The sequence below is a fragment of the Hippocampus guttulatus genome, chromosome 5 (genome assembly GCF_054856545.1).
Source record: "Hippocampus guttulatus isolate MCC_2025c chromosome 5, RoL_Hgut_1.0, whole genome shotgun sequence".
Classification (NCBI taxonomy): domain Eukaryota; kingdom Metazoa; phylum Chordata; class Actinopteri; order Syngnathiformes; family Syngnathidae; genus Hippocampus; species Hippocampus guttulatus.
Genome location: NC_141265.1, coordinates 21942714 through 22014802, shown reverse-complemented (window position 1 = coordinate 22014802; position 72089 = coordinate 21942714).

Below are 72089 nucleotides of genomic sequence, written 5' to 3'. Positions count from 1 at the left end.
GCAATTGCAGCCACCAATTTCTTTCGAACACACAATGAGACTTTTCTACCTGTTGGCAGGTATTTTGCCCTTCTCCTTCCAAGAAAACCGCTCCAGCTTTCTCAATTTGGGTGCCTTGTCCAGACTCACTTGTTTCAGCTCCTTCAACAGATTTTCACTCGGTTTTAGATGAGAGCTCTTCAATAGTCTGATGTTTTGTTCTTTGCCATTATTGGCTCTTGTCGCTGTGTGTTTCAGGTCATTTCCCTGTTTCAGTACCAATGACCTGCTTCATTGTTTGCATCATTTTTGTATTTGCAAACATAGATGTATAGCCCATTTACTGGTAATGGTTTTTGTATGCAGGTCAAGATAATTAATGTCACTACCGTGTTTTGTCACGTTGAAGCAGGAACCATGAATGACTGAACAGGTGTGTCGCTAGACGGAGGTTTTTTTTTTGACCGCTACGTCTAATTTGTTGGTTATATTAGAGCTACGTTCACACTGCAGAGCGTAACGCCCAACTTTTTTTTGTTTTGTTGCTAAATCTGATCTTTTTATGCAGTCCTTTACATTACAAAAATAAATATGACTTCTAATGTGATGTGCATATGGAAAAAGGATGACGTCGAGTGACGTGCACCAAAAAGAAAAAAAAAACATCATGTGCTACAGTCTGAACAGAGGTAAATATGGGTTGAGTGTAGGGGCTCGTATTATTATCTCATATTGCCAGAGTAGCTAAATGGAGGAAGGCATGAATATTTTGGGGAAATGAAGCAACTCCCCTCAATCTCCTTATTTCATGGAGACGTTTACTAAAGATGATGTTTCGTCATTGTCACACATAATGAATGAACTATCTGCGTGGCTCAATTATTATCACTACAAATGTCCACTTTAAGCTTCATGTTTCAAGTGGGATTCAATTCAAGCCAAATGAAAAAAACAATTGTTTCTCAAAACAACTTTGCTGATTCATGGATGTTGTCCGTAGTCTACCGAGCACCCTATTATGTCTGCGGGCGAGCGTTCTTACTGCAGATGCATCATATACATATCCGATTTATATCCAAATGCAAAAGAGGCCCAGGTTGGATTTGAACAAATTCGAATTGTACGGTTCACACTGAATGAAAAAAAATCAATCATATGGACAATTTGATTTATAGAATTTGAAATTCAATTTTTGAATTTGAATTTAACATTTAAAACCAAAGTACCTGAAGAAAATCCACCGATAGGACTTTCCACAATATCACTAATTGGTTTAGTGGTTCACTTGCCCGACTTCTGTGCAGGCCACGTGATGCTGTGAATGTGAGTGAGTGTGGCGGTTTGTCTCTGTGTGATGTGCGAATAATTTTCGACCAGTCAATGGTGTAGCCTGCCTTTTGACAAAGTCAGCTGGGATACGTTCCTCATTCTAAAAACAGGTGGGTTAAAAAAATAACCCCAAAATGGACGGAGCCAACTTTTAGGGTTATTTGGGTTGTTTAACTCTCAAAGTTGGGTCAAATGAATAACCCACAAAAGAAGACAATTTTCCCCCTGTGGCATTATGGTTTGAAATATTGTAGCGCATATTTTGAAAGGATGCTACTAATGGACTGTTTCTCATGAATATTCATGCAAATATTATAGATTATGTATACGCATGCACATGCACTCACTGATTCCTTGGGTCCAGCTTCTGCCATTTTTGTCTGTGGAAAGTTATCTATCCAACCACTCATTTTGTATAAGGCTTATCTTCTTGAGATTTTGCAAGGTGCTACACTCGAAAAACATCCATCCATCTGTCATCTGAACCGCTTTTTCCTCACAAGAGTCACGGGCCCTCTGGAGCCTACCTCAGCTGACTTCGGGTAGTAGGCGTGGTACAACCTGAACTGATTGCCAGCCAATTGCAGGCCACGCATAGACAAGCAACCATTCGCTCTCTTAATCACATCGACGAACAATTTTGAGTGTTCAATTAACCTACCGTGCAGGTTATTGGAAAATGGGAGGAAATCAAAGTACCCGGAGAAAAACCACGCATGCACGGGCAGAACACGCAAAAATTCCACCAAGGAAGGCCGGAGCCGGAATCGACCCCATGACGTCTGCATTGTGAGGCAGATGTACTAACCGTCCACCGTGCTACCCATTGGAAAATCTGCTGGATCAAAACTAACCCAAATTAGTCAAAATAACCGACCAAACTTTTTGGGTTATTCATTCAACCCAAAAAGATGCGTCAAATGATTAACTTACAAAGCAACCTCAAAAATGGGTTGTTTAGCCCAAAATCCTGAAAATTGGATTGCTTTACACCCTATAATGTTTCAAAGCAAACTTAGTTTTTTTTTTTTATTGCTCATTGTGTATGTGTGTTTTTGCCCAGGTATTCAATCTTCTTTTGCATGTGTACGTGGCAGTTTCTCCGAGCATCTGGGGAACCGAAAAAGCAGACAAGTTGTTCATTTAAAACAGGCCATATTGAGGCCTGGCCAAGCAGGTTCAGGTAAGGAGCTTTAAATACAGCTCATTACTCATTACTGCCGAGCCTGGGACCTTTAATTTGTGGAGCTTGGCAGCTGGACCACCTGGCCACACATTAAACACTAAAGGCTGATCTCTCTAATGGCCACAGATTAGATCATTACCTTAACAAATCAGAAAGGAGTTTGTCTGGGCCAAGCTGGCAACCATGAGAGATGTCAGGAGGAAGGACGAGAATGGCTGAGTTTACAAGCAAGGCCGAGCATGAAACCTTACACCCTTACACTGCATCCATTTATTGACTGCATTCATTGGAGGAGTTTGCATTCGGAGTCCTTTTGAAGCGATGTTTTCAAAGTTGCGTAATGAGGAATTTCATCTCAAACCCAACGTGGGGCAACTCTGGAATGAGGTGTTTGATAACAAATATTTTTGTCAGCCTTTTGAGATGTTGTGTCCACTTTAGTGTGTTGGGGTGGGAGTAGGAGGATTTTGTATTCATTTCTTCAAAATGAATTTCGGATCAAGTAGCACTTCAAAGCTTATATCATTAAGTCACGTGAATGTTTTTTTTTTTTTTTTCGCTTGATGCTTTCTGGTGAATGTGCATGGACATAATAAACGCGACTTCAACTTGTCAGCGGGCATGTGAACAAAGAGTTCATGGAGTGAGACGACGGAAACACTGACGATCATGTGTGTGCAGAGCAAGAAAACGACGACAGAAAGCTTTCCTGCATCTGTGTATTGAACGATGTTATGTTATCTGTTATGTTATCATGTACAAAGTATGTACATTAATTACATACAGTGTGTATATATATCAGCATCTGGTAAAGATGAAATTTTGCCGCATCCTGGTCTACAGAATGTTCTTTCTGGGTCAAAACTAATTGGTGCGGCAACACAGAGACTTGCTCTGATAATGACCACAAGCACTACAGCTGCTCTCGCATGACCGACCGAGCACTGCCGACCCACTCCCATCTTCTCCTCCCTCAGCCTTAGAACCCCCCCAACCCCTCAGCACAATGAGGAGGAGTGAGAAAGATGTCGGGTGAAAAAAGTCCAAGACAGGCACAATTTAGGGTGGCACACAAAGCGATAGTGAGTATGTACAATATGCGGATTATGTTAAGACATAACTTGGCCATTGTAAAATTATTGCGCCTGTTGCATTTAACATGTCTCAAAACATGATGTTATCAGACTGTAATTCAGGGGTGCAGATGGGATTTTGGAACAGTGAGGGACGGGGACCAAGCTTATAAAAAGTAATGTAAAAAAAAAATATATATATATATATATATATATATATATATATATATACAGGTATATATATTAAAATATATATATATATATATATATATATATATATATATATATATACAGTATATATAGACCCAGACCTTGGGGGCTGGAAACCCCAAGGTCAAAATGGGAAACACCTCCAAAGGTGGCGGAGAATGACAGAGCGAAGATCCTGTGGGACTTCCAGATCCAGACTGACAAGATGGTAATGGCGAACCAACCAGATATCGTGATCATAGATAAAGGGCAGAGGAAAGCCGTTGTAGTGGATTGTAGCGGTCCCAAGTGATGGAAACATCAGAAAGAAGGAACACGAGAAACTCGAGAAATACCAAGGGCTCAGAGAGGAGCTGGGGAGAGCCTGGAAGGTAAAGGTGACAGTCTTACCTGTGGTGGTCGGAGCACTCGGGGCAGTGACCCCCAAACTAGATGAGTGGTTGCAACAGATCCCAGGAACAACATCGGACATCTCAGTCCAGAAATGTGCAGTGCTGGGAACAGCAAGGATACTGCGCAGAACCCTCAAGCTTCCTGGCCTCTGGTAGAGGACCCGAGCTGAATGAGGGACGGACACCACCTGAGGGGTGAGATGAGGATTTATATATACATATATATATATATATATATATATATATTTAAAAAAATGTATATGCCAAACCGATGCCTTACCAACTGAGCTATCCAGCCGCTATATATATATATGTATACAGTAATCCCTCGTTTATCGCGGGGGTTACGTTCCGAAAATGACCCGCGATAAGTGAAATCCACGAAATAGAAAACTTTATTTTTTTTTTACAATTAGCAACTATTACATGTGTACAAATACAGTGACTCGCGTGTAGGCCGTTTCACTGCTCTTCAGACTGGGCCGCTGCATCCTGACTGCGCTCTGCAGTGTTCTCTTCTTCTGAAGCCCGCGGTGCAGGTGTGTTTGTTCGGGAGAAGAACATAGTGATAGGCAGCTGTTGTCGCTCTTTTTTCTTCTTTGCAAAAAGATCCTTGTACACCGACATGGCACCATCGATTACGTTGGAGAACTGTAATGAACGGCTCATCAAAGGGTCCCATTCCTCAGCTACTCGCTTAAGTTCAGTGGCCATTCGCACCATGGTTGCTAAGCGACCAACCGTTAGTCCTTCCTCCTCATCTCTCGTGTCCTCTTCTCCCTCTTCTCTTTCATCGTCGCTTTGTGGCTTTGTCATTTCTGCCAGCTCTGCATCGGTCAGCGGCTGTGCGTCTCCATCAATCAGGGCGTTTATGTCATCCGGACTCATGTCATTAAAGCCGTCTCCTCCAATCTGTTTAGCCAGATTCACAGCTGTTTCTACGGCAGAGTGGTGGACCTCGTCAAGCGAGCCTCCGGTTGCGTTTTGCACTGCCTCTGGCCATAGTTTTTTCCAGCAGGCCTTCAGAGTTTCCGTTTTCATTTCCTGAATGGCCCTCTGAATGTTTTGGAGACACAATGCGATGGTGTATCCACGCCAGTAGTCCTTCAGTGAGAAATCTTGATCCGAGTCCATAGCGTCAACAAGATGTTGCAGGGTGTTGCGCGTATAGAGAGCCTTGAAAGCACGGATGACTCCTTGGTCCATGGGCTGAATCAGGGATGTAGTGTTTGGCGGCAGAAATTCGATTTGCACACCATCATATGCCAAATCATTACCGTGACCTCCGGCGTTGTCAAGGAGCAGAAACACTTTAAAGTCCAGTCCCTTTCCTCTCAAATAACACTTGACCTCCGGGATGAAACAGTTTTTGAACCAATCCAGATTGAGCGCTTTTGTCATCCAAGCCTTTGCATTGTACATCCAGTAAACAGGCAAATCATCGTTATTTTTGTTTTTCAGCGCCCTGGGATTTTTAGACCTGTAAATCAGCCCCGGTTTAATTATGAAACCTGCGGCATTTCCGCACATAGCCAGGGTCAAACGGTCTTTGTGAACTTTAAATCCTGGGGCTTTGGCTTCTTCCTGCATGATGAAGGTGCGGGAGGGCATTCGTTTCCAAAATAAGGCAGTCTCATCCATGTTAAAAACTTGTTCGGGCTTATATCCCCCCTCCTCAATGATCGCCTTGAATTTATTGTTCACGAAGGCTTTTGCCTCAGCGGTATCCGCAGACGCCATCTCACCGTGCAGACAAACATTTTTAAGTCCAAAGCGTTTCTTAAACTTTTCAAACCAGCCCTTGCTTGCATTAAATGCGCTTGGCACTTTGTCAGCAGCACTTGCTGGGGGCCCGGCATCCTCTCCCTCTTCCCCGTCACTGACAGCAAAGTTTTCATACAGCATTCTCGCTTTTGTGCAGATAACGTTTGTATCCAGGGTTATGTTTTTTTTCCTGCGGTCATTAATCCACAGAGCTAATGCCGTCTCCATCCGTACCATGGTCTTGTTGCGGACAGTTACAACCCTTTTTGCATTCGTAGTAAATTGACTGCTGCTGTCGTCCTTGTGTTTTTTTCCTCCTTCTTTATGTAACGAACGGAAGATTCATTGATTCCGTAATGGCGAGCAACGGCTGCATAGCTTTTACCTTCCCTTAGCATGTCCAGAAGTTTAACTTTATCTGAGATAGGTAGCATCTTCCGCCGTTTGGGCCCATCCGCAGGTGCTTTTGTCGGTCCAGGCCGTTTTGTCGACATTATGGGTTTAGGAGATGTTCGAAATTACAATTTTCGAACATAAAATGATAGCACAATTTGTAGCATGTTTTGATACAAGAAGCGGGAGTGAGTTTTTAGCGAATCAGAATGCAGAACACAATGCACCAAAAAAAAAAAAAAAAATAATTAAAAAAATAAAATAAAAAATAAAAAATGCATTATGAAAATCCGCGAAATAGCGAATCCGCGATAAGTGAACCGCGAAGTGGCGAGGGATCAATATATATATATATACATATATAAAAAAAAAAAAAATATATATATATATATATATATATATATATATATATATCCTAAGATCCTAAGAGCCTTCGTTGCGAACTCGATGAGGATGTGGAAAACCACACTTGAAGCCAATGGCAAGCCACTTACCCAAGTGTCCATCAAATGTGGCATATACCAAGGTGATGCACTCTCCCCACTGTTGTTCTGCATAGGACTGAACCCCCTAAGCCAAGTAATCACCAAGACAGGCTATGGATACCGCCTCAGAAATGGAGCTACGATCAGTCACCTCCTCTACATGGATGACATAAAGCTGTATGCTAAGAGCGAAAGGGACATAGACTCCCTGATCCACACAACCAGGATCTACAGCAGCGACATCGGGATGTCATTCGGGCTTGAGAAATGTAGTCGGATGGTGACTAAGAGAGGAAAGATAGTGCGCACTGAAGGGGTCTCACTCCCTGAAGGAACAATAGCAGACATTGAGGACAGCTACAAGTACCTCGGTATACAACCTCGAACTGGCAACAAGGAAAGCGGCTACGGCCAAATACCTCCAGCGAGTGAGGCAAGTGCTAAGAAGCCAGCTCAATGGCAAGAATAAGACCCAGGCAATAAACAGCTATGCCCTGCCAGTGATCAGATACCCTGCAGGAATAATAAGGTGGCCAAAGGAAGAGATTCAGACCACGGACATTAAGACCCGAAAGCTCCTAACCATGCATGGAGGGTTCCATCCCAAATCCAGCACCCTGAGACTGTACACAAGCCGAAAGGAAGGAAGCCTAGTGAGTGTGAGAGCCACTGTGAGAGCCACTGTCCAGGATGAAACATCCAAGCTCCATGAATACATCAAGGAGAAGGCTCCAACGGATGACGTACTCAGAGAATGTCTCAGACAATGGGGAAAAGAAGATGAGGCGCTGGAAGAGGGACCATCATGGGAGGACAAGCCCCTACACGGGATGTACCACCGGACCATAACTGAAGTGGCCAATCTCAAGAAGTCCTATCAGTGGCTAGAGAGGGCTGGCCTGAAGGACAGCACAGAGGCACTCATCCTGGCTGCTCAGGAGCAGGCCCTGAGCACCAGGGCCATTGAGGCCCAGATATACCACACCAGAAAAGACCCAAGGTGTAGGTTGTGCAAAGAGGCACCTGAGACGATCCAACACATAACTGCAGGGTGTAAGATGCTGGCAGGGAAAGCCTACATGGAACGCCATAACCAGGTGGCTGGCATAGTCTACCGAAACATCTGTGCGGAGTATGGACTGGAAACCCCAAGGTCAAAATGGGAAACACCTCCAAAGGAACCCTCAAGCTTCCTGGCCTCTGGTAGAGGACCCGAGCTGAATGAGGGACGGACACCACCCGAGGGGGGGTGAGACGAGGAATTTTTAATGTTTTTATACATGATTTTATATTCTCATATATATAGTCAAGATGGCGCCCGAGTAGGCAGCTGTCAGCAAGTGCTCTCATGAGCCTTGCTTTTTTTTTTTTTGATTTTGTGTTTGTTTTGTCACTTTGTGTTTGTCGTTACGTTGTGTGGACCTGATGTGGACTTTTTTCAGCATTTTTTGGCCACGACATTCATCAAGGAGGAGACTCTGTGCTTGGTGGTTGCGCCCTCTCGGCAGCATGGGTATACCAGCACTGTTTTTGACTGGGAGGAATGTCGGCGCCATTTGACTGTCGTTGCTGGACAGTCCCGGGGCGCTTGTGTCTTGCGCCTGGAATGGGCAGCATTTTTCACAGCCCCGCTTTGTTCAGCGGAGAGATCGGTGCTGTTGAACGGTCTGCGGCTGGATGGATGTAAGTCTTGAGGAGCCGACGATGAGAAGAAAGGAGCGTTAGCGCGGAGCGCCGATGCGGATTTGGAACTGGGAGTCGCGGCTTGGAGTTTGAAGCGGATTACGTGGGACAGGAGAAGTGAACTAATCTCTTTTCGTCAATGGACACTCCAGCTTCGTGTTTGCTTTCAAAACTTAGCTTGTAGCAGACGTGTGCACATTTTCAGCATGACGTGTCTGATCCACTGGTGAAAGGACACTTTGATCCTCTCCTCTTTCATCTATAACTGCTTCAGACAACAAAGTGTATGCAGAAAAGTGGTGAAGATTGCACGACTGTCTGTGTCCTATGTGTTGTGTTGTGTTATTTTTGTTATTTTGACTTCAAAATGGCGCCGCAAGAGAGGCTGCCTTTCCAGCAGCTCCTATATTTTGTTGTTCTACTTCTTCCTTTCATAACTTTGCTGCTGTGAATTGTGAATTTCTCAATTGCGAGACTAATAAATGTTTTCTTATCTTATCTTATCTTATCTTATCGTATCTTATATATATATATATATATATATATATATAAAATCATATAAAATCATTACAAAGCCACAGCACTTGTCAAAACATGGGTAGTGTTGCGATTTCAAAATTCAGAAATAAATGTAATCACTGAAACTTGCATATATTTCAATTATATGCTCTCATGTTATCATTTTGTATTTATACTAATGCTACCTTATTATATATATATATGTCAGACAGCTAGTCACCACCCTCGCTGGAGAACAGGATCCTGTACTCTCAACGGTAAAACGTCGCAAAATGGCCTGGTATGGCCACGTTACAAGGCATACCTCGTTATCCAAAACCATCCTACAGGGGACAGTGGAAGGGAAGCGGAGAAGAGGCAGACAGAGAAAGTGCTGGATGGACAACATCAAGGAATGGACTGACTGCTGGACGCTGCTATGAAAAGCTGAGGACCGAGAGTGCTGGAGATCCCTCTCTGCCCAGACGTCCACCATGGCACCCCTACGGGCTCTTAGTCCATGGGATGAGTGAGTGAGTGAGTGACCTTATTTTATGATTTGTAATGTGTTGGATATTATTTTGTAGACCTTATGTGGAGTTTGCATATTCTCCCCATGTCTGCATTGGCTGTCTCCCGTTCCTTCGGTTTCCTCCCTCATTCCAAACTCATGCATGCTAGGTTAAGAGATACATGCAGTCCTTTGTGGCGAAAGTCAGGGGGGTGGGGTGGGGGGAAGACACATAGTGCAGCCATCATGAAGGTGGCCAGGACGTGTCCCTTCCGCCCACCATGCCATCTGCACCCATGCTGTAATTAAATTACTCAGTGTGCGTTTAAAGCAATTTTTTCTCCTTCAGAAAACATTGTAGTCCCAAATCTTTTTTTTGAACATCTCATCATTTCATCTCTGATTATTTCACAGCACTGAAATGTGACAGGTGGAGATTATTTTAATTTACCCTCTAAACTTGTTGTCTCCATTTCTTATTGATTACAACTGATTGTAACCGTAGATACTGTGCATCAGATACTCCCTTTCAGTTTGCTTGTCATATCTCTCACAGGATTCCCTCCTCTCAGTATTCAGTGCCACCTTGCTCAGCGTTGTTATACATGACAGCAGCCTAGTAAGTAAACAGGGACGTTATTCCACCACGTTGCACAGTGCACAGTCCTCCAAGGCCAACAGCCTGCTCCTCTTTTCTCCCTTTGTTTGTTCCTCCTTTTGCTCATGCAAATTCAATTTTGACTGGAACGTGGCATTTCATACCCTTGCAGTGAGGATTCCTGCAAATGTGCTCCTGTCATGTCAAAGGTTGCCAATTCTCAAATTCTTCAAGACTGCTTTGAGAGGACCAACTGGCGCATATTTAAAACTTCTGCTCTGAGGGAAGACCCTTTTGTAAAGAGTTGTCAAACCCCAGTTCTTGAGGGCCGCTTTCCTGCATGTTTTCCCCTCGCTCACTGCTGCAACACACCTGATTCAAATGATCAGCTCATCAGCAAGCTCTGCAGGAGCCTGATAACGATCCTGATCATTTGAATCATGTGTGGTACAGCAGGGAGAGATGGAAAACATGCAGGATAACAGCCCTCGACAACTGGAGTGTGACATCTGCGCAGTAGTTCAGCGGTCCCCAACCTTTTTTGCCCCATGAACCGGTTTAATGTCAGACAATATTTTCAGGGACTGGCCTTTATTAAGGCTAGATGAATACAAAACAATAATATGATATGACCTGCATGAAAACGGGGGTATTTTCTAAACATAATAATAAAGACGAATCATGAGATGAGGAACGTCCTATCTGGTCGCAACATTCTCTGGTCGCTATGCTAATGTTTCAACATGCCTTCAAAATAAGATACACTGCAAATACAAAGTGCATGAAAAATACGACTACCCATTGCCGCATATTATGCAGAGTGGGCTTGGTGCGTGGGAATCTCCTGTTAAATCCGTATTTGAAATAGGACTCCTGATACTGTCTCTTAAATATAGCCTTCATTTTTTTCGAAGTCGTAGGCTTCTCTTCCGTCTCATGGCCGTCTTTTCCCTTTCCCAAAGACACTTGTTTTTTACTCATTTTGCTAGTTCCTTGGTTTCATTTTAGCGGGAAACTATCACATGATCGAAAGCGTGGCCTTGACCTGCGTCAAGTGTTACATACTGTAGACGGATGTAACAGAGAATGCGGTTGTTTTTCAAAATAAAACATCTTTCAGATTCCGTTAATGAATAAAATGGAAGTAATATAAGTTATTCATTCTTTCTGAGCGGCCCAGTACCAAATGACCCACGGACCGATACTGGTCCGTGGGTCAGTATCGGTCGACTGCCGTAGTGGATCTTTCTAGAAGAAAGTGTGGGTACTTAATTAATTGTGTGTGGGTACTTAATTACCTGGATTGAGAAGATTAACCCCACCAAGCACTGCATAATATACCCAAATAATTAACGATGGAGGTTTGGCTCATTGGGCATGCCCTCTCTGCGGCATGTATTTCTGGTGAGTTTGCTTTAACATCTGTTATTTTGTAACACATTTTCAAAATACGATAAAGAGAAGTTGTTTACAACATGAGTTCACATTTTCTAGTTTACTTGCATGACAATTAATACTGTTAAAATGTTACTTATAATGCCTTAAAGGAAAAAAAAGGTTTTCTCATGCCATCAGCTTAACCCCAAAAATGCTGTTTTGTAAAAAAAATTCCAGTTGTTTGGAATCCATCAAATTGGGGGTCGACAAACTCCATATTGCATTTCAGCTGGAAGATGCTTCTGTATTATCTTGAACTATATGTTCTGTAGCACTGCCCTCTGCATCTAACTTGGTGATTGTCTGGTAGGGGAACTCAAATTTCATCAGATCAGGTTGTACATTTGTTGTGCTTATAGGACCTTATTATATTTTCATCTAAATCATTCAATGTAACAAATAGTTTTTTCTTCAGTGTCAATGTCTCTTCTGACCACAGAAACACTCCCCTAATTTGTTCCATATGTGTCTGCGGACTCTGAAAATGACCGCATACCAAGCTCTGTCACCGTTGTGCCGTGCACCTCTCTTATCAAACAACTTTGACTGGTCTGTCTCGCACTTCATTTGCTGTATCGTAACTTATTGCTTCCATCCTGTGTCAACCCAAGGAAGTTGAGGAAACACTGTAACAGCCACCTGAAAACATGACGAGAAATGAAAACCAATCAATCAGCAGACAGCCCAGCAGAGTGGAAACGGAGACGGAAGTCAATAATGAAAGGGAGGAGTCGCTTAAAGCTTTATGGCATTCCTGTATAGATGGAGGCGCGGGCCTGGCAGGCCAGAGTGGCCTCTGATGTTCCACAGTGGTCCCAGAACTTTACTTTCATTAGTGGACTGGGCCATAAAGGGGCACGCAGAGCACCTGACGGCTGGCCCAGGCACCGCGGCACCCCTCTGCCTCCGTGCTTAATGCGTGCCTCCGCCATGCCGCCTACCCTATAAAACATCTGGTGACACAAGACTTCGACTGTTTCACCTAAGTCTGCCCAGTTCACTCGTAAACAGTCTCTGGTCTAATACAAGACAGAGGTGCAATGGCGCTCACAAGCCAGACAAGACCAAGTTTAGCCCTTTTAATACAGGAGACAATGCTCAGCGTCTGAAACCCAGGAAGTAGAAGGTCTGGTGTTTACTCTCTGACAGTGGTTCCCAACCATTTTAGAGGGAGGGACTGATTTCAAGTAGTCATACTTGGACAGACCAACATAGAAACAAATACAAAACCAAATTAACCAGCACCTCACCATTAATTTTGTGGGGTGGGGGGGCTTTTACTGCCAAGTGCCACGTGCTTGGGCTCCATTCATGCGTATCAACTTGAATGAAAACACAAGAGGACTTCCTTTGGGCCCTTAGCACAGTCAGCAATGGTGGTGGGCAGCTGTATTAAAAATAAATAAATAAATAAAATTCTCAGTCAGCGATCCCATAGCATAGCATGTTCGTCATCTTAACTGGCTTTGGATTTTGATTATACCGTACGTGAACAAACTGTGTGCCATTGCTGTAGTACATTTTAATATTCGTATACAATTTACACAATACTTTTTACCTATACCAATTAGGCAATCAACTTTCAACTGTGCATGTGCAATGACTGTTTTATTCTCAACACGATTGTCAGCGATTTCACCAAACCGAATGCAATAGGAAAAAAATGCCTCAGTTTATGAAAGGTGAAGTACCGAACTTAAAAAACAGATTCCGGACCATATTTAGAATGAGTCAGGCAGAGTGGCTTGGGCGGATCAAAGGCTAGTAGCGTGCCACTGCAGCTTCTAACCACTTAGCACCTTTTCACTGCCTTTGATCACCTTATTAAGAGGCTCCTCCAAGAGCAGGTGGCACTGATAAGCATGGCCCAAAGCCACACAGAGAATTGACTATATTCTCTCCTAGTGTTGTTTTGTGTTTCTAAATAGACACAACACTCAGATGCAAGAGTCTGGCTCATCCATTTTGAAGTAAAACACAAGCCAGTGATGTGTAAATTGCACCAAACACTCCAGTCAATGAAAAGGCAAAGATGAAAGTCATAATAGTCGGAGCCTTGAAGGAGGATGTTGACCACTCAGAGGGGGAACAGAAAGGCCAAAAAGACAGAAGTAGAGAAGCAGGGCATATTAAGGTCGGATTTCCAGTACAGAGTGTGAGCTGTGGAGGTGATTCTTTGTTGTTTTTGTTAGCCACATGTACCACATGTTGTTTCACTCTCTTTGAACTTGTCCCTACTTGCAACAGAATGAGCGCACCACAGCACAACTCAGGTGACTGTTCAAGAGAGCATAGAAGAAGAGTTGACAGTTGAGATCAGAGTAGTGTGATGTATATATATATATATATATATATATATATATACCGTATTGGCCCGAATATAAGACGGTGTTTTTTGCATTGAAATAAGACTGAAAAAGTGGGGGTCGTCTTATATTCGGGGTCAAGACATTGTACCCATTCACGACGCTAGATGGCGCCAGATATTATTGAAGCGAATGCTGAAGTTGACTCCCGAGGCCAAAGTGAACCCCTGTCACGAAGAATAAAAATTAAAATAGCGGTAGCACGAAGAAGAAAAATAAAAAATTGCGGTCAGAAAGAAAAGAGAAGAAAATAATAGAAGAGATAACAGAAAATGGAGAAACGTAGCGACAATCTGGAGAAAAGTGGGTTGAAGATCGGCAGCTGAGGAGAAGTTATGATGTAATTTACATTTCAAAAACCAGAAGCCATTCATTTACAAATGTGATTGCACTTTAGTTTACATATTTAAATGTTCAGATATTAAGATTTGAACGAGGCAAAATAAGATGTTTTTCTCTCAAATATTTTGTTACAATCATTTGTTTCAGATGTACTGTAATTATTCTCTGTATAAAAATTAATTTGGTGTTCAAAAAGTCTTTTTTCAAACTTGAATCTTGAAAAAGAGGTGGTCGTCTTATAATCAGGGCCGTCTTATATTCGGGCCAATACGGTATATATCTCAGCAAAGTTGGGAACACAATGACACTACTTTGTGTCAAATCTGACCATTTAAATCAGTTGTAGAAAAATATTAACAAGTGGAACCTCTGTTATATCGTACTGTGACTTATTTCAATTTGAAATGAATGGAAATGCAACAAATCTGTTTCATCACCAGCTCAGTTATGTTGACTTTGTTCTTCTTGGTGTGTAAAGTGTAGCTACACTAAAATATAGTGAGAACACACCTTATTATGTAGAAATAACATCATGTGTTTGTTACCAAATCACTGCACAATGTCTTAGCCTTTCCGCATACAGCACTATAGGCCTATGTTTTGGAAACTGTGTTGCATGGTGGGATGTGGTGACCATTTTGGTTTAGCAGTCCTGATGATGAAAGTAAATAAGGTTGTCTAGTTACAGTGAAAGACAGCATGTTAAAATACATCAACGATAAGAGAACTGTGAGGGAAATACTAGATTACAAAGCCTTGCAAACCCTGTCTCCGGGGAGATTTAGTGCCATTGCATAAGCTACGATATGGTTTTTTTTCCCACCAGTTCTCATCATCCACCAATCATCTCACTTCTTCCATTTGCGTCTTATCCAACTGTACTTTGTTACCTCTTCACTTACAATATACCTTCTCATTTCATAACCTGCTTTCCTGGCAGTTTGTGTCTGTTCATTGTATCTGCTGTAGTGAGTCACATTCAGCTTCGCTCTTTTTAAACTGTCAACTTAGTATTTGACATTCCATGCACCTTGTTTGGCTTTTTTGTTCTTTTGAAATTCTTTTTTGAGAATACTCCTGCTCTCATGTCTGACTTCCCTGCACTCGGGTCCACCTTTTGCCACATAGATCACCATGCAAACTGCAAACTCATGACTCCATTAGTTGTTGTCATTTTTGTTAATCTATGGCAATCTTATGCCACAAGGCAGTCCTCACTGGACCTTTTACAAATCACAAAGGAGCTGAACTCTCCGGAGCCAGAGGGAGACACAGACGACAGAGGAAAGTGCACTGCCATATGTTTGATTTGTCTAGAAAATATAACTTGTCGTCCATCAAAATAGAAAGAGCTGCCTCATCTCACCACAATCAACAAACACGTTGCTTAACTGAGCGTGTTGGTATCCCCGATGGCAAATTACAACTGCCCGGCTTCCAACTTCATGGAGCAGACCACTTCACTGAGATGTCAAGGAAAACAAGAAGTGGTGCAATATACTCCTACATTCATGAAGGATGGCTTATGGTTGTCATGCAGCTCACCAAATACTACAGTCCAGATACGGAGTCACTATTTCTTTACTGGGCACATTTCATTGTCCAACTACCCTGTGTCAACCATTAAGACCATGAAGCTTGTGGGAATTATGTTGTCTCGTCACCTCCACCAGAGGATGAACTTCCTGCAGCTGCTGAGGAAGCACAGTTCTATAGAACTGCTGAAACAGTTCTATAGAACAGTCTTTAAATAAGTTCTAAGATCATCCATCATAGTCTGCCCTGATGCTGCTGAAAAGAATGCCAAAACTGACTGCAATACACAGTTCAAACTGGTGAGAGGATCATTGGGATCCCTCCTACCACTCTTGCACAATACAAGAACTAAAAAAAAGGCAAGCAAAATTATTGGACTTCTCCCACCCAGGTCACCTCTTTCCAGCTCCTTCCCTGTGGTAGGCATTATCAAACAGGACACACTAAAACCAGGAGACATTCCTGTAGCTTTTCTTGCCTCACCTTTAACCTCGTAACAGTTAACTGATAATTTCATAGTAGCGCTTTGCCAATTTTGCACATAGGGCAATTTATTATTTTTATTATCTATCTATCTATCTATCTATCTATCTATCTATCTATCTATCTATCTATCTATATACAGTATATATACAGTATATAATTATTATTATTATTGGGGGGGAATAAAGTGTTTCATTGCACGAAACATTTATTTTGTGCAATCAAACACTTTATCCCCCCGCCATCTTGCTGCTGTAGACTGCAAATTTCCCCAGTGTGGGACAAATAAAGGTTACCTTACTACTTACTGTATCACTACTGCGTTTATTCTTTTGGATCCGTCCCTCTGCATCGGTATTACCGTACTACTGAACGCGACAGTTCCTTATGACTCTATTTAATTTTTCTCATGACTCTCTTTCATTAGTTGTACAGTATTAGTATTACTGCAGTGCTGGAGACTTTATATCGCTTAATGACTTTTCAGTTGCAGCTCCAACTACTGGAAACAAAATGCTTGTGTATTTTAACTTGTAAAAATGATTCTGTTTAGATGATGCGGATCTATTTTTTTCCACACAGATAATTCAAGTTCATTTAATGGCCTTCAATTTAAACCAAAATCTCTAGTCTCTAACCATTCTCCGACTAGAGGGCAACATCTGCCAATATAGAATGAGAAGGTAGACATGCGAATTTCTTGAATGGAAATGTGTAAACACATTTTTTTGTTTTGTTTTGAACAAAGAGCAGAGTCCAAGTGGACCAAAGTATTGCAACCCACAGCCAATGCATCAACAGGAATTCACAGCTAATGAAAATAGGATTGTACTGTATATGCTTTTTGGTTTTTCCAGCAGATACATTTAGGATACTTCTCATCATGCAAAGGAGGGAGTTGTGTCTAAACTACATGGAGACAGTTCCCTTTTAAAACAGCAATGTTGGCAGTCTGAGATAAGCAATGTTTGCTAGTCAGATTAATGATACATGAAAACTGAACATTCTAACACTTTATATCAGTACTTTGAATTCTCTCTCCTGAGAGGAAAGCAATTTCATCTGTGCTGTATGTTGCACATAGAGCATATTTGACCATATAAAGTTGACTTGACTTGACTTGAATACTTTTAAGTTTTGGGAATGTGCATCAAAGTTAAATCTTCATGGCAAACCTGAATTTAATTTAGCTTTGACCTTAAGGAACAAAACTGAAGCACCCATTCGTATTTTTTGTGTCTATAAACAGACAGTACACAAGAGATCAATGGTGCTGTGCGATTTGGATTAGTGCTTTTAAATGAGGCTGTCACAAACAATGGGGAACTGGATCTCTCCAGTAGCCTTTAAATTGGGTTTTATGAGTGTTGAGAGTTGCAAAGTATCACACCAAGACAAATGAGGTAATGAGAGGCAAGATAAAGTCAAAGACATCAGCCACAGGTTTTTGGCCTCCATCCATCGAGGCCTTCCATAAATCAATGCTCTGGCTCTTCCCACTCTGAACAGGAAAGCATCCAAACTGGGGTGAGGTGCAAAAACTCTCTCTTCGCTTTTCTTAATAGAGCTGTTGTGTGAGTAAGAAAGACGGAGACATTTAACTTCAACACATCCTATTCTAATTATTTAGATGGAAACACTGATTTACACGTTGGGCCCTGTTTGCATTCCGTGTGCAAGCTCAGCGCAAAGCACCGTCTAACTGTACACATCTCTGGAATTTTCTCTCTTTTGGTATTTTGCTAGACTTTGTACCAGTAAAACCGGGTGTAATGGGAGGTATTTGCCTTCGTGCGTGATTGTGGGATGGATCGTAGTGTTTTCCCAGCCAGTCGTTGCGGCATCCTTCATTTGCATCAAATTCAGGGCGGTACCGAGCCCACATCCGAGTAAGCCGTGCTTGAACACTGAGGAAACAGAAATGAGACTTTCCGGAGTTTGTGCAAGACATTGGCACTTAAGCAGCAATATCTACCCTTTTGGATGATGTAGTCGGTCGGCCATGTGTTACGTGTAACTGGAGACCGCCTAGCACCTCCCGATCATGCGTCAACTAGATTGGTCATAATGATGTCATTAATCAACAATGATTTGTTAAATAGTGGTCTAATATTGACGAGAGCTAACCTTGTACAGATAACTGTGACGCTGGTTAGAATTTGACAAGCAATAGTAAGACCTCCCCCCCTCTCCCCTCCGACCCCCATTCTCATGACTTCACCCAACTTTACTTTAACCAACCTGCTTTCTGCCCCTTGTAGTCACACGAATAGAAAATGCTTCACATTCATCTCATTGACTAAGTCAATCACCTTTTCGTTTCATAATCAGATGTATACGAAAGGAAATACATACAAATGCTCAGGGCTTTGAAAACGACTTTTTTTTACCATTGCCAAAGGGCATTACAGAAATAGGTCATATCGATGTTTACAATTAACCAAATGATGAACTCCTGCCACATTCTGCGAATGAGAGTCAGAGATCTACCTCCATCCCCCAGCAGCTAGCAGCACATGGTGAAAAAAGGTTGGGGGCGAAGAAAGAGAAGAACAGAAAAATAATTGGACTTCCCAACCCCCATGACCCCCCCACCCCACCCCTACACACACACACACACATACACGAACACACACGCACACCAGTAACCATCGTTCACCGACACAATTAATACCGCCCTAGTCAGGAGGCCTGGAGAGAAAATCTGCTGTTTGTAAAATAAAAATAAATAAATAAATAGCACACGAACATATTGTCTCCTTTACATACATGCAAGCAAATCAGACTGCTGGCACTGATCATTGTAATGAACTGCTGCAAAAAGACTGACAGTCATTCATTCATAAAATCCCAATGTGTGACTTAGTCTAATTACAGAGCATGCCGGCCCCAATTAGCCCACTGCATCTCCTCTGTTTCATTCTTAATTAACAAAGCCTTGGTAATTACAGGTTCCGCGATGGTGGGGTGGGTTTAAGGCATTAACTGGCTGATGCAGCAAGATGTTAACTCCATCCATATCAGTACGGAGCACAGAACCTTTTTTTTTTTGTTTGTTTTGTTTGACACCAAAGCCCATCCATGCATTGCCAACTGCCTGGCCTTCTTCATCAAGTTGTTGTCTTCGGCTGCCACTTTTAAGCACAGCATGCAGTCCGGAGGCCATGATGCCTCCTAATAAAAAAGAGAGAGAAGGCTTAAAGAATCGTTGAGAAAAGGAAAGAAAGAAACAATGAGGTAAGGTTACAGAGCAGTGTCAAGGTTTGAGGCAATGCAAGCAGCAATGTGTTAATTACACATGTCAAGCCCATTATATTTGGGGGTGGACACCTGCTGGCAAGAGAAATGAGGCCATCAAAAACGTGAGCTGCATAGGGTCAAGGAAAATCTCTCTCTGCCGGAGTGATGATAGTACTATGATTACCTTTTCATATGGTGTCTAAATTGGAGGGCACACTTCAGGCACACATAATACCCATGGGCGCTGCCATAGGTTTAAATGTTTCAGGTTGAAGGGTCATCACTTAGAGAAGAGCGCTCTCAACTCGTCATCTCCATCATTGCTGGGATGCAGGAGATGAAGGGAAACCGATATTGAGTAACGTTGTGCGGACCTGGATGACAATTGAAATTTAATTTTTGATTTGGTTTATTATATTAATTGTTAGTGCTCTGTGTCATGAAAAAACAATCAGGATTTGGGCTATTTTATATCATAACGGTATACCATAACGGTATACCAAAATATATTTTCAGTTATTCTATTAAAAAAAAATTATACCGTATATATATACAGGAATTTTATATACAGTATGTATATATATTTTTAAAAAAAATCCTCGTCTCACCCCTCGGGTGGTGTCCGTCCCTCATTCAGCTCGGGTCCTCTACCAGAGGCCAGGAGGCTTGAGGGTTCTGCGCAGTATCCTTGCTGTTCCCAGCACTGCACATTTCTGGACTGAGATGTCCGATGTTGTTCCCGGGATCTGTTGCAACCACTCATCTAGTTTGGGGGTCACTGCCCCGAGTGCTCCCACCACCACTGGCACGACTGTCACCTTTACCTTCCAGGCTCTCTCCAGCTCCTCTCTGAGCCCTTGGTATTTCTCGAGTTTCTCGTGTTCCTTCTTTCTGATGTTTCCATCACTTGGGACCGCTACATCCACTACAACGGCTTTCCTCTGCCCTTTATCTATGATCACGATATCTGGTTGGTTCGCCATTACCTTCTTGTCAGTCTGGATCTGGAAGTCTCACAGGATCTTCGCTCTGTCATTCTCCACCACCTTCGGAGGTGTTTCCCATTTTGACCTTGGGGTTTCCAGTCCATACTCCGCACAGATGTTTGCTGATGATGCCAGGATGATGCCATGATGATGGCATCATAATCTGCATTCATTGGGGCTTGCTTCCCAATCTCTGGTATGACCTCCTCCTCTGATCTGGCCATGGAACCTGCGTTGTACCTCATCAATCTCAAGTTGTGACAGCAGTTGCCATTTGTGGATGTTGGAACACTCAGCTACTCGTTGTTTCGTGGTCAACCGTGACTGTGGGTTTCGAAGTAACCATTTAGCCCACATTCTCTGCATGTAACCCCTCTGACTAGGTTTGCTTGAGTAGTAGAATTCCAACAGAGCCATGTTATTGCATCTCGCCCATCTCTGCTTTGTTCCAGTAGCCCATTTTTCATCAAGGTGCTCTGGTTCCCCAGCACCTGACGCAGACCTTGTTTGGCCGGGCGACGTCTGAGCCGGTCATTCATTTTATTGTCTCTCATCATTGTATGAGGTAGGCATGAGCGTGAAGGATCTTGCCCAAGGACCCACAATGGATGGTGTTATGTGCTCATTTTTGCCCCAAGCGGGATTCGAACCACCGTCTTCCGTATGCCAAACCGATGCCTTACCAACTGAGCTATCCAGACGCATATATATATATATATATATATATTTATATATACTGTATATATGTACAACACACAATGAGCGCTTACCTTTTCTCATTTTATTTTAGAGTGACTTGTTTCAAATGAGACATCTATTTGGTCACACTGCTTTATTACATTATCCATTGTAAATCGAAACAATGTAACCTACATATTTTGCACAAATGTAGATATCAATCTATATAAGAGGCATAAAAATACTGTTTCCGACAGAAATTGTTTGAAAATAAATAAACAAATAAAAAGAGGAGCTTCACTGTAATGTCATTTTGAGAACATTTATTGTGCAGCTCTCCAAAGTCCAAAATCTCCAAAATCAAAACTCAGGACTCCATTGGGAAAGAAAATCACATTTATTTGTGCTTGGTGGTTGCGCCTTCTCGGCAGCACATGTGTACCAGCACTGATTTTGATTGGGAGGAATGTCGGCGCCATCTCACTGTCATTGCTGGACAGCCCCGGGCGCTTGTGTTTTTTGCACCTGAAATAGGCAGTATTTTTCACAGCCCCGCTTTGTGCAGCAGAAAGGTTGATGCTGTTGGACTGTATGCGGCTGGATGGATGCATGACTTGAGAAGCTGACGATGAGAAGAAAGGAGTGTCAGCGCAGAGTGCCGATGCGTATGTGGAACTGGGAGTCGCGGCTTGGAATTGAAGTGGATTTACATTGGACAGGAGATGAGAGCCAATCTCTTTTTCGTCAGTGGACGCGACAGCTTCTTGTTTGCTTTCAAACTTAGCTTGTAGCAGAAGTGTGCACATTTTCAGCATGACGTCTTTGATCCACTGGTGAAAAGGACACTTTGATTCGCTCCTCTTTGTCTATAATTGCTTCAAACAACAAAGTGTATGTAGGAAAAGTGATTACGATTGCACGACTGTCTGTGTCTTATGTGTTGTGTTGTATTATTTTGTCATTTTATGTGAACTGTTCTTTTGATGGCGGCGCGGGCACCCACAGCGGCTCCTCTTGTTGTCTTGTTGTCTGGTTGAGAGGGAGGAAATTTAATCTGTGCTGTATGTTGCACATACATTTGACAATAAAGTTGTACTTGACTTGACTTGACCATATATTTTATGTATGCAACATACTATATGCATGCATTTTCTAAATGGCTTATCCTCAATATGAACATACTTTTAATCTTCACTCCTTATGGCTGCGTGTTTCGCATTATTTTGTGTTCATTTCCTCTCCAGACACTTATTAAATTGCTTGCTATTTTGCCATTGAAAGTTGGCTACGATTCGCTTTAATGTGGTTCCAGCGAGATCTCTGTGAAGTGTACTCCGTCACCCAAGCACTAAATTTCAGTCTTTTCACGGTTCCAGTAGGTTAGCGCAGCAGTTAGCAATGATTTCTCTGTCTTTCCCTCTGTTAATTCAATTAGTGGAAATCAGTTAAAAATCTGTGATTATCAATTTTGTTATTCTTTGTGCTTTGATGAGGCTCGAAATGGAAACCGTAATGAATAATTATGGGTTTTTTTTAGTGGTTTATTCTTTCCTAAAGTAGTAGCATGAATGATTTGCATTCACCCACCTAGTTATTTATTTAATTTTCATTGACTTTTATTTAAATTTTGCACTGAATGTTTATAATACAGGATGACGTAATACAATTCACTTCCTTGTATTGCTGTTCAGTCTGCCACCTGGTGCAGCTTTGTGGCATAAGTGAATGCTTTTGCCTCTCAAATCAAGCTTCCTCTGAAGTTCCGACTTGCAGAGTTCGCATTTTTCTGTTTAAAGTTTATTGACACTGGATTTTCTACAAAGGAATGGATTGTCTATACTTACAGCCCTGTTACAACAACATCCCTTTGTGGTGGCAGCCAGACTATATTTATTTGTGTCCAGAATCCTTGACAGGACTCTACTACATCGTACTGCATACCACATTGTGGTCAGATAAATCTGTATTTCAAATGAAGTTTTGTTTTGCTTGTATGCGTGTGTGTGTGTGTGTGTGTGTGTGTGTGTGTGTTAGTGTTGTTTTTGTTTTTAAAGGATCATGTACACAAATGCTCTGGTAACAGAAACAGAGAGTTAGCTGAACAGAAAATGGAAAACCCATCAAGTGGCAACAAGGCAATGAAATGGTCAGAAAAATGTTGATTGCTGACTCTGGATTTTAGGGAGTAACTACATCCTGGAATTTGACTAATTGTTCCCATCACGCTGCAATGATTTCTTATATGCAACATCTTTTGAGGCGAGCCACATCACAGTGAGCTCTGGTTTAAACGCAACTAAATGAGTCCTACTCTCTGGAAGGAAATGATATGATCAACTTCACACCCATCAGGGGAGCTTGTGTACATCAAGCCTAGGGTCTTACATCCTCATACATATTCAAAGGACGCTCACAGTTCATTATTAGCTAAAAAATATCTACTCCTTCCCTATCCTAGATGGCCATGTTACATTCATTAAAAGGGAGGAATACAAAGCCCAACCAAAATATAACGATACAAATTCCTCATGCAATTATAATTTAACCATTCACCAGCTCACATCCACACATCGCATCAAAAACATCAAACGCAGGCCCGCCTAATGGTTGCCTCTCTATCTTGCACAATTAGCACTCAAGGACAAACAATAAAGCAGTGGAAATCGGGGGCTTTTGATGTCTCAGGCTTTTTTTGAAGCATATTTCGTCCTTCAAGGCCATTTGATATACAGGTCTAAAAAGTAAACACCTTTGTTTCTATTAATCAAGAGTCATCCCTTGACAAAACCTAACTCAGATACAAGCACACGTTCTTGACTTGTTTTTCCATAACCGTAACTCTGTTGTTGTATGGATTATGAAGTACATCTCACAGATCCGTCTATACCAAGGACACCGTTGCAAATTATGTATATGCACAGTATGTGTATCAATCAAGCTTTGGATTTAAAAAATTAGTGTATTTGTGAAGGCTACATCTCGTATGAGGATGATGATGATGATGATGATGACTGATGCTAACAGTGCTCATTGCATCTCTGGGCTTGGCAGAGAAGAACTTCTCCTGCTGCTTCCCAGACCAGGCTGGCTGTTTCTAATGAGCCAGGCAGACAGGGAGCTGTCACACTGACTGGTGCTCCTGACACATGAAAATGAGACCAACAATTGACATGCAGGCATAGCGGGGGAATCTGGGGAGGACCGTGAGGCTGAAGGCGCAAAAAAGGAGGAAGGAAGGGGAGGAGGAGGGTGTCTTTGCAGCTGTCAGAGGAGTGAGTGACAGGTCAGAGAAGGTGGCTGAGCAGCAAAAACTCCTCCAAGGGCCTTTAAGTGGCAAAAGACAAAGACATCTTTGCATGCACAGGATTTAGTGCAAACTCCCCTGTCTAGTTTGTCACTGTGATCTGACGAGTCTACAAGAAGTGGTTTGAGAACAGTATTCTAAGCCAGGACTACAAGCTGGACTGATTATTGTTTTAATTTTAGAACCTCAACCCATTTCTCTCATTATGTCTGCTGGTTTTAACCCTTTCATGCACCCTGTAACCTGATAACATGATAAGCAGTCACCACTGTAGTAACCGCTGCCCCTGAAAGGCTTAGGCATTTTTAAAGCCCACACTTTCTCCATATTTCTTGGTTGTTATTTCATCCTATGATGCAACCAACGAGCATCATGGGTATTTGCCTGTTAAATGTTGCAAAACACATCTAGCAATTGATACAAGATGCACTGAAGAGAAACATTTCTGATTGAGCTCTGTTGATTTAGCGCTCCATGACAATGAGTCTATCTGACAAGGCATTCTGTCACATCCCTCCATTGAAGATCCAGGTGCTCCCTCTGTGTCACTCACTTACGCACATATCCAGAGATTTGAGGCAGCCCCGCATGATGTGTCATCTGCGTGGGAGAAAAAAAAAGCACTTGGGCTCAGCGACACTCTCTTCCTTCAAGGTGTTCTTGTTCCATCTGCTGGAGGGTCCAGCGGGAATACTTCTGTATGAGCTCCTTCTTCAGTCCCAGTGAGCAGTCTTTCATGTCAGACAGGATACCAGACAGGAATCCCAGCTAGCATTCAGCTTCATTTAAGACTTACATGTTGACAGAGCGAAAGAGGGGTGTTCTTTTATCTCTAAAAGGCCCCATTTTTTTCTTCGACAGCCCATACTCAGATGCCAAATTCAAAACGTATGTGGCATAGTCGAGGATGGATGACTGGAATACTGTACTTCCAGCAGTAGAGACAGTGCTGTCTTTGGCGTCTGTGCAGTGGAGGCAGGAGAAAAACAATTATGCCTTCATACAGTTTCAGACTCATAGTCCATGTGGAAATTAAGTGAATATTCTCAAATCTTTTGAAATTGGGTACCAACCACGGAGCCGAAAAGAAATTCAGGTCAAATAATAATATTAATAAGGAAAATTGGCAGGTTTCGGCCTGATGGAGATTTTCATGAATTTATCCAATTTTTTGAAGATTTCTGCCTCACAACTGTTTTTAAATTGGTTTAAAATTCACTTCATTGCATGACATATTAAATTGTTGATGGTGTATTGGTACAGCCGTCTGACCTTGGTGCAGGCAACATGGATTCAGTTTTTACTGAATGTGAGAGTGAATGGTTGTCTTTCTCGACATGTGACCTGTGACAGACTGATCAGACCTTTCATCCCAAGTCTGTTTGGATAGGCTCCAGCTCAGCGCAACCATATACAGGATCTGCAATATAGAAAACAAGCCAGATGTTACATTACATATTTTGGGCCTGTCAGTATTGCCTCAATTTGATCAGTCGGCAAATTATCCAGCTTCTGAGGTGCTATCAGTAGTATGGACGGACATGAGATCAAGTTAGATCTTGTTGCGGTAAGCCGCTGTGTGAACTTGCACACAGACATGACAAGATGCCGACATGTGTTGTCTGTATTTGTTATGCCAATTTTCCAGAAACTGCGGAAAAGGGGATTATGTGTACCCTGCGATTGACCAGTCCAAGGTGTCGTCTTTTTATTTTTTGCTCTCGTGTAATTGGCTCTCCCTTCCCCGGGACCCTGACCAGGTTCAGTGATAGAAATGTGGTTCATGGATATTTTATGGGTGGCCCCGTGGTTCTAAAATGCAGGTCGTCGGGGGCCGAGCAGGGCCATGTCGGCACTGTCATTTGATTGGCCGACAGTGACGCAGCAAGGAGCTTCGCTGCACACGCCCATTTCCTGGTTTTAGACGAGCCGGCCATCGCCAAAGTCATACATTTTTGCCCACTTTTTGAAGTCTTTAAAATGTCATAACATCCTTAATTCTTAATATATTGACAACGTTTAAAGAATTCTTTGTGCCTTTATTCAAGCTCTTTTCTGTGGCATTGGTCTTGCTGATTAAAAAAAAATAATTGAATTTTGTTGTTATGTTTTACTTTAAAGCAGTGGCGGGCCGTGCATTTCAACCTTAGGCCTTCAGTGACGTCATATACATTAACACAATACAGTATAGGCTCGTCCAGCAGCACTTAATTTTGTCACGGTTCTGTTTTCGGTCTAGCCAGCAGGTGGCATAAGCGGACTTCTGTGCACACCTGCTGCCAATCTATGATTAGTACACTCTGTATTTAAGGACCCCTGTGCTGTGCACCTGTTGTCGGAGTATTGCCTTTGCTTCGCTGCTTCCTTGCTCATAGACTGCTTCTGCTATAGACCTCGTCGTATTTCGCTTTTGAACTCTTGGTACCAAGTATGTTGTAAGTATGGTTTTTATTTTGTGATTGGGCTTTCGCTTGCGTGTATTTGCTACATTGTTTTTTGTTTGTCTTCACGGTTCTTCTTTTCCTCCCTTGCCTTTTGTGCAAGCGCTTTTTGTTATTCGTTTTTGTGCCCTCTGGTCCTTGTTTTGACCAGCACTTTATGTTACTTCTTTGGCAGTGCGATTTTTGTATATTAAACCCTTTTTTGCTACGGAGACCTTGTCTGGTGTCTACACGTCTGGGATCCCAACTTTATTCGGCTTGCCCGAAACGTGACAGAATACTCCGACCAACATGGATCTCGTAGACACCAACAAGATTATGACCGCCTTGACCAGCCAAAGACGATTAGTGGGTCAGCAGGAACAAGATCTCGCGGAACTCAGGGGAATGATCTCCCTGCTGGCTCATCGGCTCGAGAATTTGGTTTCGCCAGTGGAGCAAAACGCTACCACAGGAACACCATTCCCCCTGACCGGGGAGCGGGAACCAAATATTCCACACCCACCACGTTATGGTGGTGAACCTGGGCTCGGTGAACAATTTCTTCACCAATGCTCGTTGGTGTTCGACCAACAACCATATAGCTATGCAAAGGATAAAACCAAAGTGGCGTTTATAATGAGTCTGTTGACTGGTCAGGCGGCGTCATGGGCATTGGAAGTAAGCAATGCTAAACCCGAGCTTCGGTCTTCCTTCCCTGATTTCGTGGCAGAATTTCGACGGGTCTTCCACCATCCAGGTCGGTTATTAGATTATCGGCAAGGAAAGCAATCAGTGGCCAAATACTCTATTTCCTTTCGCATTTTGGCTGCCCGAAGTGGTTACTGTGACCGCGCCCTTCGTGGATTGTTTCGTCGCGGTTTAAATTCTTCCTTGAAAGATGAACTGGCAACCCGCGATGACAGCACTACCTTGGAGGAACTCATCCACCTGGCCATCGTACTGGACCATCGTATGCGGGAAAGACAGCGGGGCTGCGGAAGCGAAGGGGGTCCTGTTTCCAGCCCCGACATGCTGAAGGCCAGTCTGCTTCTGATGAGTCAGCGCGGTCGTCCGGATCAGAGCATCACACCGGAACCGGGGCAGTCGTCGCAGAAGGGGAGCCTATGCAGCTGGTAGGAGGACGTTTGGGTCCCGAGGAGTCCAGGTCAGGACTTCCCAGGAGACTCGAGCTGGACGGTACTCTTTATGGTCTATCCCTGGCTCTTCCGGTTCGGGCATTGGTGGATTCGGGGGCGGACGATTGCTTCATTGACACTGAAATAGCTAACGAACTGGGTTGTCCGGTAGAGGAGTTAAATGAGGTCAAAAGGGTTCACGATCTTGATGGGCGACTCCTGGTGGAAGTGAAACGGATCACAGGCCCTTTAATGTTGAGGTTATCAGGCAATCACGTCGAATATAGGAGGTTTTATCTGATGCGGTCCCGATCCGTACCATTAATCCTGGGGTTACGCTGGTTAAAGACACATAATCCAGTCATCTCAAGGGAACGCCCCGCGATTGAGAATTGTAGTCCGTTTTGCTATGCTCACTGTTTGCAGTCTGCTGCGGGGGGTAGAGGGCTTCCTTGTAATGACCCGCCTGAGTCTATTTGTTTAGATACAGTCCCGAGCATCTACCATGATTTGCGACAAGTGTTCAGTAAGGACCGCGCTCAGTCCTTGCCGCCACACCGGCCGTACGATTGTGCCATCGACTTGCTCGCTAACACCCCTCTTCCGAGTTCTCGCTTTTATCAAGTTTCCCACAAGGAACAAGAAGCATTGAGGGAGTACATCGACAGCTCACTCTCTGCTGGCCTTATTAGACCATCTAGATCTCCTTTGGGGGGCCGGGTTCTTTTTCATAGAAAAAAAAGGACAAGTCACTACGTCCGTGTGTAGACTATCGGGGACTTAATGAGATCACCATCAAGAATAAATATCCACTTCCGCTATTAGATTCCGCGTTTGCCCCTCTCCAATCTGCAACCATCTTCACTAAACTTGATCTACCTAGTGCCTACCATTTAGTCCGCATACGGGAGGGGGATGAATGGAAAACTGCATTCAAGACCCCACTGGGACATTTTGAGTATTTAGTCATGCCATTTGGGTTGCCGTTTTTCAGAGTCTTATTAATGACGTCTTGAGAGATTTATTGAACGTGTTTTGCTTTGTTTACCTGGACGACATATTGATTTTTTTCTCGTACGTTTCAAGAGCACCAACACCACGTCAGGCTCGTCTTGCAGCGTCTCTTGGAGAATCGACTCTTCGTTAAAGCAGAGAAATGCGAGTTTCATGTGGAGTCGGTTACGTTTCTAGGTTTTGTCATTGAGAAGGGTCAGCTGAGAGCCGATTTCGCCAAGACTAAGGCGGTGGTCGAGTGGCCTACACCCACCACTAGGAAACGGCTACAACGTTTCTTGGGTTTCGCCAACTTCTATCGACGATTCATCAAAAACTATAGCCAGAGAGCCCTTCCGTTAACCCGGTTGACATCAGTCAAGGTCCCCCTTAGGTGGGACTCGGATGCCGACAATGCGTTTTCCGAATTAAAGAAGGCTTTCACTAACCCCCCTGTTTTGCAACATCCTAACCCCGAAGATCCTTTTGTGATAGAGGTGGACACTTCAGAGACTGGAGTGGGGGCGGTATTGTCACAGTGTTCCCCAGTCGACCAGAGACTCCACCCTTGCGCCTTCTTCTCTCGGCGTCTCAGTCCCGCGGAAACTAACTATGATGTGGGAAATCGTGAACTGCTGGCCGTCGTTTCAGCTCTGCAAGAATGGAGGCACTGGCTCGAGGGGACTAAGGAGCCCTTCACCGTGTACACAGACCACAAGAACCTCGCATACATTCGCTCTGCCAAGAGACTGAACTCACGTCAAGCCCGGTGGGCGCTACTACTTACGCGCTACAACTTTACACTCACCTATTGTCCAGGTTCCAAGAACATACGACCAGATGCCCTATCACATATCCATGACCCCACTGAGAGGAGCAGCGAACCAGGGAGCATTGTTCCGGACCACTGCATCTTGGGGGCGCTTAGGTGGGAAATCGAGCGTAAGATCCAAGAGGCCCAATACAGAACCCAAGTCCCGGCTGGCTGTCCGGCTGGGAAATTCTTTGTACCCCCACCTCTGCGCTCGGAGGTGTTGCAGTGGGGGCACTCGTCAAAGGTGGCTTGCCATCCTGGGATGAATCGGACCAGGCATCTCGTCTCTCAGCGGTTTTGGTGGCCGGAGCTGCGGAAGGACGTTCTAGATTTCGTCAAGGCCTGCTCCGCCTGCGCCTGTAGTAAGGCCTCTCACCAGCCTCCGGCAGGGTTGCTTCAACCCCTTCCCGTTCCACCTCGACCCTGGTCCCACATCTCCATGGACTTTGTCACTGGCCTCCCTCCTTCCCGGGGAAAGTCCGTTATTCTTACCATTGTGGACCGCTTCTCTAAATCTGCTCATTTTGTTCCTTTGTCCAAGTTACCGTCTGCCCTGGAGACCGCTGACCTTCTCGTTCACCATGTCTTCCGGCTCCATGGGATTCCAGTGGACATTGTCGGACCGGGGTCCCCAATTCATCTCCAGGGTGTGGAAGCGGTTCTGTCAGGCCCTGGGAGCCACGGCAAGTCTATCGTCGGGTTACCACCCGCAGTCCAACGGACAGACAGAACGCATGAACCAGGACCTGGAGGCGGCTCTGCGTTGCGTGTGTCTCCATCGTCCCTCGTCATGGTCTGTTCATCTGCCCTGGGTGGAATATGCCCATAACATTCTCGTATCGTCAGCCACAGGTCGGTCTCCTTTTATGTCTGCCTATGGCTATCAGCCGCCGCTTTTTCCGTCACAAGAAGGGCAGGTGGAGGTCCCGTCGGTGCAGCTTCATCTGAGACGGGCTCATCGCATGTGGAAGGAGACCAGGGCCGCCTTGTCTCGCACCGCCTCCAGGAACCGGATGATCGCGGATCGTCGTCGTCGCCCGGCGCCAGCCTATCAGGTGGGCCAGGAGGTGTGGCTGTCGACGAGGGATCTGCGTCTGGCCGGCACCTCGAGCAAGTTGGGGCCCCGCTTCACGGGACCATTCGTGGTGGAATCGATCGTCAGCCCCGTCTCCGTCAAGCTCCGGCTGCTGCCCACCATGAAGGTCCACCCTGTCTTCCACGTTTCCCTGCTTAAGCCGGTGGCCACCAGTCCCTTGGCTCCGCCTCCCACCTCACCTCCTCCTCCACGGATTGTCGATGGTGACCCGGTGTACACGGTGCGGGAAATTTTGGACTCTCGGCGCAGGGGTAAGGGGTTCCAGTACCTGGTCGACTGGGAGGGCTATGGCCCGGAGGATCGACAATGGATCCCCCGCTCCTGGATCTTGGACCCGTCCCTTCTCCACGCTGCGCACCCATCGAGGTCAGGTGGTCCGCCAGGAGGCGTCCGTTGAGGGGGGGGGGGTACTGTCACGGTTCTGTTTTCGGTCTAGCCAGCAGGTGGCATGAGCGGACTTCTGTGCACACCTGCTGCCAATCTGATTAGTACACTCTGTATTTAAGGACCCCTGTCCTGTGCACCTGTTGTCGGAGTATTGCCTTTGCCTTGCTGCTTCCTTGCTCATAGACTGCTTTTGCTATAGACCTCTTCATATTTCGCTTTTGAACTCTCGGTACCAAGTATGTTGTAAGTATGGTTTTTATTTTGTGATTGGGCTTTCGCTTGCGTGTATTTGCTACATTGTTTTTTGTTTGCCTTCACGGTTCTTCTTTTCCTCCCTTGCCTTTTGTGCAAGCGCTTTTTGTTATTCGTTTTTGTGCCCTTGTTTTGACCAGCACTTTATGTTACTTCTTTGGCAGTGCGATTTTTGTATATTAAACCCTTTTTTGCTACGGAGACCTTGTCTGGTGTCTACACTTCTGGGATCCCAACTTTATTCGGCTTGCCCGAAACGTGACAAATTTCAGGAGCATTTAAAACCATCAAGTATGCATTCACAATTAAGAGCAAATTTATAGATATTGTCAAAAATAAAAAGATGATTTAAAAATACTAAATAAAATGCCACCCAAATTACGCTGTGTGAGCTTAAACAAGTCTGTCCAATAAATTGCGCAATATCACAGTTTCATATAAGACACCAACCAAACAATAACAAAACAAATTATTCTTTGAAAATAAAGTTAACAGATCATTTGCATTTTGAGAATAGGCTATACAACAGCAAATAACTATGTTGAGCACAATGCGCCATTATAAATTGCAGGTCAGCAGATTTATTTGATACATTTTTGTATCTTTGTCATTTTATTTCGTTACCATTAATTTAATACGAATGAAATAAAATGACATGAAATGTAAAATAAAATTCATTTACTCACAAATGTAGTGCCTGTTTACCAAGCTGCAGATCTACGCGAGTGTCCCCAAACGTTTTTAAATGCACCGTAGTTTGTAAGTGCCCAGCCGTGCTCTGTTTCCTTGCTGCCTTGGTAAAACGACTTAAAGGGGTAAATCCACTGTGGCTCCAAACACCACGTCGTTCCGTTGCAAGCAATAGGCATTCCCAGCAGTACAATTTGCAGCGTTTCTCAGAGGCTGTACCGTTCATAATTGGTCGTCTGAAAATGACGGACAAACCCTTTTCCTTGCTGGGACAGGCTAGCTAGCGCAGGAGTTGGGCGACATCTTCGCACAATATCCAGCTTTTCGTGGAAGGTCCGTCTTGAATATTGTGTGGAAAGTACAGTTCCGCAACCAGATCAACGTCTTCTACTTCGGCCATTTTGGGTTAAAATGCAGCGATAGCTCCCTCTAGCAGGTGCTAATCCAATCACCGAACGCGCACGTCCAGTCTCGACGTAAGGCATTCTTGCTGGCCCCGGTGCCCTGACTCGTGATCTGATTGGCTATTGCAACCTGACTATGCCCGTTCATTTACAGCGCACAGGGGCCTGCTCTGTTTAATCTGAAGGCCCCGAGCAAGTTTAATTTACCAGGCAACATAAGCTAGCTGAAATATGATTGGTTAAAAATTCTACCATAGTTCTACCAAGTTATTTATCGAGTGGCTTTCAATGTTATTTAAAATAAAATAAGGAAATTGGATGAATGTTAATTCTTGTGGAAACCGAAATCATCTTGGCATGACTATCAATGCTTTTTCTTTGATGTCTTCATCTTCAACTTCTTCTGCTGCTTCTTCTTCATTTTTTGGCAGCTGGCAAAGCACTTTTGGTGCATTACTATCACCTTCTTGCAGGGTGAGTCTTGGATAATACTATTTCAAATGAGTGGCCCTAGATGCAGAGTGCAGGTGGAGGCATGGCTCAATGTGGGGTGGATCAACACATTTGACTCCGCCCACACCAATTCTACTCGCCTTCTTTTTCTTTCTTTTTTTGTTAAACTATGTCCTTGGTAATTATGCGCCATTTTATACTGTCACGCTTTTTAACACTTTATTGAACATTACAAACTCTCAACCCTCAGTCAGTCGGGGCGGAGCTTACTGAAGTGTTTGACAGAAGTGGTCGAAACAGCCATTTGACACCTATTCAGGGTGAAGTGGGTTGTCGAGCCAGAGAAGCTTGTCAGTTCAGGGCCCCTGAAAATGGGAGAGTTGGCATTGGTTCTGAGCGTACACTAGGTGAGGGGTGCCCAACCTTTTTCGAGCGAAGATCTACTCTTCAAGCCGCCAACCTCCCGCGATCGAACCATTAACACACACGCAGAAAAACATGCCACGATGAGAAAGAGCAATAACGGACCCTAACATGAACGAAACAAACAAACAAAAAAGAAAGTAGATACAATAGTTTGTGAGTTTGTGAAAAGGAAATCACAGTCTTTCTTATTTGGAGACCTGACACATAGAGGCAGGGATGCACTTTTGAAGCGTTTTAAGTGCAGAAACATCACCTTTGTAGCTGGTCTGTACCCTTGGAAAATGTTGCTCTTGGTACTCCAGATTCCCTTTCTTTGCCACTGCCATCGGTGCATAGCAGATCAAACAAACAAGCTTTGAATAAATATCAATAAAAAAATTGATGTATCTCAACGGCTTTGATCACTAGCTACAATTGCAGACTGCTGACCACTAACAACTTCCTGTGATGCAGGTCATGCACCACCGTAGGTTTTTATTTTTTTTAATACTTTTTTGCAGATGTGAGTCGAATAGAATGCATGAGGTGTCGAGTACACCAACACAAAATATATAATATTAATAACATACACACAAATGAACTATTTTTTTCTTTTCCCCCCTACAACCCTCACGGTCAATTTGGAAGCAGTCCGCGTTTCCTCCGGGGACGCCGGTTTCCTCCCACACTCCAAAAACATGCATGGTAGGCTGATTGAATGCTCTAAATCAGTGTTTTTCAAACTCTGTGTCGCGAGATATTGTCAGGTGTGCCGTGGGAAATTATACAATATGTATGCCTGTGCGGTCGATCGCCTGGAAGAGTAATAATGTAGTACTCTTCTTTACCGGTAGGGAGCAGCAGCAGCTAGGAAATTGCCTTCTGCTTCGAGACAAGCGAAGTTTCCAATGCAAAGCAATAAAATGAAAGGTATCTTTCATTTAGATTTACGTTTGCTGGAGATGCAACGGCACCAATGTTCCCTCTAAGCTTCGCAACTGCGCACTGGTCGCACACTCTCAGCGCACAAAAAAAAACTATCCAGCGCAGTGAACGCACTGCAAATGAATTAGATATACTGTATAACTTTTTTTTTGTATCAATTTGCTGTTTATTTCAGTGAGTGACCGGTGTCCAATCACATGATATGATGCAATGACGCTATGCAGCCAATCACGGCATTGACAGTACTTGCGCGTGTTCTCTGCTCCATAACAATTGTGAGGCAGCGATAAGTGACGCAAATGCTAATCCTTTATCATGGTGAAATGACAGTGAACGTGATACGTTGACTCCCCAAACCAAAATAAGAATGAACTGCAGTTCTTTTAAGTTGGAATAACTGTCGGAGTATGTGCAAATAGAAAAACAAGCAATGAAACTGGGTGAGATATTTTCTTTTTTAAGTGAGAAAGGTCTGCTCTGCAAAACATGCAGCAAAGCTTAAACTGTAAGCAAATTTTCCGATGGAAAGATACGGACTAAATGGATGCTGCACTACCTCAAGCGACACATTCAGCAGAAAAGTAATTTGAATGATGTTGGAATGATATAAAGACTCAAGACGGGATCAGGGATTGGTACAATATTGCGGTAGAGCGCAAACGACTGGGAGAAAAAGAACTGGCTGTCACAGAGAAAAAAATCCAACCCTGAGCAAGTTCAAGTTCTTATTGACTATATTTTACTTGCCATTAAAACGAATGCACCAAATATTGCATTGATGTTGATTTGATTCATATTCAATGTGTTATAATATTGTGTTAATTTTCAATGTTAAAAAAAACGCTTATAGTAACAATATAACACTTAATTGTTAAAATAAGCTTTTTTCACATTTTCAGGTAGTGGTGTGCCGAGGCATTTGTTTCAATTAAAGAAAAATGCCTTGACTCGATAAAGATTGGAAAACACTGCTCCGAATTGTCCCTATGGCGCCCCCTGAGTGCCTGCCTCTCTAGCAGCGCATATCCCTGTTTGAGTACCCACAATCTTGCTGCTGTAGACTGTAAATTTCCCCAGTGTGGGACAAATAAAGGTTAACCCCATCTTATCTTAGGTGTGTGTGTGAGCGCGGATGGTTGTTCGTCTATGTGTGCCCTGCGATTTGCTGGCATAGAGTTCAGGGTGTACCCCGCCTACTGCCCAAAGACTGCTGGGATAGGCTCCAGCGAACAATCTCTTGAATTGGTGAATTGTCAAAAAGGCAAATTGTGAATTGAAGAGGGAACCCTTTAGATAACGGCTGTATGTTTGATTGAAAAAGGTGCATTTCAGAAAATAAAAGGACATGTTCAAAGGTTTTCAAGTTTATATTTTTGGATTAAAACAGACATACAGTATTCAGAATGCAGTCAGCCTTTAAAAGCACAGTTCGATATATTTCAGCAGGAAGAAATATATGACAACAAACAACTTTTGCTTATTGATCAGCCAGCCTTGAAAATCAATCACAATTCCATTCACAAATGCAGTTTCAGACGATGGATCTATCTATCTATCTATCTATCTATCTATCTATCTATCTATCTATCTATCTATCTATCTATCTATCTATCTATCTATCAAGATTAAGATTAAGATATCCTTTATTTGTCCCACAATGGGGAAATTTACAGTCTACAGCAGCAAGATTGTGGGTAGAAGAAGAAAGAAGAAAAAACTATCTGTCTATCCATCTATCAATATATTTATCTATCTGAAGCTTTTGAGAGGAGGAAGCAGAGTGACATTGCCAGTGAGTAACAAGAATGTTGGGGAAATAAAAAAAGTAGCTACAGTTTGAAAGTGTGGGTGAAGATCAATATTGCTCTTCTTCTGTACAGAAAGCAAACTGATGTTTAAAGTTGTTAAAACAATGTAAAGCTGGCAAGAAGTAAAGACTATATGTCAAGGAAGAGTGTCCGTGTGTGCTTAGTGGGACAAGAGAGGTGGCTTCTGAGGCCTCGCCTCTCCAGTGGAGTGGTAAATCAGCCATCAGCCATGTGACAGGCTCAGCACTCTGCCCCCCTACTCTGCCCAATGAGACGTGACCCTTTTAGCCCATTTCCCGCCCCCTCCTTGACTGAGCTTTGATATCCGTCTCCGCTCCACTGACCAATCCATGGGAAGGGGGGCACCCGCAGCATTCCTCCAGACCAGCCGGACGGAGCAGCTGAGCATATCCCATCATGCAACAAAAGCCCAGAGGAACCACATTGGCTTTTGGGAGGAAAGGGTGTTGGGGGAGGGAAAAGTGATGTTCAGACGGCCCCCTCAGACTTTTGTCCTGATAGAACCGGTCATCATCTGAAGTCGCTGCTGACCCGGCAGGAGCCAACAACTGTTCCCTGTCGGTTGGCATCAGCTAAGTCAGTGGTGAGGGCTGAGGATAAGATGAGTGCACTCTGCGACCACTGCGCTCTAACCTGGCTGCAGCTGAAAAGTTAACAAACGTCCTGTTGGAACATGGCACAAAGCACTGCAATCTTCAAAGACAATTAAAGTCAGGGCTAGAGATGTAGACATTGGAATGTGAGTGCACTGTCCATCCATCCATCCATTAATCGATTCTCTTTATCCTCACAAGGGTCGCGGGGGGTGCTGGAGCCTATCCCAGCCGTCTTTGGGCAGTAGGCGGTGGACACCCTGAAGTGGTTGCCAGCCAATCGCAGTAAGTGTAAAGCATAATTGTTTAATGATCTTACCAACAAATTTAAAAGTTTTTCTTCAATTGAGTACAATAGCCATAATAAAACAGAGTGTACTATTTTCATCAACTAATTTTGCATTTGAATATACAGTACTGTATATGGTCAAATTGTAGATTGCAGTGTCAGCTCCGTGTGGTTACTAAGATGGCAGTGCAGCTGATGTTGGCGTTTGCAGTATCGATGGCATCAGCCTCCAAGTTAAGCCACCGGGGTGCAACTCTCAAGAGGCTCAGGAGCAGGTTGCATTATGTAGCAACCTTGACACCTAATGCCACCGGCTGCAATGAGCACAAACACTGCCTCCGCCTCAGTGTGGTCCTCTGAGACAACAACGCACAGTTTCACTCACACACACTCATATTACATCACTTAAGGAGTAAAACAAAATCCTAGATCAGAGAAGGAGAGAGAGCGAGAACGAGAAAGAGCGATTAAGGAATGTACTTCCAGCTGCCAGGTGGAGATTACAGTTTTCAAAGCATTGAGATAGTACAATAAAGTTTCACAACAAAGTTTAAACACCTTCAATAAATGTAACCTAGTATGATTAAAAACTAGCTTCTTTCTCATACAGGCACACACACACACACACACACACACACACACACACACACGGTATATGACATCACTCAAGGCTCCAATTGGCATTCATTTATTATTGCCCTGCCCATAAATGAACAATCATATCCATTTAGCCATTGCTTGTCAAAAATAGCCACTTAAATGGTCATAATTGGATCTATTTCTGTGGCAATGCAAAGAATGGCTAATTACTACTTGCACTCAAGGCCATATTCTCCATCCAGTAGAAACAGAGGAGACAGACTGCATTTTAGCCACGAGACTCCCCTGCAACTTAGAACCAACATCTTTCTTTCATTCCTCAGTCCGAGTGCATTCACACATCCGAAAACAGCCCATTGGAGATGGTTCACTGCCAAGTGAGCACCCTCCATCCCAGAAACAAACACTGAAACAATATTGTGAGTCAAGCTGTTGTTTGTTCTCCTGGGCAGCAATATGACTGTAGCTGTGTGATTCCTCCCTCACAAAGCTTACCCTTGTTTGACCCATTTCTAAAGATTGAGTGCGGATGCGAGGAAGTGATCAAGCCGCAGCAGGTGGGATGAAACAATGTGCCAGTGCCTCGAAAAGGCTTTCCCCACCCATCGAGGCAACAGCAATTGACAAGTGAGGGGATGTTTTCATTTAGCACAGCTTTGCGTTAAAATTTTCAGTGCGTCGTTTCCTGACAAGATCCGTTCGCGTGATTTCTTTGTCTTATCATCTTCATCTTTGGTTGTAATTTAATTTCATGTCATTGTTTTGTTTTGTTCATTATGAATCGGAGCAGCATACATTACTCCTTCGCAGGTCAAATCCAAAGATTGGCTACGAAAATTACACTGTGCATTCACTTGGCTAATTAAGAGCGTCGCGGCTGTGCACATTCCAGAGCAGATCAAACAGTCCCATCTTGATGTGGGAAACAGAGGAAGACGAATCTCCACCAACACTGTTATATCATAATCCTTCAACCTGATTAAAACATTTCAACAAGAAAAAGGATCGTGTGGAGTGGTACCGCCGCAAAGCTACTCGATGTAGGAATACTGTATGGCTGCGGCCTCATTAGTGAGAGGGGATTTCGTTTGGAATATCTCACTGTTCACTTTCAGAGAAACGGGACGTATTTACTGTTGATTTAAAAGATCCAAAGTGAACATCTGAAGCTTTCTCCCTCTGTCCTTAATTGCTGGCTTCGCTTGTACATGAATATATCCACTTTATTACCGGCGCTCATTACTGGGCAGCAACAAGCAAAGTCTCTTTCTTCACCGCATCCATCTCTAAACGCTGCATGTCTCCGTCATTTTTCTCGCTCCTTTTCTCTAGATAGAGCACAACTCAATCAGAGTGGCAAACGTTCAAAAGGATGAGACTGTAATCCTGTTTTTACTTTCATTTTCCACATATTCAAAAGAGAAGATCGCTGGAGCATGCACTTCTTAAAGGATAGACTCAGTGGTAAAATTAATTGAGGCACTCGAAAAACAATACTTTAAGTGATGGATCAAAAGTTTTTAAACAAGAATAAGACAATGAGGCAACATTTTAGAAAGTTGTCAGAGTAGCCTGTGCCTATGTTTTTCTTCCGTGACACGCTTAAATTAATTTTGAGGGTGTGTTTTTGCAGCACACATTTTTTTTTTTAAGAGCTTTTGAAGTCTGGGTCTTGTTGACTCCCTGATTACCATTGCTGTCCTCAACTCATAGCTGAAATGCTCCCATGCTGCTAATCTGAATGAGCTTGGAGCATCTGAAATTTCAGGGATAGTAGTTACCGGGTCACTAATGGTATAGTGGTACATTCGCCTTCCTTCAGTGTGGGTAGAGTGAGTTCAGTCTGACTCAGTGATGCTGTGAATGTGAGTGTGAATGGTTGTCTGTCTCTGGATGTGCCCTGTGATTGACTGGTGACCAGTTCAGGATGTCTGAACATCTGAAGTCAGCTGGGATTGGCTCCAGCACACCATGGCCAGCAGTGGAGATGAAGTTTGTATGGCAGTTGGCAAGTCCTCAAATATATAAAAAGGACAGAAGCCGACAATTTTTTATGTTGACAAAAATTTATTAATTGTCCAGCGATCAAACGGCGGTTTTGCCTCGGCCTTGAAGCTGATCGCTACCAGAAACACTTCTTTTTCTTCCCAGCAGTGTAGATGTCTTGAATTTGTAAATAAATCATATTTTCATTTTTCATGAATGAAGGGTTAGGTGAACGTGCATATGAACTGATTGGGTTGGGTCCCTCGAACAAGGTTAAGAACCACTGCTCTAGTGTTAATATCTCCTCCATGTTTTTTGTTTTCATTTGTATTTGTGTATTTTGACTCTTTGTCGAGTTCAATAAATGGCTGACAGTGCGCTGGTGACGTTTACTCTCCTTACTGTTTACTTGTTTACCCTCTGGCATGAACAACAATATACATACACATACAAACGCACACTCACAATAGCATCAAAGAAGTGAAGAAATGCAACTAAGCACTTAAGCAGTAATTCTTGAAGGCCTCGAAGAATTCTATACAGAGTAATCCAACCCGATTGGATAACTGCTATTCCCACAGGACAGATTGCGACTTTTACATCAACACTGGGATGACCTTGTTTCCCCAGGACCCTCTTGCCCTTCCTTCCTCACCATACAAACACATTAAAGGCTGGACAAGCCTCACCTGATCTATGTCACTCAACACTTGGCCCTGGAGTTTGTAGTACTGTGCTGTTGTGAACAATGTGTTGCTACTATCAATTTGTTTAAATGAAGACAGCAAGAGCATTAAATGGTCAGGCAGAAAATGTAATAAATGCTGAAAAGCAAATAAAAAAAGAAAAAGGAAATCAGCGCCACATGTGAAGATATCAGAAAAAATGGTATGAAAGTACAGCACAGCTTGCTATACTTTCGTAACAACGACAAACACTACACACACGTGGCAAGTAATCATTCATTGTAAGCTACTAATATGGCCGAAATCAATCAGAGTAACATCCAAAGAATTTTAGCTTGAGTCCCAACAGGCGACATGTTTGCAGAAATGATCGCTGTGTCTTTCATCATCCTGTGACATAGGCGGCGTTGTCTAGTTGTCAACAGGTTGCTGGGTCCAAAGCGGTGGGATTACACAGGAGCTGACAGCTGTCTGCTCCAATGTGAGGAAGCCACATGGCATCCATCCAAATGATAGCCCTGACACAGTTTTGTTGTCCGTTGTGGAAAAGTTCTAAATTCTCAATCTCCAAGGATGGTTTTTATATATACAGTGGTACCTCTACTTAAGAAATTAATTGGTTCTGGAAGAAATTTCTGAAGTTGAAAATTTTGTAAGTAGAGACACGTTTTCCATGTAAATGCCCTAATCCGTTCCAAGCCCCCCAAGATTCAGACGTTTTGTGAAGAACTGATCCAAGGACATTTGCTTTTGTCGGCTTTGAACAAATGTCCCAGGCAAAGATTAGCATAGTGAGTGATCGCCCCACTGGTGAACACTTTTTCTGGGTGATTCACATTTACGTAAAATTAGTGAAACGCCTCATGGCCCAAGGGGTGAAAGACGAGGGAGGATAAGATAAGATAAGATAAGATAAGAAAACCTTTATTAGTCTCGCAATGGAGAAATTCCCAATTCACAGCAGCAAAGTAATGAAAGGAAGAAGTAGAAGAACAAACTATAGGAGCTGCTGGAAAGGCAGCCACTCTCGCGCCATCTTGAAGTCAAAATAACAAAATAACACAACACATAAGACACAGACAGTCGTGCAATCTTAATCACTTTTCCTGCATACACTTTATTGTTTGAAAAAAAAGAAAGATGCTGCACAGACACATCGATTGATTTAACGACACACATAGACACGATAGAGGTTCCTCTTAGCCAATGGGATATCAGGAAAATGCTCACTAATAGCCAATGGCAGAGCAGCTATAAGTATGTTGCATTCAGGAAACTGTGTGTGTGCGCGCGCTTATGTGCGCGCGCGTGTGTGTGTGTGTGTATGTATGTATATATATGTATGTATATATATACCTGTGTGTATATTCATATATATATATATATATATATATATATAAATTCCTCGTCTCACCCCCCCTCGGGTGGTGTCCGTCCCTCATTCAGCTCGGGTCCTCTACCAGAGGCCAGGAAGCTTGAGGGTTCTGCGCAGTATCCTTGCTGTTCCCAGCACTGCACATTTCTGGACTGAGATGTCCGATGTGCCCCGAGTGCTCCGACCACCACAGGCACGACTGTCACCTTTACCTTCCAGGCTCTCTCCAGCTTCTCTCTGAGCCCTTGGTATTTCTCGAGTTTCTCGTGTTCCTTCTTTCTGATGTTTCCATCACTTGGGACCGCTACATCCACTACAACGGCTTTCCTCTGCCCTTTATCTATGAACGTGTATATATATATATATATATATATATATATATATATATATACACACACATAAACAATATGAATTGCAATCTAACCGCATCGATCGGCACTAGACTAGTGCAAATTGACAATGGCCACACTTTGAGACAATGTAATTTTTTTTAATTGATTCATTCTAAATGTTATTGATCAATTGATAATGAACTCATTTTATTCTCAAATTTCCCAATGCCCTATTGTCATTATTTTATTCAGGTTCGAAAGTAGTGAGTCTTCTTTTTTTTTTTTTTTTTGCTCATACACATCATCTCCGGTCAGCGTCAGAGATGAAAGTCGCAACACCCAACATAGATCATAATAGATCAACATAGATCTTGGTGGTGAGGGAGGAGGAGATTTGATTTTGAGATTTAGATGAAGCGATGTGTTCGTTTCTATGGGAACAATTTGGGGTTGGAAGAAAGGAGAAAGTCTTGACAAGATGGTTGCTCTGTATAGCCTTTGTATATATGAAATGTAGCGAAAGGACTTGCTGTTTTATCTAAAAATGTTTTAAGAACAAGATTATTCATTCCGTATGTTTTCTGACTTTAAATGACACAAAAGAGTTACAAAATGCTTTTTATTTAAAATGTTTAGAAACCTATTCAGTCATTTTTCTTGTTTGTGACTGTTTTATATGTTAAATAATATTCATATTCCTTCTCAATCTTTCTGGTAATTATAATCAAGAACCTGCTGAACATTTACAAATTATTAATTCAGATGATGGGTTCTTCCCAAAGTGCTACCAAAATGTCATTTTTCTAAATAAAAGCGCTGAACATTTTGGGATTTTATTATGACTTTGCTGAAAGCTTTTGCCTGGGTCGGTCAGACTGCGGACAGGCCGTCTCTGTCTGGTGTTGATTATAATCTTTTGTTTTGTTTTTTTAAGAAGAAAAAGCAGGGTAAAATTCAGCTTTTGAATCCCTTATTTAAAAGCAGAGACCGAAGTGAGGTTTTAAAACTTTATGATGAGCGTCTTGGTGCCACATGCTATTTCAGTAGCAGCTCTGTTGACAGGCTTGCCAATTTATGACTCATGGCACACACATATATATTTAATTTGTAACCAAACACTTCCTGTTTCCTTTTGCCTTCTCAGAAGCCAGAGACTTGTAGTGTTTTCGCAGGTCAGGGGTTAAACAAAGGCAACATAGTGCTGGCTCGCTGCATGGTCTGAGCTAAGGGGTGTCAAGGTTGCATCCACCTTTGAGGCACATGGTGGAAAAGATTTAGTTGTAATATCCGGCAGGTGGGTTAGATCAGCGCAAGGACGGTAAGTTGCCTTCTTCTTTGCACACAGTACAGTTGAACTCAATAAAAACTTTTGGACCCCGCCCACTTGCTGTTGTTTGCTGTGACACCCTCATTGTCCTATTGGCTATCAAATATTCAGGATAGTCCAACCATAGTTACCCCCCTCACCGGTGTATGTATATTGATTGTTTGGAACGTTCCTTGGTGAACAGGTTCATCGAAAACAGGTGAGTGATTGGTTATGAAACGAGTAAAGGCCACTTTTATCAGAAGCAAGGTTGGGGCAAGGTTCACCACTTTGTGAACAATTGCATGAGCAAATAGTCCAACAGTTTTAAGAATGTTTTCAAGGAATTTAGGGATTTCATCATGTGTGGCCGATAATATTGTCAAATGATTCAGAGAATCTCTGCAAAGAAGCAGCATGGGTAACATAAACACCTGTATAAGTTTCTCCTGAAAGGTGTATGAACATTTTGAAGCAGCACACTGCCAGCAGTCCAGACCTGTCTCCCATTGAAATGTGTCGCACATTTTGAAGTGTAAAATATGACAACGGAGGCCAGAAAGCTTCAAAAATGAATGTCCTCAAATCCAAATTCTTCGTGTTTTAGAAGGAACGATTATGTAACATAGTAGTAAACACACCCCTGATCCAGCTTTTATAGAAGGTGTTGCAGGCATAAAATTCAAAATGAGTGAACACCCACAAAAAAAAACAAACAAACAAAAACAATTATGTTTGTCTGTTTGAACATTAAATCTCTTGTCTTTGTGATTTCCAAATTATTGTCTTTTGTTTTTAATTCATCGCTGATGGTGGAGAGGTGATGAGTTCCCACACAGTGATGGTGTGAATGTGGACATGAATGGTCACGAGACAACTCTTTAAGTGCCCTACAACTGACTGGCGACCAGTTCAGGGTCTAGTCTGCCTTCCGCCTGAAGTCAGCTGGGATAGGCTACAGCAACTCTCCATGACCCTTTTCAGGATAAGTGGTGTTGAATGTGGATGGATGGATATTTTTATTTCTCATTTTACACAATGCCTCAACTTCATTGTAATTGGGGTTTGCGTTTATAGTGCCAAACAAAAATTTATTGTACTTTGAAAATTCTTGCAACTTTCTTGCACTAACACATGCACACAATATGGGCAAATGGTATGGTACTGTACACTGGCATTTGTAATGCAGCCATCAATTTTCTATACTAGTTAGTATAGACTCGCAGGTGAGCTGTAGTGCATCACAGCTAACTTTGGTGAAAAAGGGGGGAGGGGTATACCCTGGACTGGTCACCTGTCAATAGCAGGGCACAGACGGACAAATAATCATCCACACTCAGATGTATACCTCCGGGCTATTTAGTCTTCAGTTAACCTAAGAAAACTCCTGCAAACACAGGAGAACCTGCAAATTCTACACAGGAAAGCCCAAAACTTCTCCCTCAAAGACGTCTTTACCACTGTATTAGCTACTGTATAAAGGAAGAAACACAATTTTTATGATTACAGTGACTGTCAAAAAGACTCTATGGAATAGGTCATAGAAGGAACATAAGTAACAAATAAAACAAAATTCACATTGTACTTTATTCGATGGTGCCCCGCGATTGGCTGCCAACCTCTTGGCCAAAGTCAGCTGGGATGGGCTTTGCTCACCCATGAGCCTTGTGAGGATCAGCAGCACAGAAAATGGATGAATGATTATTGTATGCTAGGTATTTTAATCATCAATTATCATATATTAAATATTTCAATGATACCAATTAAGAATGTGATCATATTAATTATGTGTCATTTCTCATACCTTATGCATCAAAAGATTCTTGTGCATAACACAATAACCTGCTATTTCTGCAATTATGGCTAAAATATTACTTACTACTGTACAGTATGTCACTAACACTGGTACTGATTTAGTTAAAATGACATCTCAAACACTAGTTCCGTTTCTCCATATACAAAAAAACCAAAACAAAAAACATGACAACATAATTTTTGCCTCTCCATCTGCTCTGCACCGAAGGCTGCCAACTACAGTTGAGCAACACCAAATTCCCTTGAGCTTACATTTGTCTAACAGTGTTAAAAAATAAACTTAAGTTGAAATTTTACTTTTGAAAGATGTGCTGTCAAAATACGGCCTTGGGAGCAACACATCAAAAATTTGAATAATTGCGTCGGGTTTCGATCCAAACAGATCTGAAATTCCTGTTATATGCATGAAGGAAACAAGGTTTAACTCTGTGCTATAAACAGCGTTGCGGCCAAGTTCTGGGCTGCCGTTACAACCCCTGTCTCATTTTGAAGGTTTTGATGGGCCATTGTTCACCATATGGGGCACGTAAAAGTCTAGTGTGTGTACGACTGGAACAGAGGGGAGAAAGGAGGCAGCATAAAAGAAGGGGTCTGTGGATGTTTGCGTGCCTGTATGCGTGCCTGTGTGTGTGTGTGTGTGTGTGCGTGTGTGCGTGTGTGTGTGTGTGTGTATGTGTGTGTGTGTGTGTGTGTGTGCCCCAATCTGTTTCACTGGACATAATGCTGTAGTCTCAAAAGGGAAACTGTCTGAAAGGTCCGCTTTAAGTGTGTTGACACTTGCAATGCACAAAACATTTCCCACAGAAAGAATCAGTCCCATATCCAAAAAAGCTTCAGCTAACGTGCACAATCCTCCGTGCTCTTTGACCATCCCACAGGGCTGGTCTGCTCACCAGCATAGGGGCGTGTAATCCTAGCAGCACCATTGTGCAGAACAGCAGGTATTTCCCGTGGCCACTGAGCAGCGGCCTCAGCTGACTGGCAATGCTGTGAGAGAAAGAACAGTTATGCTGCTTCAAGCTGACTCCCTTACTTTCTGTTTTTCAGACACCAGAATAAAGATGAAGGTATTTGTCCTACAGCATGACCCAGCATCTCCTGGACATTAGAGTAACATTTCAAGTCTATGCAGCTGCATGTTTGCATTGGTATTTTGTTTTTGTTTGGTTTCATTACTTCCTTTACCCTTCCCATTGGCCCCAATGATCACCATTTAGTTTCCAGCTGCTTTCAGTTCAGTACAAAACAGGGGCACGCTTAATCTGGACTGAAGTGAGTGGACAACATTCACTGTGTATTTGTGTGGGGCCCATTTGTCAGGTTTCATTTTACGGGTCTCCTATCGGTTTGAAGCAAAATGATTTATTGCGTATTTTATCAGCAACCATCGATGAGATTAGTCACCGAAGACTTCCATTCAAAAAAGGAAGTGACAGAAAAAAATAAGTAAATATTCATTAACTAATAACATCAAGCATTGCTTTTTGTTGTCCAACAGCATGATGTCCTTTTAAACAAACTGCTCCAGCTGTCTCAGGTTTAAAATGTAACTTTCTCTTCCATCATGTTTCACATTTAGACCAAGAGTCATTCAAGGCCACTTCAGAAGAGCTCAATATTTTGTTTTTGCATTAGTGTCTCTTTTTAACTGTATGTTTTGGGTCATTGTCCTGCTGGAGAACCCATTACCCTGCTTTCTAAACACAAAAACACATTTTGCTCCAGAATGCCAAGGTAGCTTTCACATGTTATTGTGACCTGCAAAGATGAAAGAAATTTTGTGTCGGGTGTCACAAAGAAGCCTGTAAATTTAACTGAATCGAGTCTCTTCCATAAGGAGTGTAACGCGTTCAAGTTATGGTTTGCAGTTATGTATTATATTTGGGTGGTAACAAAATATAAAAAGTTACTAGATTTATATGAGTGACGTTATTAGAGTTAGTGAGTCCAATGAGAGCATGAAAAGTAAAAATTGGTCAAAAAAAAACAACAAAAAAACAACACCAACAAAAAAAATCAGACATCACCAATTAATATAGATTGTAACAACACACTCATCACAGTCATCACTTTCACCTCTTAACTCATTGAATACCACCCCTTTTCACTGGAGCAACCCCCTCAATCCCTCACATTTTACTGAATTTTGACTGATTTGCAAGGCCCACAGAATTTTCTGTTCTATGGCTATATATACATGCAACCTGTCAAAAGAAAGGTGAGACTCTCTTCTTTCAGCAGAAAAAGAAAGTTTGTTTCTAGCTTTCTCCGTTCGTTGGCAATCAGCATTGGAAAACTGCTAAATTTGATGGAAAAGGCCCATTTTCTGCAGAAATCCAGAGAAAATGAGCTTTTTGTAAAAGCATGCATTTCAAGCATCATTTCAAGTTTTACACTATTTTTTGGTTTTGTGGCAGCTCAAATACCTCAATAATGTGTTCCTCCTACAAAAGAACATTACAAATAATGTTTTTGTCGCAAAATAATTTATTTGCACACAACAAAACTAGTGAACTATGAACAAAAGTGCAGCTGTGGAGAAGATTGTTTTTGGCTTCCATCCAGTTTGTCACCACATCGATTCATCCCACCACGTCCAGATGCACGACCTATAAATTATAGAAACATAAAAAGTTGCAAATATATCTTGCTGCAGAGTGAGGTACAATAATTTTATTTATCTTTCTTTCCACCACCAAAGCGAGGAGTCGTCATCTTTTGGCTTCTGGTTGGACAATCTGTAATTTATAGAAGTATGTACAATTACCACACTTTTATTTTTCTATTTTTTTTATTGTTGCTTTCCACTTACATTTCAACATCTCTCACACACACACACATGCTCGCACACTGCTATTTACACCATTCATTCCACGTTGTTCAGCATCCAATTTGAAATGAAATGGAATATGAATTTAACACGAGTGGTTTTAGCAGAGCTGAGCGGACCAAATGTGTCCTGTTTTTTTTTTTTTTTTTTTTTTTTTAAACCTATGGCGACATGCAAGTCAGCGCATTTACGGCGCATATTTTCATCCACATCTACGAGACGCATCAACCGTACATAAATGATTAGTGTTACTGGCAACTTCATAGTATAGCGGGGAATGTAGCGGTGCATAAAATTGACTGAGGAGGCATAAGAAGTGATGAAGTTTTGAATGGGAACTTGCAAGCTAGTCAGCAGTTACCTCCTCGTTCCAGCGGCTCTGGCGAGGACTCTCAGCTGCTTTCCGTTATGTCCGAAGGCACATATTCGTCCGACATCGGGATCCAAATCGCTCTCCAATTCATCGTTTTCGTCGTCGTCTTTACGAGACGATTCCAACGAATCGCTGACGTGTGCCTCGGCGTCGGTCATGCGAAGCAATGCACGCCATGTTTGTGCAGGCCGACGTTCGTTTGACGGGTGCCGCTTTCGATTAGTGACCGAAGCGTCATTTTCTCTTCCACACAAACACCATCTCCTTTGTTGTTTTGTTTCGAGGACGCTTTTATACCGAAAAATAAATCATTTTTAGTTAGTTATTTCCTTTTCTCCATTGTTGCTAGTTGCTAATATTCCAATCCACTATCCACATACGCCCCTCCTTCACTGTACGCCCTTTCTACTACTTCTGCTGCGTGATCCTGGTTGATTTTTGCACCACTGCCACCCGATGGCCATTTTCTTGCTATTTAACATTGCCGTCAAGCCTAATCCTGTGGTGAGAAGTTGCATCGGACTCTCTTGCACCCTCCCCCATGAAAACACGTGATTGACGTATTAATACGTCATGGGGAGGGAACGGCTATGCGCAAATTGACGTATTTATACGTCAAAGGGTGTAAATGAGTTAATGAGCATATACCATGGCTGAGAATTCAGCCATTGTTTCTCACACCATCCACAGTCATGGTTTAATGAATAAAATGCAAAACGCATTAAAAATCCAAGCAAGAACAACCCAAACAAAAAGCAGTGCTTAGAATTGTAAAGAGTTAAGAGATACCGTGCTTTTCAGATATGATTTGAATAAATGTACCATCAACTGCAAAATGACAATCACTTTGATTGGCTGTTGGCTAGCAAATGAAATCCTAGTGCTGTCAAGAGATTTTTATAAAGTGTAAGATTAATTAATTATAAACTGTAATTAATTGATCTAATTAATCTATATTTTAATCTCATCTAAAGAGTGCTGAGAAACCCCCTATTTTCGTTTTAAATTCATTACATTATTGAGCATTGAGGCAGATCAAAAGATTAACATCACAAAAGTGGTATTATAAAGTATTTATTGTTTTTAGACAGGCTTGAACAATGCAGTCCAAGCCATTTACTTTCTACTGTATTTGAGACTAATCCCAAATCCTACCTGCAACCTTTAGTTTTGACCACCAGGGGGAATATCACTGTTTTGTTTTTGTAAATCTCCAAATAATTACAAAATAAAAATAAAAGAGAACACCAGGTCCATAAAAAGTCCTTAGGTTAACAACACGGAATTTGCTTCAGATAATAAAAGCTAAATAAGAGACTCGTAAATCACAGTGCTGTAAGTTAGCACTTCATAAATAACACTGTTCTTCATGACAAAATAAAGATAAGATAAGATAAGATAAGAAAACCTTTATTAGTCTCGCAATGGAGAAATTCCAGATTCACGGCAGCAAAGTTATGAAAGGAAGAAGTAGAACAACAAAATATAGGAGCTGCTGGAAGGCAGCCACTCAGGCGGCGCCATTTTGAAGTCAAAATAACGTGTGGGAATGAACATCAACCACTTCCAATAGGCTACAGAGGACACAGCAGCTATGATGACTTCATGCCTCGTTTGATGGGGTGTTCTCCTCGAGTTTAGTTTAGCAAAGAGCTTTGCTTTAGCTCGCTACATTGCTCATGCTTTCGGTGCTAACGTTAGCTCTGGATGCACTCGCGACTGTGCTTTGCATGAATGTGGGAGGCCAAACTTGAGCTGCTTCGGTGGTCAGCAAACTCCTTCTTACAAATTAGGCACAACACTCTACCTTTATCAATAGTGCCGTCAGGGCATTTTTGGAATGTAAATTGTGCCGAGAACTCTCACATGCTCCTCCATTTTCACCTCTCCTCTCCTCACTGCTGCTTACTTAGCCCGCCCAACTCCAATGGGCTTATGCTGATCAAGCCCAAACATAATGACAGCCAATCAATGTCCGCTTCAGGCTGTGACTGACAGTTGTTTCCCCACCTTCAACTACTCGAGCCAACACACACATGAAAAGGGATATTATAAAAAGGCAACCTACCTACAGAAACAATAAAGTTAGAGATTAAAAATTAGATGAATACTATAGTTAATTATTCGCAATTAACGCGATAATTTGACACCTCTAATAAATCCGCCTCTGGGCGGAAGGCTTGTGCTGGATGATGACGTCACACAAGGGCACCTCCAATCGGAAGTAATTTATGCCCCATTAAATAAGAGTCTGATGTGCTTGTTTATTATTTCCATTCATTCAATGAATTCACCTTAAACCGTTGTCTCCTTGTAGTAAAGTGAATTACAATCAACATAAGTTTGAATTGTGTTGTGTTATATTGTTTTCAGCAAAAACAATATAAAAAAAAGAACAACAATGTACTCAATTGGATCTCTCCTTATCAAGAGATACACTGTAAAGAATTTTGCTCTGAAATAACAGCAAATGACTGGCAGTTGCCATGCTAGTTATTTACTGTTGTTTTACAATTTCTCTGCCGTAATTTATTTTAACAGAATAGTACTGTTTATTGAGTGAAAGTATATTACCACAGGACAACAGCGGTCGGTGTGGTAATTTTACACTTCGTCTACTGTTTTTTCACCAGTATACTACTGTGTTTTGGAGTAAGTATAATGACAGTAAATGACAACAGGATAACTGTGTTATGGTATTTTTACACTACATGCCAATTTAGATATTAAGTCTGTTACTTAACACATACACTCGCGCGCACACACACACACACGCACGCACACGCACACAGAGAAAGCACCAGATAAAAATGCCGCTTTTCTGTAACATACTCAAAGCACCCACAATGGATATGAACTCCCAGAACTCCTCATGACTTGGAGAGAACTGGATTCGAACAGCGGACCTTTCGGTGACCCATGGCCACTCAGTATTTTGACCGTAGTTCACTTCCACTCTGTATTTTAAAACGTCTATCTTCCTGTTGTTCTACCTCAAGCCTATCACTTCACGGTTCGTTTAAATCAGGAAACTCACATAAAGTGCACTTACGCCATAGCGTAAATGCCGGTGGATCCTAATTTTCATATCAGCACATGGCTTGCTGTACCTTTTTGCCAATTTGGCAGAGTGGCACCGAGGAATTATGGCGATGAGCCCGGCGGAGTGACAATTTGGTAGCAGAAAGTCCATCTAAACCTTCTGCTCACACCATGTCTAACATTGGTGGAGTGGAGATAGCTGGTCGAAAGGGATGTATTTCATTCATCAATTTCTGTTTTTTAAGTCAACCCACTGGGAGGCACAGCTATGCAGTTGCACAAGAATGATCGATTTTCAAGTGCCCACTTCACGATGCAGGGGTGCTTGAACCACATGAATACTCTAGCACACGAATGTCGCACTATATTTTTAAAAAATGAATAGAGCCTCTTTGATTAGCCATGATTGAAGCTGGCTATAACCACTCCCACAATGGCGCAGCCTTCCCTCTCGGCATGTGCTCGTATGCAAAATTGCCAACATCGGGTCTAAGTGTACAGCATTATGCCCTGCACCGCACAGGATTTGTTCTGAAAAGAGAGCTGAAAGTTTTGATGCGGCATTATTCGCTGCCGTACAAAAGTAAAATAAATTTCATAATACAAAGCCTGAACAGCAATCAAGCTCTTCTCACATGACATTAGATTCAAACATATCTTGTGAAATATGAGACATCAGTGCAGTGAGGATTCATTCTGAACATGATCACTTGTCAACATTTGTTTGTTATTTTGTTAACATGAGTGCACACAAGGCATGACACTGGTAATCCATGTTTCTTGAAAGGCTTCAATCAGAGTTTGGAGAAACATCTGACTGTTGTTTACAACAGTAATAGGTAATTGTGAGTTGACACCAATGTATGATGACACAGTACAGCTTTAGCATTTGATCGATACTTGTCCAATCTTGCTAAAGAATATATTGAGCTGCTCTCATTCTCTTGTAGCTTGATGGAAGTTCTGTCCTGCAGCCCGAGTGAGGTGCATTTGTCCCCCCTGCACTGCTACCCTGCCAGTTGGCAAGCCTAAGCCAGGAAACTGTCAGTGTCGATTGAGCTGAGTGGAAGAGGTCTTGCTGAAGGAGCCTTGCTAGTTCCAGAGCCCACCTCTGTTTCCAAAGCATGGGAATAAAGAGCTCTGCATTCCACAGAGCTGAGCTGCCAGCTTTCCCCCTGCCCATAGTTCACAGGGAACCCTGAATGAGATTAACAAAAGCGTTCTGTTGGACCTCTCTTGGCCAGCTTCCACGTCAACAGCTCGCAGGGTCAGGGGTCACACTAACTACATTCATTCCCAGCAGACCCCTTGCTCCAAACACAGGCTGCCAGTCGCACAAACTCCAAGCTTTTCCTCTAATCCCCCGAGATATGTCTGATCTCTCCACATGTTTCTGCTCAATTAAAGCAATATCACACCTTGCAAATGGAACAGATAGAGCAAAGGAGAGGGGAAGCACAGGAGAATGCAACCTAATGAAGAACAGGCACATAAATGACAAAGGCAAATGAATGGAACATTGACAGTGAAAGAGGCAGAGGAAGCAACTAACACATGCACCCTATATGCACCTGGTTATACAACAGAAGCAAGAAGAGAAATTTTGCTCTTTTGATTCGCAAGTTAAACCAGTACTGTATCTTGGTGTCTTCACAAAATACTGTACTTAGAGGATCAAGAATCACAGTACACTAAACATTTTTCACATTTTGTCTCATGCAGATGTGCCACTGCTCATCCTGTCTTATTTGTTGTGCTTCATCAGTGGTGAGAACGATTACCATGACCATGACAATCGGGGAAGGTAATGTGTAGTCGTGTGACAAGCCCAGAGTATAAAGAAAAAGTATGTGATTTTCACATACACAGGCATCACTTCTCCAAACAATGTAACAATACTTATGCAATGACTGTAGCAGATCCATGCATGTGGTGCATGCATCTGACACAATGCTGCACTCAAATACCCCAAGGCCTTCATGTCAGCAACATCGTCATACATTCAAGTATTTACCAGTTACCAGTGGATAATGCTGATAACACTGTTAGCTAACACTATTTACTAAACAGCGGAAGCTTTGATTACCTTTTGTCCTTATTATGATATGCCTCTGTGTGGTCCGGCATGCAGCCAGACACCGGCTGTTGCTTTAAAAATGACAAAGCCCTGTCTAGCTGCCAAGTCATGGGCAGAAAAACTCGTTTTGGCAGAAGTATCCTTATAATTTGTCAAATTGTTAGATCACAAATCAGCAAATTTCTGAACAGCTTGATCATGGACACATTTTTGGAAATGGAGAGTGAACAAAATCATTTCCTTGTTGTTTATTTTCACACCTGATGGGAAGTCACTCCAGGGACCCAAATGTTTGTATACAAGCAATTCAAATGTTCATTTTCCAAAACATGTCTATAGTGTAACATACCATTGTACCATTTGCTCTAATGCCATTTTTCTTATGCAGCTGGCCTATGCAGCTGGCTTGCACGAGTGTCCCATTGAAGTTTAGGGTGGCCCTTATTCCTTAAGCGGGGCACTTTAATATAGATATAAGTTCCATGGAGACCCATTTGAACAATATGTCACACTTTAAAAGTGAAATTAACTTGCGTAGCAGACCCATAAATTAAGTCAATCGTCGCCTGTTTCTGCACCCCTGTTCCACCCACCTTGCCAAGAGCACAGTTTCACTGACGCAGAATTCATACTTGCAGATCTAAACAAGTTAATCTGGTGCTCAACATATTTGCCTAGGACAACTGGTTTCGGGGAAGCAACTTGACATGGTCGCGATCGTGTAGTATTCACTTTAATTAAAGTCCATACCTGACACTTCCACAGAGTCATATGGGTAAAAATCAATGACAAGTACAGGTGTGCATAGATGTAAAAAGAATTGATGTTAAAAAGAACCAATACTGTGTTTGAAGCAAGAGAGGAGTTAAGCTTTTATGCTAAAAATAGTAACATATTCCACAATCCCATGCATTAGACCATGGCGGTAGGCTGTGTCACCTTTTCATTGCAAATGCCAGTACATTGTTAGGTGTTAGGTGTAAATATCTAGATTAGTTCATGGGCCTAGAAGTATTTAGTGGACTTTGACAATCTAGATTGCTAAATTTATTTTCTTTTAATTATTATTATTTTTTTGACAGTTTATTGCAGTCAAACGAATGTTGACTGAAAACTAACAGGAAAAAAAAAACCTAACAGAAAACCATTGTATTGCTTGATGGGCACTTCAGCCAAAATCGTCCCCAAACAAGACATATACAGTACATTGACAGTTACAGTCTTTGCAAAATTACTGAAGTTATGTTGCCCCAGTTGACTAGTCCACATGTTCCGTGTTGTGAAAGCGCTCTATAAATCAGCATGTCTTGTATTATTAATGTGTTGAAAACAATGTTACCAGATGGACGAACAACAGTTCTACGTGATCTTCCCCTATCAGACGTAGTGAGCATGGAGCCGATCAAAGTATCGTTTCAAACATTTTAATGCTTCTTTTTGACATCAAATCTTTTTACATTCATGCACACCTGTAGTTGTCATCATTGATTTCTGCGAAGATGAGTGTCAGGTATGAACTTTAATTAGGGGGAAAACAACACTGCAACCATGTCAATTTGCTTCCCAGAAGCTAGTTGACACGGGCATATACGTTGAGCACCAGATTAACTTGGGCCGCCGTGGAGCTTGTTTTGATCTACAAATACAAATTTTGCGCGAGTGAAAGTGAGTCATTTGGTGTCATAGTGGGTAGAGCGTTTGCTAACAGGGTGTTCCTTTATTCTTTTGCATCACGGGTTCAAATACCAATCTCTATCTTGATATTATTTTGTACTCAATTTTTATTTTTTACGCTATTTGCAATTTCTTGTAGCGAGTAGGAAATTTTAAACGAGACGCTTTGTTTCACATGCTTCTTGAAAAATTGAACAGGTCTGCAATTGAACAATTTCGATGTAGCATGTGATGAATCTGAAGACAGGGAACACAATATTACTGGACTGACATTGCCCTCACTGCAACAAATGGAATCGGGAGCCAGTTAATCTGGAGGCTAGTTGAACTGTGACAACTATCCTCCAGACAACTCTCCAGTTTTTGATCACCTAAAAAAAAAAAAAAAAAAAAAAAAAAAAAAAAAAAATCAACATCGAATTCACGGTGCAATTTTGATGACTATCGTTGTTTGTGATTGACACGTTCAAAATCCCCATCAACATTAAGAATTGCTCCTCGCAGGTGAAAAAAAGTCCAGTAAATTCCATATCAACCCCATTTTAAAAGTGCAAATAGGAATATGATTTCAAGCTGCACTTTGAGCTGACAGCAAATGCTTTTTCATTCGTAAATTTCTGTTGGCTATATTGAACTTTTTAATTTTGTCAATTAGACTTTATCCAGGCATTCATCGTTTCTCGTTGAGGTTCCAAGATCATAAAGGGAGCACTAGGCTTTTTTTTCTCTATGGCCCAAGGGCTGAAGTGAAGGATACTTGGACTTCAGGGCTATTTCCTGTCTTCTCTCGACTGCAAGAATGAGTGTCCAAGACTCTGGTTGAGGTTTTCACGGTGGATTTTTCATTGTTTATCGTCTGTGTGTTTGCGTGGGATTTCTCCGGGTATTCCAGCCTCCTCCCACATTCTAAAAGCATACATCATAGCTTCATTTAAGACTCTAAATCGTCCATAAGTGTGTGTGCGTGTGTGTGTGTGTGTGTGTGTGTGTGTGTGTGTGTGTATGTGTGTGTGTGTGTGTGTGTGTGTGTGTGTGTGTGTGTGTGTGTGTGTGTGTGTGTGTGTGTGTGTGTGTGTGTGTGTGTGTGTGTGTGTGTGTGTGTTATTTTTCAATCTGTACCCCGAGATTGACTGACAGCCAAGTCCATAGTGGACCCTGATCTCTAGCTCAAAGTCAGCTGAATTAGAGGTCTCCCGTTCACTTACAACAGTGTAACCACTGTATACCTGTTAGGCTGAGCTTGAGATGAGCACAGGAACCACAGGCAGACATAATGAACTCAGATCTAGTTTATTTTCAGGAAGAGGGACAGGAACCAAAAGCAGTCGGAGGAACCAAAAAAAGGTGTACAGGAAGGCTTGAACGTAACAGCTAGGTGGCAGCAAGAACGGCTGGGAAGACTGGCAATTTTGTAGGCAGGTGTGCAATGATTGGGGAAGATGCCCAGCCCACACAAATTTTTTTGTGCTGCAAACAATGTAAATCAGGGGTCCCCAACCTTTTTTGCCACACGGACCGGTTTATGTCAGACAATATTTTCAGGGACCGGCATTTAAGGTGTGGCGGAAATAATACAACAAAATAATATGGTATGAGCTGCATGAAAACTGTGGCGTTTTCAAAATATAATAAAAATAAACACAAGGAGCATATAATCTGGCACTCTCAACACTCTGATCGCGATGGTAATGTTCAATGCCTTCAAAATACGATCCAATGCAAATTCAAAGTGCATGAAAATGACGACTCACCACAGCCCCGAGCTTGATTTTCTGCAACCAGACGGTCCCATCTCGTGGTAATAGGAGACAATGGCACCTCAAGTGTGTGTTTTATGTCCAGTCTACTTCGTAATTTTGTTTTAGTCGCCATTGCTGCAGAAAACCCCCGCCTCACACAGGTAGCATGTCGGAAATAGCAACAGTGCTATTGTGGCGATCTCAGAGTATTCAGCCATAACTTTAATCCAGTTGTCTCAAACGTTTTTTTTAGGCCGCCGTCATTTGTGATCTCCAGCAGTTTTTTACAATTTTTTTTTATTTCATTTTTTTTAGCGTAATCGGTCACATGACGCAGAAGCGTGGTTTGACGCGTGTCAAGCATGACACAGACGGATGTAACGGAGAATCCAGTCATTTTTCAAAATAAAACATCTTTCGTATTCCGAAATAAATAAAACGGAATTAAGGCAAGTTATTTCTGTGCGGCCCGGTATCAAATGCCCTGCGGACCGGTACCGGTCCGCGGACCGGCGGTTGAGGACCACTGATGTAAATAACGCAACATAAAAATTTTACAAAATTGTAAAAGTTATACTCTAAGTTATTTCTGAATATTTTTTTACATTCAACCACTCAAAATGTTCAGTGGCCTCAGCGCTACATTCACATATAGTTCTTATTTTTTTCTTTGTATTTTTTTCCCTCTATGGACAATAAAACGGTACTGTGCTATGACCAAAACATGGTTTGTCTTTGATTTAAAGATGAAAATACGGAGTATTTATAAATATGGAGTTCATTAATCACAAGAATAAAGTAAACTCATACTATTTTGTGACACTGCATGTCCCTCTTGCAAACATGGAGTTCTCAAACAATGTCTGATAGTAGGACAGGGGATCCAACAAGGGTGCCGAAAGGGGATAGAGAGGAAAGAACTATAGTTGAGATGAGGCTAGGTGGAGCATTAAAGATGGTTGGTGAGGGTTTACTGTTGTTCACATGGTGAATATCTGATTGTCCTTGATCTGCTTGCTTTTCTTTAAGCTGGATCCAGATCCCCACCCTCTTGCAGTGTCTGTGACCCAGAGGAGGGGAGGCCTTGGCCAGCTGCAGGCTCCACTCGGCTCCTGTGCACTGGTGGAGGGGGCTGGAGCAGACGGGTTGTGTTGTAGTGCATGAAAGTGGAAACAGAATGAGAGGAGCGGAGAGAGGCAGCTGATGACAGCAACAGAGCAGCAGAGGATATTGCACTCCAAGACACAACACGGAACACGAAGCGATTGAGTTTCAAAGTGCCTCAAAGAGATGAGAATTTCCTGGCCCTCTCTATCTGTGTACAGCTTGAATTGTCAAGAAATTGTCAGCAGTGGTTAAGCCTCAGTGTGATGCCAAATCTCGATCTAAATCTTTAAAGCTTTGAAACGGTGCTGGAATACCTCCGCTACCTGACCTGGCTTGGTGTGATCCCCCCGTCCCCCTCCAAAGCTCAAAGGCGTTGCCAAAGGGCCCTGTTTTGAAGACATGAATGACATAAAGACAGCTGGGACGATGGAAGTGCGAGGATCCTGGAAAGATCCTTGCCCTCCATGAGTGTATCAAGGTGTAGCAGAGAACACTCAGAAAGTGTGTTTAGCTCTGTAATTTTGTAGTTTGAATTTGAAATCTATCTTTTGTGACAGAGGTCCTGGAACTTTTCTGACACACCTCCAAAAGATTTTCACATTAAATTATTGGCTGCATTGTTACTGTTTAATTGCTTGTATCAATCCCCAAATCCAAGCAGGGAAAATCAAGAAACCACCACGAATGGAATAATTGCACCGTCTATGTGGAAGTTTAACTTTATAGTGCAGGGATTTAACAAGGTATACAGTGCAGCGAGAATGTCTTGCACTTCACTCTCTTGGATTGATGCGTTTTGAAGTGTGTTCCCGTTCCCTGTCAATAGAGGGCGCTACGCCGCAATATGTGGCTCTAGTCAAATGGACTCAGTGTGTACGTTTTATAGTCAGCATCGATCATAACAATAAAACCCCAAGTTTAATTGGTCAAACATGCATATGATTATGCAGATAGGTGATACAATAATTGTTCCTGCGGATGCATCAATTTTCAAAACAACTGCGATGCCATAGTCATTCATTTCAGTGGGGTGACTTAGATGCAAAAGACATTAAAAAAAAAAAAAAAAAAAGATCAGATATTCCCTCTCACGTGCAAACCCGACAGCATGACCATAAGGCGCAGCTCCAACACGTGTAACCAAACAGTCAAATCCCAACGATGGTGTTTTATGATCTGTTTGATAAGTTGTGTGAAAAAGCAATCCCTGTTCACTTATAGATCTTGAATAATCCCCGAGAGGTTGTGACAGCTGATTTAGAGAGGCTTGGGGCTCGGTTGGTGAAGATGAACTGAAGTACTTTTAGCAGAAAGGTCTGCTGAGGGCCTGCAGAGTTTAAATCACTCTTTAAAGAGACAGCGTTGGCATCACTGAGGACCACTAAACATGCTGTGGTCAAACAGTGAGAATATGTCATGCTGTTGGTGAGGTGAGCTGCGAAGGTTCTTTGAATTAGAAATATTATTGGTAGGAAAAGAAAAAGACTTGTAGTAAAACATTCTTCTTCCGGTAGTTATAAAATCCACTTGGTGACTCCACATACGGTAAAAAAAAAAAAAACATTCCTCACTGGAGTGCATAACCTAATTAAAAGGCCACAAATGAAGTAGATGAAAAAAACATCAATGTAAAAGTAAAAAAGGAAGAATAGGCGTAGCGGTATGTCTGGTTAACAAACAACAACAAAAACAGTGAGAAAATCATGGTTCATACCGCAGCGTGATCCGCACAATCAAAAGCGGGTGGGCTGTGGGGGCACAGGGTAGAGGGGACATTGGGGTGACGATGAGCCCTGGAGCAGGGGTGAGACAGGAGGTGAGAGAGACCTGGTGGCAGGGCCCGGGCCTGGGTGGTGTGGCGTTAACAGGCCCCTGGGGATCCGGTACTGCAGGACCATATGGGGAGCAGTGAAAGGGAGGGAAACAGCGGGAGCCCCACGATGACAAGCCACCACTGCCCCTGCTTCAGCTGTTCCTCTGGAGCCCTGGGGACCTGGGGATTAGACACACACAACAAAGACAACACATACAAGACACACACACCACACACACACATGCACGTTTACAGCAAACTATGGAAAATGGGGGGGGGGGGATCAATCCACGCACAAAACAGTGATGACAATGGTCACACCAACACGTATAATTTTGCGTGCCTGATGTATGTACCTAATGAAATGGAAAACAAAAAGCCAATCGACTGAGTTTTCGACTTTGCAGGCATTGAACAAGTGCCAGGGCCAAACTCTTATGTACTAAATTGTGCATGCCACACAAAGCCCCCACTATAACATCCAAGAGGTAAAGACCACTTGCTCACAAAAATACATTTCACACAGCAGAAAAAGACACCCTGATGAGCTGACATTTTATAACTTAGATATTCTGTACCGCTCAGTTTCAAAGGTTGATTAATCTTTTTCGAATGCAGGTGGGACTTTGATGAATTGCTTCCATTTACTATGAAATGACAATGTTCATAGAGTAGACAATAGTCAGGGAAACATCCTCCAACAGATATTCGATACAACAGCTGCTAGCCTACACATACACTTCCTCACCTGAGAGAATCTACCAGGTGTGAAGAAAGGAAGGCAGACAGGAAATAAATGTGAAAGTAATCACAACTGTGCAGAGAGGCTAACCTGCGAGAGCGTAGTCCATGATTGTGCTTGTTGTTTGAAAAAGTATGACGCCGCAGCGCAAACGGAAGGGTTTTGAATATGAACGCCCTTAAACTATTCCAATCAATATCAGTATGATATAAAGAAAACAAGGTATGAAAAAAGAACGTTTGACATGTATTTGTATGTAACGTCATCCATGTTCGATACTGTTTGTCCTCATTCGAGATGGATGTGAGCTGAAGCCTAAATGCTGATCTTACAGGTTACAATCCTGGACTGGTCGCCAGTCATTCGCAGGGCACAAAAAAATAAATAAAATAAAATAAAAAAAGATTCACAGCCACATTCATGCATTGCTGCCATATGGAACTTCAACACAATGGTATTTTTAGCTACCTGCACTGGCAACCTGCCAAGTTGCTGTCAAGGCTGCTAACCAAACTTTCATCTTTATCTAATGGTTCTCTTAAAACTCTGTGAGATGTGTTTGTGGAGGTTGTCTGGTTTGATCAAATGATGGCTTATGGTGGGAGTGGTGGTGTCTGTGTGTGTGTGCGCGCGCGTAAGGGGGGACCAAAACGAAAGCTTAACACAACTGCTAAATCTACCTCATGGCGGCAAATACCTGCTGCCTGCTGCCTCTCTGTCCCTCCTGTAGCCTGGGGCCACGAAAGCAGCCTTGGCTAACACTAAGCTGGATTTCCTGGGGCTGAAAGAGAGTACCACCTGTCCTCCTACTGTGAAGTAAAAGTAAAAAGTAGGTTTTCCCAGATTATCAATCATCCGTCTTTTCTTAGACAAACGACTAAATGCCAATGCTCGACCTCTAAATAAAATCGCAGACGGCCCAACTATTTCCGGTTGTCAGAATCTCTTCAGCATTCGATTTTTCAAAACACCATCTGCTATGTACTAAAAGGGAATTGATAAAATTCCGAGCGTTACTGTGTGCCTTTGTGTCAGGCTTTGCCTAAGTGTAGTTTTTACATTTCTCATGGGGGAGAAGATTTGACGACAATGTATTGTCGCCATTTGAAGAGAAAACTTTAGGATAAAACATCACGGTTTGTAGCCGGCATTTTCAAAAAGAGAAAATACACGAGAAAGCATCAGACAGGGTGTTCAGGAGAGAAGATCAAGAGACATGTTGTCTTCATGGAGCATGTTTTGTGTCCTCCTTCAGCGTGTTAGGAAATTTGGCATAACGATGTTGTGCTATGTAGGGCGGTTCGGCAAATTGAGGGCATTTTCTTTTACATGCCATTGGTACATCTGAAAATTTGGTGTCTGGAAGCAGATTAATCATTAGAGCAGCTAAAAGCAGGTCTAAGTTGTGGCGCAGGAAGTGTAACCCGTTTTTGGTAGAGTTTATTGGTGTGGAGGCAATCATGCAGCATATATTCGGAGTTATGAAAAAACTGACACCTACAGCTTTTAAGTCTTGTCCCTCCTTGCAGCTGACAGATGAATTTGATAGAATGATAATGACGCATGTCATTCAGCAAAAGTTTTGGTTGGCCTTTGTCTTGGAGTGTTGTGATTGTCTTCTGATCTGTTCGGGGTGTCCCCTGCCACTTGCTGGGATAGTCTCTATAACACAACTGTCTACCCAGTGAGGATAAGTAGGAAGGACAATGGATGGATGACTGTCTTTGGCGTGATCTTCTTGGCAATAGAGGGACAAGAAGAACTCAAGATGGATGAATCCGTACAACGAAAATGCGTGGAGTGTTTTTAAAATGAGTCTGGGCTAATGAGAGGAGATTGCAAACCATCCATGTGCCTCAAGATAATGAAAATGAGGAGCATGATAAATAGCATCTCCCGTGTCACTAGTTATACGTCAACTAAATCACCCAAATAGCAATATCAGTATTAGCATGAGGGTTCTGGTCTCATGTACGCCACACATGTACGCCAACACACCTGTATTGCACGTTCACATTCAACTCCTTAGTCTACATTTTCTTCAACTTTGACCTTTGGTAATCTCCTTAATTGGGCTCATGCATCAGTGTGAAAGAAATGCATATCGGTGACACTTTTTAAAAATTCAATTTTCAAGACATAGAACAAAAAATGACAAAGTAGAAGAGTACGAGTAAAACAAAAGAAATAAATGGTCTGATTCAGTAGCTATGTTTAACTTCTTTAATCAGAAGATTTATTGTTAGTTTGAAACAAAAAATATCCTGAATGTTTACTATATTACATAGTTAGAGAATGACGGCTTAGCACAAGTGACTTTAATTTCTGCCATCTGGACATGGAGGGGTGACCTCTTCCTGCTCTAGAGGTAGTCTCAAAGTCTCCAGAAGTCTGAAATAACACCTTTTTAGAAAGAAAAAGAAATGTGAACCTTGAATTAAGAAACATGGGAAATGTTCTAAATTTTGGGAAAAAAAAGTTAAATCTATTCGATGTGTGTAATTTATCTCATTAAGGCTCTTCAGATTTTTTTGGGCTGTCGTTATATCATACTTTTAGTGAGGATATGATTCTAATCCCTCATATGAAACAGGCCATTAGTGATTTCACAGTAAAAAGGATCGCCAGAAAGGTTACTTCTGTGGAATAACCAGCCTGTTACTCTTAATGAGTGCATATATCATAAAGAAGTCTGAGAGCAACAATTGTTCATCATCAATGAAACAACTTTGCTTTAGGAACACGGTGGCTTAATGTGAAACAGATTTTCCTCCTGGTGTGGTGCAGTTCTTGAAGCGAACTTTACGATGCAAGAGGAGCTTGAATTTTTGTTGTTGTTTGTTTGTTTGTTTTGTTTTAATCCAAGTAGCCGAATGCTTAATGGTGGGTTTTTTTCATTGAGAGCAACTAAAACAAACAAACAAAAATCAGATTAGATAATAATTTTCCAACTTTTTATTGTCATGTATGAATAATTCGTTAGTGTTTTCATGCAAAAGTCACTCACATGGGGGTCAATAATGAAACACTTGTGTGGGTTACAGATTTATGAATTATAAATGTGAAACATCCAGCCAAACCAAATACTAATTACACACTTCCATTCCAAACACAATTCACAATAAAAATATATTCGTGCTGGACAGACGCAATTTAACAGTAGCCTCCTGTTTTGTATTAATTCAACAACCAGACATCACACAGTTCTAAAAAAAACTTTCAGATGTAGATAAGAAAAATGGAAATTATGAAACATTTGGATTGTACTAAAATTATTTTCGCATTTATTCATATTGTTGATACTCTATGCCTTTCAACACCTCAACCCATTGATGTATTTATTCAAAGAGCACAAATACATGATTAAGTGAAAATGTTTTATTGTGGGACCAGGATGGGACGGGAGTGAAAATCCACTCCTATGCCACCCCTTAATCTAAACATCTTGTAGGAAAAAAACTCACCATTGCATGTATGTAGGCGAATGAAGAAACCCATTTTTTTTCTTATGCAGGTCCATATACAAGTGCTGATCCAGTACAGTAGCTATACTTAGTTTTCACTTTTGTTCATGTGGACAGCGCTTCTGAACAGCTGTGGCTGTTGCGAAAAGCCCATGTAAATAATGCTAAATTGAGTTGAGTTTTGGCCTTGGTGTGATTTTCTGCACCGTGCTCTCTTTAGCGGAGAGCGGTTTTTGGTTTTCTTTTGTTTGTTCTTGCACAGACCTCGAAACAACCATGAAGAAATAAACACCCATGAAAACAAACAACTCAATTGGTCCTCATGTTTCGTGATTATATGCTATCATTGGGTACTTAACAATGAAAACACAACCAGGGAGAAACTTCTCACATAATGGCTTGTAAGAAACTGTGGTTTTTATCTTTTTTTACTTTATACCTGGCCAAATTCATAGTGCTCAGCATAAATTACAAAGAAAATTATATTTTGAGTGTGAACCTTGTTAAAATCTCAATGGCTCCTATTGGTGGGACCACTATGTCGTTGAAAATATTGATTCTGAAACTAGGTGATATTTAGCTGCTCGCAATATTTAGAGAGCTGTTTGAAGGCAGCATTCAAGACACAAATCAGAATTTGATTCGATCAAAATCTGAGCCTTTCAGAAAAAAAAAGAGGAAGCAGAGTCCTTTGTGTGTGTGTGTGTGTACGTGTACTTGCGTGTCTGTTTGTCTGAGTCCCAGAGCGTAAGGTGAGAGAGTTGTTGTCCTCTGTATTTTATTGTGCTTTCGCCAGCAACTGAACCAGACTTTTAATTGCGGTAGCAGTTGTGGGAGGGGGTGGGCGAGGAGGGGCCGCTGGGGCGCCTCGTCACCCTGCTGTCGTGAGCTGGGAGCCTGAGAGTCAGGGCAGGTCCTGATCCCCTCCCAGGGGGCTCAGGGACCCAGCAAACAGTCACCTCTTCGTCTTGACGATGCACACCTGAGACTCCTGGCGCTCTCGCCATTGGATTACCCAACCCCCATCAACCGTCTTCCAACTCCACCCCTTTCAGCTCACTTTCTCTCCAGTCCTCCCCTCAGCCTCACACGCACCGGCCCGCTGACATTATACAGCTCACAACATCTGTCTATACACATCCACTGATCAATAGGCTTGACTCGGAGCATATTGATGCTGGCATCGGCCTCATTGATCACATCCAGCCTCTGTGGTTGTGTTTTCAAAGATAATTGGGCCCAGGAACCTGCCTCATTATGAGTGACAGTGAGCTGAAATGATAATCAACTGGATCCAGTCCAACTATAATCCCAGCAGGACCAGCTGGACACGATGCAGACGACAGGGTTTCCTATTTTTAATGGCAACATTGAGCTGCAGTTTCCAACAGCCAGGAGTCATCGACGTGAACAACTGAAACGGGTGATCATGTCATGAAATGACACATCCAAAAATCACCCCATAGGAATGGATTAGAATGATTCTCGACCCAGTTGTAAACATTTGAAAGAGTAATCAATGTGATACTTGCTGCTCAAGCGGAGTAGCAAAAGACGCTAAGGTAGCGCTACCCCCTGCCGGCTTCAACACGCTTTCAAACTGAGTTGTCAGAGAGATGATGCAATGCTTTAATAAAACGACCGGCTCATATTGATAGTCATTATTACGCGGCCTTAGCTAATCCCATTATGTTCCCATTAGAGGTAATAACATAAACAGTGACCTCATTTGTTTCATTTGGACGTTCTACGTATGCAAAATTAAATGGCACGGGATGGTGACAAAAGAAGACTGAGTGTGGTCTCACTTTGTTAATATTAAACTTAGTCCTATGACGTCATTAAAATAAATAAAAGTGACTCATGCAGATATCCAATGAGATTTATATAGGATAATGTATGCAGTTAATCAATATTTCATGTAAGAAGAGTGAGATTTGTGGTCTGTTTTGTGTTTTGGAAAATATAGCAATGCTTTCAAACATCGACGCTACATGAGGTGAGGACTACGAGAATAGCTTTGTGGTAATGTAGTTGGTGAATGGGATGAGCGGTAGCAAGCCCAGGGCATCAGACTACATATTCAGAGAGAAGAGGACTCAACCTGCTTTCGGAGGATGAAGGCTGCTAAAAATAAGCAGAAATCACTGAAACTGACAGAGAGAAAGAGGAGGCGCTGCCAGCCTGGGTTTTGACCCTCGCCTATTTAAGCCAGGGAGCTCCCACATCTCCGCTGCTGCCCCCTCTGCCCCCTCTCTGAGCTCAAACCCTGTAAGACGCTGTGCCCAGTGCTCAGACTGTCAGGCCAGCAAACCAGCTCACTACCGAGAGGCATTATGCTAATGCGAGGGCCTTCTTTCCTCTCCGCGCGGCCCTTCACTGCTCAGTGGATCGGCTTGCCTTAGGGCCCTGCTGCTTGTTTTGACAGTGCATCCCCTGATAGTTGGGATTAGTCCAGCTTGTTTGGCTAAACTAGGAGAGGGGGATCTTGGGCTACTTTGGGTTTTTGGAGCTCTGCTGGAGTCAGATGCCTCCTGCTTTTATCCCCACCAGGAGAGAGCCTGCAACCCCCAAGGCCTGCCCACAGCCATGGGCAGCCATAACCATCCAGGCGGTGTCAGGACCTTCAGCGTCACTTAAATGCACTCCTCATACCGTATGCAGAAGACAAATTATTCACAGCACATAAATAGTCACATAAAACTCTGAACAAGAAAGGAAGTCAGAACCAACATCCGGTACGGACATCTTGTGGAAAATAACTGTTGATGCAGTTCAACGTGTTTCTTAAAATCTGATACAAAACCAAAAATCAAACACACGTCAGAGCATTTTAAACAGATAATAAAAACAGTTAAAAATGATAGTGATCATTTTCCTCTTTCATTCAGCAGTATTCCTGGCAGGATGAAGGATAAAACACCACGGACCCAGCACCTTCCAGGGCAGCCTTACATGAGGAAGTGCTGTTTTATGGCTACATTCCTGCTCTACATTAATGGAGGCGTCAGGCTGCTATCCCTTTGAGAGCGGCACGAACCCCTCTATTAAAGTGGCTGACCTGTGCTCAATGGTTCAAACAGCCAGTAGGCACATTAATGTCACTACCCCGGCATTAGTGTCTGAAGAAGGAGGTAAAAAGAATAAATAAGAGGTGGAGTGATCTCCTTTTCAGTAGCCATTCATAACAGAAGGACACACTATATTTTATTCACAAATGTCAGGTGAGTTCAGGCACACTCAAGGTCGTCTATAGAGCAAGCTGATCCCCATTTTTTCATCCAGGTCAGCCGGAGGAAAATGAATTATCTCCCTGTTAGAAGGACTGCCAAATAGTTGCTGCTGAGGCATCGGAGGAAGAGGAAGATTTAATCCTAGGAGATGATGAGAAGTCAAAAAGAAAAGGAACAATGAAGGAGTCGAGGTGAAGGGCAAGATTAAAGACAGGCAATGACAATAAAGGGAAAATGGTCGAGTAAATCAGAGTGGGAGAAGAACCAAGTGGCCAATACCGGGATAAAATAAGCAGAAGGAAGAGAAGTTGGTTGAAGAGCAGACAAAGTCTGTGAAAAGGAGAAAATGGTCTCAAGAGAGCCAGGTCACAGAGGCCCAGGGGTGATGTCAGCCTATTAAACTGATTTCACAGGTTCCCTTAACGAAGCCTCTGGCATGTTAAAGGGCAGGAAGCATCCTATTTCAGCCGTTACTTCCCCTCCCTTTTATTGTGGAGTGAGTGCAGGACTTATCGACAACTCTTGACGAACAGGCATGAAGGAGGGCAGCTGCTGCGGTGCTCCTCGCAGGATCTGTAACACGTAGTGGGAATCAGCATAAGACCCCAGTGGATCTGTCTCATTGCTCAGTATTATCTTGACACAAATCTAACCGTGAATGTTCAACACTCAAGTGTAATCAATACAGTTGTCTGTTGATATGTGCGGAATGATGGGTTGTCCAATGATTTATTGATTTTTGAATGACAAAAATATGGGCATATAACGGTTTGCTTTTATAACATGAGTGGTGTTACTAAATGCTGAAAGAACAAATATGGAAGAATGTGCAACGGTATTGAATAATACAGAATAACATGCTACCGAGTGATATGGAATGGGAATGTATTGGGAATCTTTTGTATTTAATGGCGAGAATGTGGAATTTTTGCTGAATGGCAATTCTGGTCTTGTTTAAAATCATTTCCAAGGTGAATTCAACGTTTTGAATTTCAATGGGGAGCAATGTGAATCTGTTTTGTTGAATGTGCCGTGAGTCGTTAATGGTGTAGTGGTACACACGCCGGACTTGTGTGCGGGCAGCGTGGGATCAGCTCCCACGCAGGGACGGTGTGAATGTGGGTGTGAGTGTTCGTTTGTCTCTATATGTGCCCTGTGACTGACTGGTGTAGTCTGCCTTCTGCCTGAAGTCAGCTGGGATAGGGTCCAGCAACTCACTGTTCAGGATAAGCGGTCTTGAAACGGGATGGATGGATGTGCCATTGGGAAGGGAAATTCTGGTTGAAAAATGTTTAATTCTTGATTCTCTGTTCCTTTTTTCTTCCATCTCAAATGAATCACATACACATTTGTGACAAAGCACATAAAAAGCAATGTAACTTAATACAACGACAGTATTTACAAGCATGCTGGGTAGGGTGTGGCTTCACCATCACTACATTGACCCAACAAAGCAGTCAACTGTCCTCGACAACTCAAAGAAAGTCTTGCAAGTGTTGGTCACCGGTGCCGATGAGGCCACCGGGTTGGTGCCCTGGCCCGTGCAGGGGAAGGCTGAGTCCCCAGAGGATGGACCACCAGGCTGGCCTACATCTCTGGTCATGTCAAGGGGTGGGACAGGGGCAGTTTGTCTCTTTTGTAGCTTCACTCATTATACCACATATGATACTTTCTCCAGGAAGGTGCGATGGTCCCATCCAGGGGGTCATCAGCTTGGGACGCAGGCCCCTCATCTTCAATGAACTGTAGACCCATACCTGTATGGCAGCAAAACCGGGAGTCATTCCTCCTATTTAGACAGATGCCAGCCTGACCAAACATCTGGCGAGCCACGTCATGCATTTTCCGAAGACGATCTGACATCCTGGCAAACTAGTCCAAACGTCTGGCTCCAGAAGAGGTCCAAACAGACCTAGGCGTAGGTCCCAGTCCTGCTGTTCATGGCTGGTAAGGATAGCAAGCTGGGTGAATTGCTCAACCAGAACTTCACACTGGGAATACAGATGTGCTGTACGGGTCTTACCCATGCCATTGGCAGAAACCTTCAAAGTTCTATATCTGGTCACTGTTCAGCACCTCTGGTGCACCAAACCGACGAAACATATCGTTGACTCGGTATTCAGCAGTGGTGGTGGTGCTCTGGTCCATAACGGTGTGAGTGTTGGTGAAGTCATTCATTGTGACAAGGCCATAATGACTTCCTTGTTCGAGACCTGAAAGGGCCCAGAATGTCAACAGACACCTGCACCATGAGTGCCCCCACTTGGTATTGTTTTAAGGGCATGGGAGTGCCAATCTAGATGTTTGTTTTAGTTTTCCTTGTTCTCCTGGGGGTTAAAATTAGGGGATGTCGTCAACTGTGGCCATGTGAAGCCCTTTAAGACTTTTTGTGATTAAGGCTGTATAGAGAAATTTGACTTGACTTGACTTCTAGAAAAGCTCATATTATGTGTCCTTATAGGAGACCTTAACAAGACTTTGCACCAACTATGTACCCTGGTAACTGCATTGTTCTGATCACCTGCCTACCTGCCGATACCCATTTTGAGGTACATAGTCTGGAATGAGGAATATCTCTGACCGTGAAAGGGGGAGCAGTATTAATAATCACCAGTCGCCACTTTAAATGTCACCAGAAGCCTCAAGAACTTATTTTGTCAGCTCCAAAGTGGACTTTGGTTACTGTCTGAAGGGGGGTGAGGATCACCCACCAGCCTCAAGAAAGGTTTCAAAGCTTTACTATAAGCAAAAATACAATTTTAAATTATATTACCAAAGATGTGGCCATTATTTTCACCTTCAAATTTTACTATGTGATGGGAGGAGAGAGTCGACAACTCCCCACAGCCTGCATTGTGTATGACTGTATGTCGTGTTCATGCCTGCGTGTGTGTGTGTGGTTGAGGCTAGCGCTCTGAAGGCATTGGGCAAATAATATTTGCATGGCAACATATCAATGCGTGTGTTTCAATAAAAATTATTAACCACAAAGCATAAAAAAATAACTCAAGTCAACTGTATTTCTAGAGCACTTTAAAACATCCTTCACTGTATACAAAGTGCTGTACATGGAGCAAATATCAAAGATACCACAATAAAACAACCCATTAAAAACAAAGAAAGTAGAAAGCACCAAACAGTAAGACTAAGATCAAGTCTGAGTCACCGTGTCAAATGCCATAGAATAAAAATTAGTTTTGAGACGAGTTTTAATAATCTTTGCCTACCTTCATCTAACACAGAGGAACTCACCTCTTGGTTCAACTCTTCCATCCATCCATCCATTTTCCGAACAGCTTGATCCTCACTAGGGTCGCGGGGGGTGCTGGAGCCTATCCCAGCCGTCTTCGGGCAGTAGGCGGGGGACACCCTGAACCGGTTGCCAGCCAATCGCAGGGTTCAACTCTTCCTGCTGTGCTATCCTGGATTCGGTTGCTCCTGTAAAAACTGCCTTGGTTTAACGACAAAACTCGTGCAGCTGGGCAGGGGTGTCGTAAAGCCGAACGCAAGTGGAAAAAAGACAAATTGCAGGTCTCTTATCAAATCTCGAAAGACTGCTGACGTAACTACCAGATCACAGTTGAAGAGGTCAAAAGAGAATATTTACCAAACTTTATTCAGGCTAACCGTCACAACCCACGTGTACAATTTAAAACCATTGATTCTGTACTCAAACCCCCTCTGCCTACTTGCTCAGAATCTTCACCGAAAATGTAACATATTACTTCAGTTTTTCACTGATGAGGTTTCTACAGCCAGGACTCCTGTCTCAAATACCATGTTTGACCCCTCTGTCCATTTTTCATGTTCAGCTGTGTTAAATTCTTTTGAAGGTATGTCCTTGACGTTTTTAGAGAATGTGCGCATTTCTTGAAAGAGGTTCTCCCGAGTGTAGGTATATCAATCAGCCTTGGCCATTATCAACAGCAGTCTCTCTTCTGCTATAGTTGCCCAACAGTTTAAACATGCTGTGATGCAACCCTTGATCAAAAAACTTGGCCTTGATCAAGATGGGCTGTCAGATTTTAGGCCCATTCCCAAACTGCCTTTCATTTAAAAAATTCTGGAAAAAGTGGTGCACATGCAGTTGAAATCGTTCTTGGATGAACATAACATCTTGGAGGTCTTCTACTCGGGTTTCAAGACAATGCATAGCATGCAGTGAGCCCTGCTAGGCGTTTCTAATGATATCGTCCTGGCAAATGACACTGGAGACTATGTGTGTCTGGTTTTATTGGATTTAACTGCAGCGTTTGATACAGTGGATCACAGTATTCTGTTGACTCATTTGCAGCACTTGGTGGGCATTGGCGGTAGCACTCTTGAGTGGTTTACTGTAGGTCCTATTTAGCTGACAAAACCTTTTGTGTTAGCCTTCGCTGCTCTGAGTCACGTACTACCCCACTGTCATGTGGTGTTCCACAGGGCTCAATTCTGGGGCGTCTACTGTTCTCACTGTACCTGCTCCCATTGGGAACCATGTTTTCCTTAAGATGGTATTAACATGGTATTTCCTTCCACTGCTATGCAGATGACTGTCAGATCTATGTCCCACTGAGCAAAAAAGACACTTTCTCATTAAGGCCACTTTTATCCTGCCTGGAGGAAATCAAAACCTGGATGGCACAACATTTCTTGAATTTCAATGAAGACAGAAGTGATAGTGTTTGGTCCCAATGGCCCTTGTACACCCCATACTGTAGATTTGGACCC